The sequence below is a fragment of the Vigna angularis genome, chromosome 4 (assembly GCF_016808095.1).
Source record: "Vigna angularis cultivar LongXiaoDou No.4 chromosome 4, ASM1680809v1, whole genome shotgun sequence".
In the NCBI taxonomy this organism is placed as follows: Eukaryota; Viridiplantae; Streptophyta; class Magnoliopsida; order Fabales; family Fabaceae; genus Vigna; species Vigna angularis.
In genome coordinates this window covers 27,396,032-27,468,120 of record NC_068973.1, presented here as the reverse complement: position 1 = coordinate 27,468,120, position 72,089 = coordinate 27,396,032, and the positions used below count along the sequence as shown (strand labels likewise).

The following is a 72,089-nucleotide window of genomic DNA, read 5'->3' as shown; positions in this document are numbered from 1 at the left end:
TATATAGGTTTGATTTTAAAACGAAGAGTTGATTGTTTATAAGGTACAAGCATTTAGAGCAAATGACATGTGATACACTATAATTCCCAAGTCCCAACAAAATACATCTTCATCCAACATCATAACTATCAAACAAAAAAATCACATTCAAATGTATCAAAATAGAGAACCATCATGCAGTAACTGACCACACATTTATGCCTGCCTATGCTAAACAACTCACATGAAATTAAAACCACTCTTGTACTCTTGTCACATTTTCTTCTACACAAACCCTTCCACAACTATATATACACCCCTTTTCTAAACTCATCAAATCAACTTAAAAACTTTTTTTCATAACCTTAACATTTTAGTGATAATTTCCATACTATAGGAAAATGCATCTTAGAAGATAAAAAATGACTTCCTAAAACAATTTTACCTTCAAGGCTTTCATGTAATAATATTAATCACTCGTTTATATTCACATGCTCAATGATTTACAAATATATATTATAAAAAATTTACAGTGTTTTATCTTTTATTTAGTTTTATTTTTATGTAAAAGATTAAAGGCAAAATAAGTAAATAATAAATCTAAATATACTACGTATATCATACATTTTATAAAAAATTTACAGTGCTTCATCTTTGTATTAATTTTTTTTAATGTAAAACCTAAAGAAGAAAAAGAGTAAATCATAAATCTATATATGTTACGTATATATCATACATTTTATCTAACACATTGAGCACGTTGTTTGAAAAATAGGTCTGGAAAGAAATTATTAAGATCTTTTTAATGATCTTTTTAAGTGTTAGCATTAGATCATATCAATGTCACTAGATCGGAGTAAAAAATATCACAACTAATTTATGAGCACTTTAACGAGTATTGAAGTTGTAAAATTACGTTCTACTCAATATTTTTGTCCTAAATAAAGTTCTTTTAACAAAAAGAGTTAGATTTGCTTCAGAAAAAATCACCTAAATTCAGCCAACAATTTTATCCCTAATGTCTGAAACCAATTTTAAACAAGTTTGATAAATGATTAAGATTTCGTCTTTAAACATAAATTTTGTAGATTAAGAAAAGTATTTGTAAGATACTCTCCTAAAAGCAGACATTTTTGCAGAGGATCATAAAAGAGGTTAAAAAATTACATTAAACTTGGTTAATTAAAGCAGTCGTGGCTCAGTTATTTTGGGAAGATAAATCAGTTAATCGTTTTAAGCAGTTTCTGGGTAGTTGCAGAAGAATTAAAGCATATAATAATAGCAAGAATTAATGGACAATAATACTTCACAATAGCAACTCATATGATATAGGTTCCAAAAGTAAGATTGTAAGTATTAAAAGACATGAGGTAAAGAGGTCAGGAACAACATGAGTTGTGAAGTCAAATCAGTTTCCTAATTCACAATATGAACCTATGTTACCTAGTAGAGTCCTCCAACATCCTATTTTATGTAATGTTTCAAATCTCTATATACTCCTATTCCTTTCATGTTCATCCACGAATTCCTGGCATAACCATGAAGGTCAAGCTTGGAGTGTCATACCCATAAACCTTCTCCTCTTGTAATTAGCTTTGAAACAAGCTTGCCTCAGCTTCTTGGCTTTTGCACATAATTCCAGTCCTGGTAATTTTTCCAACAACCTTTTATGCTTCTCCAACATGGGAACCTCGTCTGCCAAACCCAATTCCTGCACCACATACCAACCACTTTCAACCATTGACCACAGAAAAGTAATAAAATCAGTGGTTAATGAGTTTTCACGTTGGTTTTCTTGTCACCTTCACTGCCCTTTTTATGGGGCACAAACTATTGCAAAACAGTACAAACTACAAAGTTCTTAATTATGATTCCGCGTGGGGTCCAACTGCTACAATTGTAAACTCAGGATTTCTCAGCGAATATATAAAAGCAAAATAATTTACTGGTTGAGTAATTAAGACACGGGAAATAAGGTAATAAAAAGAGAATGTTGTTTCAGTCGATGCTCATTAAATGTTAGAGATATACTCATACATAGGACATGACAAGCATGTCTGGGTACATTACCTTAACATTCTCGATGAGTAATTGCAAGCTCTTGAGTTTCCTATGGGGCCACCTCATGATGTTAAGCTCCCTGCACCTTCTCTTCAACATGGTTAACCCCACATTCATTTGCTTCGCAGCTTCATTAATGGGAACATCAAAATGCTTCTTTATCTCCTCAAATTCCAAAGCACATGGCTTCTTCTTCTTACTGCCACTACTAGCACTAGGCACTGCCATCTGCTCCATATTCTGCACCTCCTCTTTCTTCACACAAATCGCAGACCCATTTTCAATCGCCAATAAAGCATCCCCAAAACCCTTCTCGCGACCGCAATGACCCTCTTCGGGAACAACAATAATGTTCAAGGGCTTCTGCTCCACCTCCTCCAAATCTTCACCCAGCGGTGGGAGGCTAAAATCGAGGTCCAGGTTTTCCAAATCTGGGAACTCATTCAAACAAAGTTGCTTACTTGAATACGGCAACTGCTGTGTCCAATCGTGACCGGAAAAACCCTCTAACGGTGAAAGCGAAACCTCCATCGTTCTGAAGTCACACACACCATTAAAATACCACTCATCCAGACACGCGAACAAAAAAAAAAACAATATAGTACTGTTTATCGTATAAGACAAAATAAAAGAAAGAAAGTTGCAATCAACCTCGAAAGTCACGAGAAACTGTTCCATAGGAATAATACTAAGCAAAAGACAGTGAAGAAAGAGTAGCTTACTTGTCTGTGGGGTATAGTTGAGCAGAGAAAAAGCATGAGCTGAAGGTATGAGGAATGGTTTCAAAATTGGGGAAATCATGTTCGGAGGCAAATTCCATATCGGAGAGAAAGAGGAGAATGCGAATGGGTTTGGAGAGACTAAGGAGAATGCGGAAAAAAGACAGTATTTATAAATGTGAGGTAATGTGTGGTTTGGGAAAAGAGGGGGTTACAATTTTCAGACCAACTTCCGTTCAATTTTAGAGACATTGAACGCTACTTTAGATACATCATAATCATATTCATATTCATATTCATTTGAATTTGCATTAACCTTAATTACTAATTAAACAAGTCATCACAACCACCTTTATTCATCCAATCTCACTCATACCCTACATCTGCATGCTTATCTCATTTTAATCACAAATTAATAATCTCGTTAGTGATAAACTTCTTAAGAAATTGATAATTAATTAGCAAGAAAAAAAACAAAGAAAGGCATATTTGTTATGATGTAATGGAAGTAAGAATGTTAGTGGTGGGGAGATTTGTGATTGTTGTTTTTGTTTGTACGTGTGTATGAGGAGTTGTAAAAGCGTGTTTTTCCATACATGTTTTGTCATCGTTTAAGTGTTTTAGGAAATGATGCTATGTTCATAGCTGTTTCTAAAGTAACGCATGGAAACTATTATAAAATAAAATAAAATACGCATAAAAAAAAAGTTGTGTGGTGCAGTGACCATATTCTTCCACACTGATTTTGGGTATAGAAGGGTGAGAAAAAAAAATACAAATTAGTAAGAATTTGATGTTAATTACAAGTTTTACATTGCTTTAAAGATCTTATTGTTTTAAATTTAAAATGATATTTTCATCTTTTAAACGAATTTATTTCTAACACATTGGTGTGAAATTTTCTCAATGTGTTTTTACAAGTGATTCTTCTTACATTACCCTATATTTCTCCGTTCATCTCCATATTTTAAAAATATCTTTCATTTCGAAATTTGGAATAACTTTTGGTCCACTTCATCACCTTGTCAGTTTTTTCCTTTTAATTTTAGTTTTTTATTCTATACTTTTAAAATAAATATATATTTTTTAAAATATATTTAATTATAATAATATTTTAAGTCTTTAAATAATTAATTAATATTTTGAGATCAATAAATTAAAAATTATTATTTATATATTAAATTATTTAATTATTATTAATAGTTACAACTTAACTGTTTATGATTTGAATTATAATAATATAACATATTTATACTTCAAAACATGTAATAAAAAAATTAATTCTCAGTTATTTTTCAATTTTTGTCTTAATTAAAACAGATCAGGCTAAACTCAAAATCTCAACATGTTCACTTAATTTAGTGACAGGTTGATAAACAAGCTTTCTTAACTTAGTATAATAAATAAAATGGATATTCAAGTTATTTAAGTTTTCTTATATATTTTAAATGAATTGTCATTTGAACATTAAGACTAATATAAATTATTAAAATGTCATTTTCCGCTGAGCTTTTAATATTATCTCTATGTTGTCTTCAAAATAAATTAGTGAATACTGATTTTAATATTTTAAAACTTATTAAAAAAAATTAATATACCATTAATATAACAATATTTAGTATATATATAAATGCAGAGAACAACATAAATTAGTATACTTAGTTATATAACAAGAGAGAAATATAGTGTTCAACAATATTAGTTCATTTAAAGCAACAATATTTAGTATCTTAATTATTCATAAAATCATATCCAGATAGATGTGTCGGTAGAGATATGTAATCATGGTTTATTTTAATGCGAAAGATGTATAAAAAATAAAATAGAAAAACAAGTAAGAATATTTTAGTAAAAAATATATTCACTGGATAACTTATTATTGTTTTTAATACTAAGAAAACCTTTAACATAACATAAAATGGAATTAAAGGAGTACTTCGGTACTTATTTAATCTACTGTTTTCTATTAGAGATTATAAATATTTTTGGGGCAATATTTTATTTAATAAGTTTTTATTGCAATGCTCTAATTGGAAAAGAATAATTAATAATATGTAATCACCGAAAAATATGTGTGTTTTATTTTTACCACGGTACTCTTACCTAGGCTATATTACACAAAAATAAATTATTTCATCTATTTCAAAAATCAAAACACTTTACTAGCAAAATCTAAGGTTATATTATGTTGTTAAATCAGTTCGTTTGAAAAAAAAATTTCGTTTGTTGTCAATTTTTATGATTGCTTTTTTAATAGTTAATAGGGATGAAGATATTACTTAATCGAATTTTAAATAATATTGATGTATTTTATCAAAAATTTAAAAAATAAATTATTTTTTTGGTCTGAAATGTGTGGATAATTTGATTTGATTAGATATTGTCATTAACTAAAACTTTGGTTCTTTAGAAATGAATGTATCACAGTTTATTTATTGATTTAAATGTTCAAAAAGAAAGTGATTATATATTTTGTGTTTTTTTCCGTGAGAATAATGTTGAGTCTTTCCTCTATTTGTTTCACTATTGTTATACAATCGTGAGAATTATTGAAAAGAGTTTTTCATTATTTACATTTTTTTTTAGATTTGGTTGTTCAGTTTATAAAAATAATAGTTCTTTTTAAAAGGTGACTAAAGTGGTTACGTTATCTAGGTGATTTAGGGGTGAGAAACAATAGTACATTCAATTCGTTTTACTTTGTTGTTTTTCAAATTAAGAAGTTTGTGCATAACTAAAAATAAATCTAAGAAATATATGAGTAATATTGTCTTTGATTTTTTAAAATCATAATATGATAAGTTCCATCTACTAATTATAGATTGTTTATGCTTATATTTTTGGATGAATTCAAAATTAATATGTTAGTTGTTTCTCATTTATTTTATGGGTGCATACTTATATTTATGTTGATTTTATATGAGACATTTATGCTTTAAAGCAAGTTTGGAGGGAGGAGAGACTTTTGTTGAAGAGTGATTATATTTTAGTTTGTTATGATTTCTTGGATTAATGAGTAGTTCCTTGAAATCTTAGAAGAAGATAACATTAATGCTTGCATTTTTGTAAAAATATACAGTTTAAAGTTTCTCATGTTTTTTTCTAAAAACTTATTGTGTTGATAAGTTAACTAATTTGATTTTTATTTATAAAAAACATTATAAATGGTTTAATATTTTACTTTCATTTATTTAATTATATTTCTTTGATTTGTAAAATGTAATTTCAGTATGAATTTCGTTTGGTGTCTATCCATATTTTGTATTCATTTTTTTCTTTTTATTTTAACAAATTTTATTGTGATGAAAAATGATTGATGATTTTTTTTTATGTTAGCATACTCAACTGTTAAATTTAACATAATATCTAATATGAATTATTTGAAAAATCTTTTAGTAACTCTAAGAATATAAAGATGCACCTCCTATCGTATATAAGGTGATGGTAGAGTATGACAACATAGAAAAATATTTAGAAAAAATTGAGACATTTAACCTCCTTATACATTATAATATTATTACTTTTTGTAAATTATTATGAACGAAAAAAACACTAGTGTTATCCCAAATAATCATATGGAATGAAACAATCATAATTATATGAGTAGAAAACTAAATTAAGAAAAATTACCGTAAATTTTTCTCTTGAACTATATCTATTCTGCAACAAAAAAGATTGAAGTTATTTCGATATATAGAAAATACTTGTAGAGTTTGTTGATTAGAAAATATTTGGATAGAAAAAGATTTAATCATTTTCGAAGTTCCTATTTATGCAGAAACATCTCAAAAAAAAAATTTTGTTATTTGTTATCTTAATTAGGTCCTTATTCATGTAAAATTGATTCAATTGCACTTTTGTTGTTAATTTCAGTAAACGACGTTAAGATTGCAGTAACGTTACATGCTAACTTTGCAAATCTTAACCATGTGACAGAATTAGGTACCATTACCTGAAATTTAATTATTTTAAGATTTAAAAAGGTGAAATTAAATTAAAATAAAACGTGTTAATGCTAAATCAGGGATAACTTAGGGAAATTAGCAAAAGTAAGGTTTGAGTGGGTTTTTTATTTTCGTTCCAAATTGATATTTTTACAATCAAATTAGTTGTCGATCAAGACGATTAGGGTTTCGTTGGAGGATTTTAGCGTCATCTATTAGACGTTGTTCACTGGAATCACGAAGTTCTTCAAGATCAATCTCGCGTGGAAGGTTAGTCAATGCGGTTTTGAGTTTATCGTTTGATGATTTTATCGTTTTATGCTTTTTCCATTTTGCAAACGTCAATATCAGGGTTGTCCCACAATGTTCCATGTTGAATTGTGTTTCCTTATTCATTGCAATATGGTTCCTCATGTTTAAAGTGTTGTTGAAGTGTCTCTTTCAGTGCGTTTTGCATTAAATTTGTTTAATTTTTGTTGTTGAAGTTATATTATTATTTTATAGGTTAAATATTTTTATAGTTGTGTATGTCATGGAGGATGATTTTGAAGTTGTTTTCCATAACATAGGAAAGTTCTTAAATGATGGGAAACTAAAGTATGAGGGGAAAACTTCAACGTTATCTTTTGACCCAAACATGTGGAGCTACTTCCTTATAGTAAGTCTAGTCAAAAGGTTGGGATATGATGGGTTTAAAGAATTGTGATACTGTGTAGGAGGGGGTTTTATCTTAGATAACAGGTTAGAGCTTTTATGTGATGACATTAGAGTCATGCACATGGTTAGCTAGACTAAATGGTCAGGTTAGTCTATTTGTGGTTCACACAGTGTCAGAACATGAGGTGATACATTTGCTAGAATATGTTCTTAATAATACACCTAAAGTAGAAGTTGAAGGTGTGTTGCCTGAATGTGGTCAGAGTGTACATATAGGTGATGGTCAATGTGAACATAAGAGTGAAATACAATTTGAGGTGCCTAACATTGAAGGTCAGAGAGGTGAATGTGATGGTGCGGATAAAGGTAAGAGTGAAAGATAGGGTGAGGTAGGTGACTATGAAGAAAATGTTGTTGTGTTATAAGAAAAAGGTAAAGGTGATATTGTTGTTGAAGGTCAAATTGAAACACAAGTTGAGGTGGTTGCTTGTGAAGGAGATATTGGTGATACACAATTTAGGGGTGATTATGAACGTACATCAATTGTAGAGGAGGAATTTGATGTTGGAAGTTGGAGTTCGAGTGGTGATGATGGCAATGTTGATGTTAATATTTAGTGTATGGAAGGGCTAGTTAATATAAATGTTGATTGTGATATAGAAGAGGAGTTAGGAGACAGAGATTAGTGTGGTAATGTGGAAGTTGATGTGCAAAGTGTTTCAAGTCAATATGGTGGACCATCATGGACTCAGATGTCAAATAGTGAGAATGATGACATAAGTAGTGATCATAATAGAGGTTTGTCCGATGATGATTGGAAATCTGAAGAATTACTTAGTGCAGCAAAACATGATGAAGAACACGATGAGGAAGAGAGTTATGGGAAGTTCGATACATTTTCCATGCCAAAAACTATGGTTGATTACAAATGGGATTTAGGGACGTATTTTGCTAAGAAGCAAGATTTTTTGGATGTATTTTCCATGCCATCTGTTCATATTAAAGTTAAATTAGATAGCAAGATCCACAAGTCTAAAACAAGTCTTCAATTCATTAAAACAAAACAAAGGTACAACAAAGGTAGAACACATCATCCAATTCTCATCAACGTTGAAACTAAAATTATGTTTATTACACATAAAACAGAAACCACCCATATCAACACCTTCATCCACTTTTGAACAATCAAGACAGATTTCTCCAAATTAAGTATCAGTTTCCTACCAGTCTCCCTTTCTTCACTATTCAACATAGTATCTTTCTTTCCTTCACACTTGAACTAGGTACCCCTTTCCTCAAACCCAACATCAGTGGACCATCTGAAGTAGTTGCAACCAACGTCTTCAGTATCATTCTATAGACAAAACAATCAATGACAATGGCCTTTTCTCAGAAACAGAAACACAAAATACATAGGTTTAAAGTATCTTACCTTATACTTAGAACAACTCCAAAATTGTTTGTCTCGATTCTTCGTAGTTTTCATAGTTCTCAACACATATTTTTGTCCATAATGGCAAATCGGTGAATCATCTAAACACCTAGAACCTCTACCACCACGAAAACAAACACTAGGATTTTTCTTGCGCCACCCACATGAATGGTCCTTGGACATCCTGTTCAAAGAAGAAGAAGTACATTCACCACCCAGGCACCCGCATCGAAGAAGAACAACTTCCAACACCTCACACACCCTTTTTAATTAGGGATTTCTCCATATTAGGGATTTAATCAAATTCCAAATTTCTTTCATTTCAAAATTATAAAATCCACATCACTAATACTCTGGATGTGCCACATGGTTAAGATTTGCAAAGTCAGCATGTCATGTGACTGCAATCTTAATGCTATTTATTGAAATTGAAATAGTGCAATTGAATTAATTTTACATTAATAGAAACTAAATAAGATAACGAATAATAGAATGATTTATTTGAGACATTTATCCATAAATAGAAATCTTGAAAAAGTTTGAAATTATTTCAATATATAAAAAAATACTTGTAGAGTTTGTTGATTAGAAAATATTTGGATAAAAAAATAATATTTCTTCTCACCTTTTTCCATTTTTGAATAAGGAGAATTGATTGAAAAAAAGAATAACTTTTCAATAATTTTTTATTTAATATAAACAATTTAAACTTTCACTATTTTATTTTCTAATTTACTTTCACATTTCCACTTCTTAAACCAAAGATAAAAAAATTTAATTAATCCATGTACACGAAGCCTAAAATATTTTAATGTTGCTTATAAAAGCACAGTTTTACCCGTAGTCAGAAATGTGGACATAAACAAACAAATGATAATGGCGGTTTTAAACTATCAATGTATTTTGGAATGGAATAATTTCTTATTTAAAATAAATAAAAAATATATTATAACATATTCGTATTATGATATAAAGAAAATTATTCAACATCTTTAAATAATCATTTGAGAAGAAGAAAAAAATTAATAAAAAGAGTGTTTTCGTTCTACCATTTTCTCGTACTGATTGAATGGACACGTCTTTGGTTTATGGACTCAAAACACAGCAAACATGAAGAATGATGGGCCCTCTCCATATTAACGAGGGCACCTTCTTTCTGCACCTATCATTTCTTTGTACACCCTATGAATGTGGTACATTTAGTAAACGTTGGTGGTATTTTGAGACTTAGAAAAAAAAATAATTTAAAATAATAATTTATTTTTAATTTTTAAACTTAAAATACTATTACAATGTATTATATGATTAAAATAAGTTGTCAGGTATTTTATTTTCTTTAGAGAATTTCACAATATTTCCTTTAGTAAAATATCCTTTCATTATTTAAATAGGAAAAAAAATCATTCTTTTCTTATTCACATAATACTTGCACCATTTTATCAATGTGATGACCTTTGACTTTATGTACTATTGATTTTTTACTTTATTTATTATTATTATTGATTGACAAAAATTGACGTATGCGAGTTATTTTCTTTATTGATCTTCTCTTTTTTATCTTATTTGTTGTTTTTCTATTAATAAAATGTTGAACACATTGTAGATTACTTTGGATAATATTCTAGGCAGTTTCCAAAACAATCTATCTGAAAATGCATGATGGATTTGTTATTATTGAAATAATGTAATTAGTAATCGAAGTATACTAAGCTATTAATTAATTGTACTACATTATATAAAAAATTGAAATATATACATTAAAATTTGAATTGTGTTATTTTATAGTTTAATTTTAAAAAGTTAAAATTTTAAAATTATAATTTAATTATCTATATTAACTTAAAACTATTTCATTTTATATATTTTTTTCTCATTTGAGAGTTTTTAAAATTGTAGTTTAATTTGATTGTTATTGACTCGACCAAACTTTGATTAGAACTAACTTAGTTGAATTTTGGTAAGGACAAACTCGATTGAGTTTTGACTATCATCGACTCGATTGAATTTGACCAATTTTTGGGATTGACTTGAATGTGTGAAAAATAGTCGGGATCGACTCGACTGAATTTCAATCCGGACCAACTCGAATGAGTTTTTGAGTGTGACTGTCCCAGCCGAATTCGGTCGAACACGTCTCAACTAAGTTTCGACCGTGGCTGTTCTAGCCAATTTTTTAGTCGGGATTGACTTGGCCAAATTTCGATCAAAATTGACTCAATCAAGTTTCGATTGTGGACATCTTCACCGAATTTAGCAAAATTTTGACATGAACTGGTCTCAACATTTTGGCAAACCTGATCTATTTCAACCTTTAACCCGACCAAGCCTATCTCAAGCTTTGGTCCTACACGACTTGTCTCAACCTTTAATTCAGCCTACAGCCTAACCCGTTTCGAAACTCGAATCAAGTCAATCTGTCTTGACTTTCAATCTCACTTAATCCATCTTGACCTTTAACTTATTTTGACCTGTCTTAATATTATGTTGTGTCAAAATAAAAAACAAATTCTAATTCAATGCAGTTTAATATAATAAAAAATAGTTCAATTCAGTTTAAACTAATTTTTAATTCAATTTTACACATCTTATTTTGCCTACCCCTAATTAAACACAAATTTAATTCAATTATAGTGCATAAAAAAATATTAGTAATATTCCTGAACTATCATCTCATTTATGTCATTAAATATACATGTTATGCTCCAACCAGTTTATTAGATATGTTGCAATTTGATTTTATGACATATTTTTCATCTTGAATATATAAACTTATTTTTTATTGTACTATTTCAAAATAAATAAAATGTTTTAAAGCTTCACTGAATATCATTAAACATAAATTTTCATTAATTATTAATGTGTTGACATATGAATAATTAGTGTATTCGTCAATGATTATAATTTTAATACCCAACCTTATAAATTCATCCTCCACTTTTCTTAATCAATTTTTCTTATAATAAGAAGAGACAATCATGTTTGTGAATACTATTAATAATTAGTTGTAATTTATTCTAGAAACACCTACAATATCCATATCTTTCACAATTTACCAAAATATATGTATTACTTTCTTGTTTTTCTTAATAGACAATTTTTGCATATGAAATACTTTTACAAACACTAATGTAGTTTTAGCTTTTGAAATCGATTTATATGTTTTAGTTTTATAAAAACACAGTGATCCTTTTTAAAATTTTGTGAACTTTTAGACTTTGGTAGCTAGGAAACTGACATCTATATAATCTATATATTTTGGTTTTAAAAAAATTAAAACCTATAAATTTGTGAAAATCTCAAAATTATCATTTTTAGCTTAAATATTTTATTTAAACGTGAAGTTTCGGTTACTGAGAAATTAAGACCTAAACAACATCTATGCTTTGATTTTAAAGGAACGGAAACCTATAAGATTTAAGAAAATTTCAAAATTGTCACTAACCTCAAATATTAAACTTCCATTATTAAGAAAACTGAAGCTTAAAGGTTAATAAATTTCGGTTTTCCCAATAATTAAAGTCCAATAACTAATATCTAATTGGTTAATATATTAATTAGTGATAGATTTGTTTACTAATTTTTTTAATAACCAAAAATCTTAATAACTAATGCTAGTGACCAATTTAAATTATCATCGGTTGTGACATCCCCATAATATACGACATGCATATATAATAAAAACGTCATTCGGTTATAATATTGGAAAGCAGTTAGAGACATATAACAGACTATATTGGTTACAGTCATCCAAAACAGAATCAGAGTTGGTCTCTTAAATATAAAGGATCAATGTGAATTATCATCAGAATAATACTACTAATCAAGATCCTAGACATACTAAGCTGCAGCATCACCTTCTTCCAGCGCTTGCTCCACAGACACCTCCTCTTCATCTGCTCACATCTAATTTAGGATGATCATTGCAACAGGAAACATACTCAAACAAAGCACGAACACACAAGCAAGGGTGAGCTAGTTTCACAAGCAAGCATACTATATTAAAGTAAACAATTCATCAAATAAATACTTTAAGCCAAGCAAGTTAAACCATACAAAGGAACATGTCATAAACTAGACTTGACTCGTCCGGACTTAGAATGATAGTCGAGCTATGGTGGGTCCTGCACTCGTGGTGACTTATGAAACTTGGGTTCCCCACCCTGCCACACTCACGAGGTTAGCCTATTCCGGGCCTTGAGGCATACTGGAAGCCCCCAAGACTAAGACCTCTTGCTACTCCTCACCACATGGATTAATCCTCTACTTGAGTATGATTAGCCATTGGAGTTTCAGAATGACCCCCAAGACTGAGCTCCTACTTTCATTCTAAAACACTAAGGATCTCACCAAGAGATCCTACACAGATGGAACTTGATTTACAACTTGGATCATACTTTCATCACTTTGTAATCATATACTTTCTGCCACAATCAACATATACACAATCTCAATAATATACATTACTCACCACTCACAAATTTTAAAAATAACATCTCCACAATTGAATCTAAGTTAATCAATACCAAGAACCAAACAACTCCAACTAACCCATAATAGCTCATAAAATGCATCAATTTATACATACCTACAAGTAATATAATTATTGATTAACACTCACGTTTCAATATAAGAAACAACTATCTTACTTTATTATATATATATATATATATATATATATATATATATATATATATATATATATATATATATATATATATATATATATATATATATGATACATACAGTATCTCTTAAATATACATATTTATATTATATTAGAAGCATATCAAACTCTCTTTTCAGGCACCTGTTTTGCTGCAATCAAGGCTACTCTGGATTCTAAATTAATCATAATTAACTGTCCACTCGGTAAATCATAAAGTGCAAAATGGATATTAGAGTTATTGTTTGGAAATACCAACGCACCATTAAACTAATATATATATATATATATATATATATATATATATATATATATATATATATATATATATATATATATATATATATATATATATATATATATTTTATCTTATAAATATATATATATATATATATATTTATATGATCCTTACTTTAAATTCCAAACACACAGTGACTGATTTCCTAAAATTATAATTGATTAGAAATTAACACATGATAACTTTATGCATCTACAATCAACTTGTTTTATTTTATTTTCATCGTAGTAAAGATTTTTCTTTACCCACCGGAGAGGACTCAGATGTCTGAACGCATCAAACTCACTTTCGACGCCAGCACATATGACTAGTCACAACTGACTGGACCAGGCCAGGGCTGCTCTATGATCAGGAATGTGCCAACTCAGGTTTTTAAGGTTCTCTATCCTACCAACAAAGAAAGGCTCTCAACAATTAACAATTAATTTATTTAAATTATCTACCCTGTTCTCTTATGCTCTAAATCTGAAATGCCTAATTTTAATATTTTCACTTCCTCTCACAGCAACCTCAAACAGTACATCTATTTAATACCCATATACATGCTATTACATAACCCTTACTCCAGACCTTCCAACAAGATCAATTTCAGCCAACAAACTCATTCAAAACAGATTAAATTCATCACATCACAACATGCACAATTTCACAGTTTCAATTATAACACCCAATAAAATAAAAGTCACAAAACAGTTTCACCAGAGCACACCAGTTCAACATTCATATGCATATATTTTTATAAAATAAATTCATACAAAAATAATTAGCTCCCCTTACCTTAGTGGTTACAAGTACAACACTCTTTAAAGGAAACCCCAAAATAGTACTCTTGCATAGAAGCAAGTTCAACAGGATCTACAAAATGTCAAATTGGATATAGAGACATCTCTTAAAGTTAGAATAGGTAGAGAATCTAGAGGGGAAATCCATTGATTTCATGCAACTAGAAAATTGCATGCCCTAGGTTCAAAGGAAAGGGAGGAACAGAGAAAGATAACTTACCCGTCCAAAGCAGAATTTTAATCGGATGAATGGGAAGCTCTCAACTCCGTGAACGAAAGCACACTACTATTTGAAATTTCAACGGTGAGAAGTGGTGGAAAAGTAGAGAGAAATCAGAGCAAGAAGAGGAAAATGGAACTGAGTTTAGAGAGAGAAAGAGTAACTGGATGATGAACTCAGAGCTAGAAAATAAGGCCTCTTCTGAGGTCCTAGTGCCCTTAGCTTCTTGGGCCAGGCTGCAGGGCCCAATAGCATTTCATTTTCAAGCTCTTACATCGGTCACTAATTATAATTTTTTATTATTTTAGATACAAATAAGTTTTAGTTTATATACAAGTGTCTAAATTAAACACTTTAATAATTAATTATTAGTCTCTAAAAATTAATTACTATTTAAAAATTTTCTTATAATATCTAATCTCATCATTTGTACACAACGTGTCAGAACCATAAAAATCCACTCAGGTTTCGTTTTAAGTGGAATTCACGTGTCAAAATAGAGGCTTGACACTCAGCTGGTAGAGGGCAGGTGTTGGCAGGTGAGCGGACGTCCGTTTTGAGGTGGGAAGTAAAACTTTGAATTCTAGGAAAACTCACGCCACTCTCTGCATGCACCCGTCTTCCTCAAAACTCTGATAATTTCATTTCTCCTCCTTCTCTCTAAAAGCTCTCCCTTCTCTCTACCAAATCTCACCATTTCTCTACTCCGATCTCCGTTCAGGCACCGTGGAAGCACTTTCGGCGTCAAGAGCTTCAGTTTGAACCGATCAGTTTCGAGTTCTGAACTGGTAAGTTCTTTTCTAGTTAGTCGTTTGTTATCTGGTACATGCAAATCAAGTTCTGGTTGCATGAGTTCATAGTTTCTTTCTGAACCATTTTTGGTCTGTTGTTTGGTTAGTTGAAGAATTGTTGAGTGTAAGGGTAGAAGAAGGTGTAGTCACGCAAACAGTATTCTGTCTCTAGGACGCTCGTTCATGCTCAAAGGTAAGGGAAGCTTATCTAATTTAATTATATGCTCGTTTGTACGTTCGTTGATAATGAATGCATGTTGCTGAGTGGTTGAATGTATGTAAAGTATGAATGCTGATATGCTTGTTTATATGGAATATGATTATTTACTATGTTATGGATTGTATGAAGCATGAAAATTTATTATGATACGAATTTGTAAAGTTATGAAATTATGTATTGAGAAATGAGTGGAAGATAAATGAGTCCTAGATATGAAATTTCCCTATGATAATGTACGTTTGTCATCGAGCGTTCGGTAATACTAGTAACCTTGGTTAGACTTGGATTCTTTCATTTGGGAAGAATCTTAGTTGAGGACGATTGTCTTCTTTTTGAAATACTGTGCATGAGCGATCATCTGAATGGTGCTTGGCCTTACACCAAGTGATCGTTCTGAGTGGTGCTTGGTCTTACACCAAGCGATCGTCTGAATGGTGCTTGGCCTTACACCAAGTGATCGTTCTGAGTGGTGCTTGGTCTTACACCAAGCGATCGTCTGAATGGTGCTTGGTCTTACACCAAGTGATCGTTCTGAGTAGTGTTTGGTCTTACACCAAGCGATCGTCTCATTTCTTTTATAATATATCTTGTTGAAAATAGCGTTCGTCCAACTTCAATAGAATTTTTCCTTTACCGTGTTCGGTCATTGACTGACATTAGGTTTCTTTATGTGAATTCTTCTAAGTATGATTCTTTAAAGGTCTTGACGTGTCTACCTTCATTGGTTCCGGCCTAGAGCTTTAATACTTGGCCTGTTCGTTGAGGTGTTGGGTTTGAGCTCACGAGAGTCAGTTCATTCAACTGACTCATTTTGTAAGTAACGTTCGTTCTAATCGTTCTTGTGACATATAGTTGTACTCGGTTTCTTTCTTAAAACTGACAGTAACCCTCTTGGTCTTATTCTATTCTAGAACGGGAGACTTCTCTGTCTCGTTCCAAGTGTTCGTCCTTGTTCTGAGTGAGGATGGAACGTTCGGTATCGGGTGTCCGTAATAATCTTTGAACAAAGATGGAATTTAACTGATTGGTAATGAAAAATGAAAATTGAGATGATTGATAATGAAAGATGAAATTGAGAATGATTATGAATGAAATATGAAGGGAATGTGATATGGATCTAAATGTTGGATTTTGAACGAGCGTTCCGAGGAGGAACGTCTCATGGATGAATATTGGAATTGGTAAAGTATGACTGTGGTCATGCTAATGCTGGCGGTTCATCCTGATGTTCCATGAGTACTCGTCCTCACGTAGAGGAGGGCGGGTCATGTGTGGGAACGACAGGAGGTTCCTGTCCTTAGAGGTACTTTGGACAGATAGGACTAACCTCGGGTGACAGCTGATGAGAGTATTCCAATTACTACATCACCCGGGTGCATGAACGCCTGTAGCTACACAAATTTCATACAGTCCGGACAGTCAGTCTAGTATTAGGCCTTATGTGAAATGTATGCTGAAATCTATTTTGTGTGATTGATTGTGTGAAATGTATGTTTATACATGAATTAAATTACATAAGCTTACCCTGTGTTTCCTGTCTTGTCTTGTTTTGTACGTCCGTCTTTGTCATTGCAATGATCATCCGTGTGGATGTGAGCAGAAGGAGACGTTCAGTTGGAAGAGGCGCTGGAGGAAGAAAATCTGGTGGAGGTGAAGTTAAGACCGAATAGTAGGACGTTCGGTCGATAGTTTAGTTGTTTTAAGGTAGTCGTTTGATCACCTTCCCTTCTGCTCACATCCGTGTGGATGTGAGCAGAAGGAGACGTTCAGTTGGAAGAGGCGCTGGAGGAAGAAAATCTGGTGGAGGTGAAGTTAAGACCGAATAGTAGGACGTTCGGTCGATAGTTTAGTTGTTTTAAGGTAGTCGTTTGATCACCTTCCCTTTTGTTAGGAACGACCGTTCAGTATTTTCCTTTTGTAAACCGATCGGTCAGACTTGTACTTCTGTACAGTTTAAGTTACAACTTTTTCTGTAAGGCCTTTTGGCTTTAGGCTTGCGTTCGCTCTACTTAGTGTAAGAACTGAACTCTAATATTATTATATGTGATCATTCTATTATATGGTTTACACCGTATTTTTAGAATGTTAGACAACGCAATACTTATCAACCTTTAGAATTCTATTAAAGAAAATTACAACTAAATCAATTATAGATATTTCTAATTTACATAATCTAAAAGATTATTACACACTTTTAAATAAGTTATCCAAAATAATGACCCAAGTAACCACAAACCGAACCATATAATCCATAATATTGGAAGAATAAATATTCTGAAATGTGATTTTGATTCTTACAATTATGTGATTTAAAACTTAAAAAAAAAAAAAAAATTGGATTTCGTATTCGAAAATTTAAGAAAACGACAAGGTATTGTTATATCTTAAAGTTGTTTCGGGATGAAGCAGTCTACCATATGGATTGTCTGATCTAAAATGTAAAGAAACGAAAAATAGAAGATAGCATAAAGACTGGAAAAGGAAGGGAGAAAACATGAACCTACGCTTCTATATCACTGAAACCTACAAACCAACAATGAAGATATATAGTTCAGAGGTAGAAGAAAATGTAAGAGGCTTTTTTATTCTTCAGCACAAACCAAACTAAAGTGTTTTTTGCTGCTGGACCCACCTTTTTCCGTAAATCACGCAGCTTTTGCAGACCCATCCAATTCCCACAAATCACGCACCTCATTATCAAATCCACCAATTCATATCTAAATTATTTTAACTGTTAGTTAATATTGCCTCATAGGACGCCTATACGATCAATACGTAAAGTTTATGGCATAATTAAATATTTTAATTTGAGATTATAGTTAAATATATTTTTTTTTCGGGTATATTGTCTAGGTCAAAAGTTTAATCATAGGTTTATTGTTTCATGTGTTGTCGAAGGTTTAAATATTTATTCTTATGTCTTAGTTTGTTGTTTACTTATGTAAAAGATATTCTCATGCTAATTATAGCAAACATTAGATTATTCAAATAGTTAATAAATATTAAATGTCATTATATATTTTTTTACCTCACTTATATTTATAAATTGGAAATTTTACTTTGACAATTAAAAAAACATTCATATGACACTCGGTTCCACTTTTTTTAAACATTTATTAAGGTTGAAAGGGTAATTTTGAAAGGAAAAGTTGAACTGTAGCGTGTCATTTGAATGTTTTTGTCACGTGGGCGTGTCATTGTATCAGTGTCCTTATATATTATACTAAAGTCAGTAAAAAATTGACTATTTAAGCACTTAATGCGTATTAAATATCATTATCTACTTCTTTACCTCACATCTATTTATAAACTATATCTAGGGGTGGGCAAAAATAATTGTACTGTACTGAATTACAGTTAACTGTAGTATATTATACTTAAAAGAAACTAATTTGTTTTTACTAAAAACTGAATAACTTATTTTTGGTTCGGTTTAAATAAACTAAACTTTTTATACTTTTAGTACAGTTAACTGGTGTGAACTGTGTTTTTATTTTTTTTAGTCTGAGTCCTCATTTCCACTTTCTCCCAACGAAAACCCTACGCACTTCAAGACCTCCTTCTAATCTCTTCCAACGAAAACTCTACACAGTTCAACCCCTTCTGCACAGTGTACCGGCGTGACCGGTTTCGATTGGGAAGTGCCCTGCACAGTGTACCGGCGTGGCGTTTGCGCTTTTAGCTTCTTTGGTGCTGTGTTCACACGCTTCCTTTGACGTTCCCTTCATCGTCACGCACAAGAAGGCCTCCCTCAACAAACTCAAGTCTGGTGCGGAAAGGGTCTCAGTTTCCATCGACATCTACAACCAAGGAACCTCGTACGCTTCGATCTACCATCAATTTTCCTTTTTACCTATTTTTAATTTTCATTGTGTGAGATCCCAATTGCCCTTTTCATGCATGTGGTCGTTCATGCTTGAATTAGAGTTTATGGAATTTTAATTTCGTTAATATTTGTTCGATCGTGTCTGTGCTACTTGGTTGCTAACGAATGTTTGTAAAAATTGGATATTTTTGCAGTAGACTCTCTAATAGGTTGATTTCAACTCTTCCCTTGCCCTCGTTTAAGCTTCCATTCTGATTTAATGAATGCAACTGTGTCCGTGGTAATGTTTTTTTAATCTTATTTTTTCACTTTTATTCCAGGTCCTCTTGAATGCCCATTTTTATATGCTCGCATTTTTACTTCAGTTGCTAAATTTTCTTCTTTGGTAAATGGTCCTGTCCAAACTTTTAAGATTTCATTTCTCAAGATCTCTCTGTCATGACTTGTAATTGTATTGGTCTTCACTTATTATTCCATTTGAATGTTTACTCTGAAATCCTTAATGATATTAATGTTCTAGTTAATTTTTTATATGGATATTCAATGTTTACCATGACCCTTTTACATCTGTTCTTCAATATTAACCACCCAGTCCAATGGTAGAAATTCTATAAATCCAGCACTTCATGGTTCATGCTTGATGCTGGTATGAGCGTTTGGGAAATCGGAAAATGTAGTTAATTGAATTGTACTATGATAAACAAAAAATTAGTTAACTGAACTGTACTGCAGTATAATTGAACTAGAAAATAGTTCAGTTCAGTTACTCTGAACTATTTTTTAGTTTAGTACAGTTTTTCTAAACTGGTTTATAGTTAACTGTAAATTTTTATAGTGCAGTGCAGTACAGGACACTTTGCCCACCCCTAACTATATCATAGTTAATGCATGTTAGATGTCATCACCTACTTCTTCACCTCACCTATATTTATAGATTATGCCAAAGTGAGTAAAGATTCGACCATTTAAGTAGTTAATGCGCATTAAATGTTATTGCTTACCTCTTTACCTCATCTATATTTATAGACTACTCAAAGTCACTAAAGATTCAATTATTCAAACAGTTAATGCATATTAAATGTCATCACCTATCTTTACATCCCCTATATTTATAAACTAGGCAAAAGAAGTGTTGTCAAAATGGGTTAGAATCCGTGAGCCAACTTAGGCCACCACGGGTTCGAGTTGTGTTGGGTTTGAAAAAAATAATTTTTTTTATACGAGTCAATTTTCAACCCTATTCACTCAGCTTGAACCCGTGGTGAGCCAGGTTGACTCACCAACCCACCTAGTTTAATTTAATTATTTATTATTTTGTGTTTCAATATTATTAGTTAACATTAGAGTTGTCAAAATGGGTCACAACCCGCGGGCCAACCCGATCCACCACGGATTTGAGCCGAGTTGGGTTTGAAAAAAATGTATTTTTTTTATTGGGTCATATTTCAACCCGATTCATTTAAACCCGGCTCATGCGGGTTGAACCCGTGGTGAGCCACCAACCCACCTACCTAATTTGACTTTATTAAAATTTAATTTTAATTTTATAAAAAATATTTATTATTTTGTTTTTGTTTGAAAAAATTATTTAAGTTCCTTATTTTCAAAATTAATTAAACACCCATGATGGGAGTGAAATTTGAGAGTGAAATTTGTTTAGATTTGAATTATAGAAAATTTGTAATTTTTTTTATTTTAAAAAAATTGTAATTAAGTGAGCTAGTAAGCCAATAACCCGTTTACCCACCAACTCGTGGTGGGTCGGGCTGGGTTCGATTTTTTCTGGCTCGCTAATAAATGAGCCGAGTTGGGTTGACTCACTAAGTGACTAGCCTATGGTGGACCGGGTCAGGTCGGGCCGCGTGACCCGTTTTGACAGCTCTAGTTAACATTTTTTTTATTATATTGTAAATGGGAATAAAGAAAAAGATGTTTCAAGAGAACAAAATATTATAAATTTATCCATCGAAGACTATAATCTTATAAATAGATAAGTGACACAAAAATTATCAATATTATAAACTTATTTATTCGCTTTGTGGGTTTGCTTTTGGATTATATTTGAGTTGTATGTTAATTTTTTTTAATTGTCTTTGGAGTAACATCATTTTAGAGTGAAATTATTTAAATTTGAATTACAAAAAGTTTTAATTTGTTTGAATTTAAAAAAAAATTGTAATTAAGTGAGCCAACCCGTCTAACCCACCAACTTGTGGTGAGGTGGGCCAGATTTGAATTTTTTTCGGCTCGCTAATAAATGAGTCGGGTTGGGTTGTCTCATTAAGTGACCAACCCGTGATGAGTCGGGCTGGGTGGCCCGTTTTTATAACACTAGGCAAAAGTAAGTAAAGATTTGACTATTTAAGCAATTAATGCGTATTAAATGTCATCACATATCTTTTTACCTCACCTACATTTATATACTATATCAAAGTCACTAAAGATTCGACTATTCAATAGTTAATGCGTATTAAATGTCATCACCTATCTCTTTACCTTACCTATCTCTTTAACTCATATATATTATAGACTTAATATGTATTAAATGTCACCACCTACCTCTTTACCTCACCTTATATACTTTGTCAAAGTCACTTAAGATTAAACTATTCAAATAGTTAATGTGTATGAAATGTTATCACCTATCTCTTTATTTCACCTGTATTTATAAACTTCAGAATGAACTTTGAATTAATGAGGTTTCAATTATGACTCAATTAATAATAACAATACTTTGTCTTAGATTGACCCGTATTAGAGGTAATAGTTTTATAGGATGATCGTTCGGTCTATAGATCACAACCATTTGACCCTAAGAATAATATGTGGTTGTGCTTGTGCATGTCTAACCAACTAGATAATCATACATTATAATTATAATTTTAAAATAATTCTTACATTAATTATATCTAATTGGTTGAGTTTTTTTTGGAAAATCTAACATTGGAATTATTCATCCATTGTAAGTTTTTTTGTTTTAAATTAACTTATTAAGTTGTATTATATTTAAGTATGATATTGGTTTTCCTAATATATCAATTTTATTGTTTTAGGGTATTTTTAATACAAGAATCAATTCACGACTTTAAAATTTAAGTTTTATAACACACCATGTTAAAATGTGCAGGCTTAACACAAAATTTATGAGTTCAACTCGCGAAAAGACAAATATTTTTCAAAATTTAAGAAATTAAAATTTAAATAAAATTTTATTAAAGCATACATATTCTTGTGCTAAAATAAAAGTAAAGAGAATATGATCTAACAAAATTAGATCCACTCCACAATATGATTACTGAATTAAGCTCTTGGTTTTTCATTTTGTTTATTATTTTGATCTTGCAATATAAAGTTATTCTACTTTGGACCATATTGTTAGAGTTTTGCTTAAGTAATAACTTAAGAAAGAAATGTTACATAATTTGGACACATGATATCATGTCACCTTATACAAAATGTTTTGTAGATTAAGTGTTTTTTTAAGATCAATTAAATAACTACCAACTTATAAATTATTTTGAATGCCATAAAAGGGTCGATAAAGATAATTGTGATATTATTTTACTATTTATTGAATTATTATTTTTATTTCTTAATTCAAATTAAAAAAATAACATTATAAAAGTAACAATATTTAAAAAATAGAAAGATGATATTTATTATATAAAGACAATTTTTTTTATATGTAAAGTTTCTCCTGTTATTAAAAATATTTAGTAAGTTGTATTTAATATTTTAACATTATGTATGTATGTGTACGACACATACCAAAAGTAAAAATAAGTGCATCATAATATAGCATAGGGTGCGAGACAGAAGAGTGACAGTTGCGTGGGAGTGAAGGGTGTGGCGGTGGAGTCAAGGAGGGACCGTTGGTAACGCATAAATAAATACACCAATCCACTTTTAAATGAATGTGAAATAAAACCGGGTAGAAAAATGTAGATTAAATTAAAACTTGATTTTTTTTTTAATTTTATTCAAATTACATTAGGAAACACCACTTTTTTGTTTTTTTTAAAAGAAATCTCTCACATTTCTTTTTCCATATGATATTTTCAAAATTATAAATTTACTGGAATTCGTAAAGTTTGATTAACTAATTATATAACGAGTTTTAAACTTATAAGATCATTGTATACTTATTTATATATTATAAATTAATTTTATAATAATTTAGATTATAACACTGTATTAATAATTTAATTTAATTTTATGAAATTAATATGTAAAATAAATTTACATTTATTTATTTTATTTTTAGTTAACATGGAACTTTTAATAAATTAAATAGAATTTGATAATTTTTCTGACAAAGTTAGTCATTTAAAGAAAATAAATAAATGAAGTAGTTTCTTTGTTAGAAGTTTTTTTTCTTTAATTTTGTGATTAATTAGGTTTTTTATTATAGTTAGTCATCCATAAAATTGTTAAATACATAACCTATTAGAAATGATAAAAAAAGAAGTCATTCATAGGATTAAAAAAATTTAGAATGTGAAGCATGTCTTAATTAAAATAAAAAAGTGGTTCTTTTTAGAGTGCTTTGTAACAAACAATACTTAACACTAGTTATCGGCTTGTTGCGTGTGGAATGATGGTATGTGTTAAATTTTGCATTATTCCTGTCACTCATGTCATCCACTTTGGACAAATACAAGTCAGAAAACCCGCAAAGATAAAAGTAAAACCTTGTGTTTACCTGTTACTCCTTTATGAAAAACCAAACACGCCCTTCCAAAATTAAAGACTAAAGAGAAAAAACAAAAGGAAATTGAAAAAAAAAAACTGGGGCCATAGAATTACAATGATGCGAAGTGGGGTTGTCTTGGTCAGTTTCTGCTTCCCAAAGCAGCAAAGACTCATTTTTTCTTTCTCCCTTTCATTTCTTTTCAAAAAAAATTGATTTTTTAAAATATTAGGGAATGACATATAATTAAAAATTAAGTGGATTCCTCGGCCAATGTTCCGACGTGCTCTCCTCTCCCTCTCTTCTCTATTCTCCAACTGTATGTGTTGCAAAACTTGACCTGTCCCTTTCCTTTTTTTGCAGTCAAAATCCCAACACCTAACCGTTTTAGTGTGAGTGCTGTAGTGAAGGGTCATCACACGGTGTCTTTTATTTGACATTTGGTTTCCAATGGCAACTGGGTTTTCAAACTTTCGCTTTCCATGTTCCTCTTGACCACTGTAACTGCAGCAAGAAGCTCCTTCAAAAGGGTTGCTAGGTTGGTTTCTGCATTCCCGCTGTCTGGTTTGTTTTCTTAACTGCTTAAAGTCAGCAACTTGGTTTCTTGCAATTGGTTTTTGGGAGCTGTTTGGAGAAGGGTAAATTGATTGAGCTTTGAAAAGTAACCACCTTCACTTACCCATGTTTGCTTCCTTGTTGTGTTGGACTTGTTTGTCGGGAATTTTGCAACTTTCGATGTTTTTAAGGATTGGGTCGGGTTTGCTTTTGAGGGTTTATTTGTTTAGATTTTAATACAATGTGAGTGTTGCAGAAGATTCGGCAATAATTGTGGAATTTTGCCTTTTAGTTTAAAATTTTCGCTTCTGTTGTTTCAAAAATTTCTCAGAGAATTGTGTGTAATTTGCATACTATTTCAGACAACTCTGTACTTTGTAGGTAATCAGCTTTTGGTATCTTATTAGTTGTTACAGAAGATGTTGTCTTCTTCTTTATCTTTCTTCTCAGCTTCCGTTGTTGTTATTGTGTATTCTATCAAGAGCTTTTAGCTTTCACTGTCTTGGTCTAAAAGGTTTTTCTGATTTTGGTTTGATCTGTTTCTGTTTTCCTTTGGCAACACCTTTCTTTTTTATCCTCTTCACTCTCCCAACTCGACTTTGAAGTTGCTATTGTTTTTTAATCATTCCTTTATGGACTAGGTGGTCCTTCTTCCTTTACTTTCATTTATGGGGAAGATCACGACGTCTGCAGCCCAACCTGTATCTCAAGAAGCATCCAATTATGATGAGGTTTTTATGCAGCAGAGCTTGCTCTTCGATGATAGTTTGAAGGTACTTTTATGATTTTGTACTTGCTGTTTGGTTGGGGATATTGGTTTCATTTTTTGTAAGAGCTTTTGGATTCAAGAGGCCTTGTTTTCAATCTTACTACTTAAGATCATTGTCTAATGCATCTGTGGCTTTAATTTAGAATATACTTCTTAATTAAGTGGGATAACGTGTTTTGCTACTTGTTTTTATTGTTGCATCTCTGTTCCTAGGATTTGAAGAATCTGAGAGCACAATTATATTCAGCAGCTGAATATTTTGAACTCTCTTACACCAACGATGACCAAAAGCAAATGTGAGTTGCTTTGCTAGAGCTGGTCCATATTTATGATGATACTGCCATATCCTTAATATCCTCTCTTTATTGTTGATTTCTTTTTCTGTTCTATGTTCGTAGAGTGGTAGAAACATTGAAGGATTATGCCATCAAAGCCCTAGTAAATACAGTGGACCATTTAGGTTCTGTGACCTACAAAGTAAATGATCTGTTGGATGAAAAGGTCGTTGAAGTTTCTGTTGCAGAACTAAGAGTATCTTGTATTGAACAGGTATACCATTTAGCTTCAGATGGAGAAAGTCCACTAAAGCAATGCTTAAATAATTTCTAAGATAAAAAAATGATAGCACTGTCATATTGAATGAACAACGCGACTTGTTAGTCACACTTAAACTGATCTTTATTGCTTGCATAACTCTTCTTATTTCACTGATAACCTCCAGGACGCTTATAAATATCTAGTTATCTATTTGTCTTTATTGCTTGGTGCTTAGTGTTGTATTTGTCAGAGAAACTTCTACTAAAAGTTATCTGCATATATGCTAATTGTAAACTTTAATTCAATCATCCAAAGAAGAGTTGAAACTGCAATTTATACAATCTCAGAGCAGATTTAGGTCTTAAAGAAACTAAGCAAGGTTTTGTTAAGTACTGCAAATAGTATTTTTGTAATGAACTTGACGTGTGTTAAATTTGTTAAAACAGAAAGATGGCATTCCTACAAATATTTGTAGCATGTTTGATTTAAAAAGTGGTCAAGGTTTGAAACATAACAATAGAAGTAGCATAGGGCGAAATTCTCAATAAATCAGTTCATAACTTTTTACGCAAAACAGCAACCAAAAGCAAAAAATATCCACTACTTTGTTTAGACCTCCCTTATACCAACAAATAACAACCACTGAGCCTAATAATTGCACTGTACCCATCAAAAGATGCTTTTGTTGTGCATTAACTATAAAGCACCTCATAAAACAAGTTATGCTATCACTCAGCTTCTTGTACATGTTGTTTTACTTGTCCTGTCCCTCATTATGTCTCAAATCACTTCATTCTTGATAAAGTTCATTTTTGTTCTCTTGAGAAAGCCAGTACAATAAAAGTTTTGAGAGTAAAAAGATTTAACTACATTAGATAATGGTAGTTGGTGAATTTACCTCTGGAAAACTGTATCTGGCAAGGACGTGATAGGTGGTCGGTGGCTGATATTGATGACCATAATGAATCTATGCCTTTCTAAAATTTATCTATATTTTATTCTCAAATTTTGATTAAGGCATGCTTTGAAAATACCACGCCCCATTCAATTCTAAGCAGAATTTTTCATCTGTAGCTGTGACTTTGAACATTGTCCTTTGTTGATATTAGGCTTAAATTTACTGAATGTTAACAGAAAATGTTAGCCAATTTTTTTAAATAGTCATGTTAAAATTTATTATTAAACATTTCAATTATTAAAACAGTGGACCAAGATTGGTTAATTTTAAAAATATTGAAGGACTAAATGTGCAATTAATCCTTAATATTATTGAAGCTTGAATAACAATGTGTTTGCTTAATGTGGTATAACAGAGAATAAAGACTTGCCAAGAGTATATGGATCATGAGGGGCGTACCCAACAGTCATTGGTGATTAGTACTCCAAAATATCCCAAGCGTTATATCCTGCCAGGCAAGTATCTTTCATTTTCATCTTCTCTTCTTATGGTGCTGTTTCCTTTTTCAATTTGTATTATATTTTGTTCCTTTTACTATTACAAAGTATGTTGATTTTGTTGAATGATCTCATATTCACATTCCTTAAATTCACAAGTTCAGTTGGGGAGACCATGCATGGTGCCAACTACACAAAGTCAAAATATGAGGGTTTAAACCTAGATGATGAAGATGACTGGCCTCACTTTAGGAATGGTATATCTTTGTATCCTAATATTTTAATTCCACTTATCTAGATATTAACAACATTAGATATAAGCTCATATTCCTTTTATTGCGTTTGTTTCCCAAAGCTGTTCGAGCTACAATTAGAGAAACACCACCTTCTACAGCAAGGTAACTACAAATTCTACATCTTATTATAGGATTGAGTTGCTCATTGTCACAATAAGATCCTGAGGTAATTCTTTATTTTGATGCAGAAGAGGGCGTTCTCCGTCACCTTCTTTACAACCTCAGAGATCTGGAGCTTTTTCATTCACTTCTTCTTCAACCATGCCTAAAAAAGATTTAGGTTGTATGCACATAGTGCACTAAGATATCTTCTTGATTCTTGAGTTTCTTTTTATTACGGCTAATGTCTTCCATGTTTGTTCTTTGTATCTCTTTGCCATGTTCACATAAAAGATGAAGACATAAATCTCACTATATCTGTATTTTTACAATCTTGTTGCATGCACTGAAGAGAGGCGATCGGTTTCGCCATACCGGTTCCCTCTTCTGCGCACCGGATCTCGGTCAAGTAGGCCTACTACACCCAAGATAAGTAGACCGACCACACCAAATCCTAGCAGACCCATCACACCAAATCCTTCCAATGCAAGACAAAGGGTGAGTTACACATAAATCATGGTTGTTTACTCAGCATATCACCAATAACCCCAGTAGTTTATCTAACTGTTTCTGTTTATTCTTTCACCAGTACCCTTCAGAGCCACGGAAATCATCTTCTATGCGACTATATGCCGAAAGAGACCCTGCCAAAGACGTAGAACAGTACCCCAGTAAGAGTAAACGTCTCCTGAAGGCCTTACTAAGTAGGCGCAAGTCTAAGAAGGATGACATGCTATATACATACTTGGACGAGTACTGATACGGTAGAACCTATAGAAAGCAAGGGAAATATTCAAATATGTCATAGAATCTTGGAAACAAGTCAAATTTTGCTTGCTAGTTTGATAGGCTGCACTTCTTTGTCGTTTAAATGAACATTTATACGGTATTTTTCCTTTGTCTTTGTTTTACTGTGTAACCAAGCACCCCAAATTATGATGTGTGATAGTATAATAGCTCAAACGTTGTTTTGAACAATGAATGTTATATAATCAAGTAAAGTTGGCATCATTTATCTTTTCTTGTAGCAAGTTGAAGTTCAAGGCTTACCACTGTTCGTCCAATTTTGTAGCCATAATGGCTGATGGAAACTAAACTAAGATGTAAACAACAAAATTAATGGAAATTGGATTTGTAGTCCTTGTTCTACAACGTGTAATGTTGAGTTTGTATATTTTTGTTTCTTTCCTTGCTCATAGGAAACCTTCAAGAGATAGGAAACTTCGTGGTTCAATTATTTTCACTATGACAACTAATCTTATGTATGTTAAATGCAATTTAATGGAGTTTTGCATTTGTTTTTGGCTCTTAAATATTATTGAAAAAAGTGAAAAAGTGCGATCATGTCCTTGTCAATGCGCATTATTTCTTGCAACTAAAGTGGATGTGTGTCAACTCAGATTCGAAGTTCCAGCCAACTACCACTTAAAAACCTACTACCATTTTCCTTCTAAATAAATGCTAGGAATTATCGTTATTTTTAAATAATGTTTCACCAAAAGATATTTTGCAACTTTCGTTTAGCTCAACTGAAAAGAGAAGTTGCATTTAAACAATAGCTTTTAGGCCCATTAATGCAGTTTACAACTCAATGAATACTTCCATTGCCAACCAGTAACAGTTCTTGTTTAAAATAAACTTCTCTTAGACATTTCTAGAAAAAAAAAAAAGAAACAAAAAAATCAAGTTTATGTATAAAATGAAATTAACTCGTGGATTAAGTAAATTTGTACAACTTTTTATATTCACCTGTTGAAGATAGTGACAAATTTTGCGGTTAAACATGAAAGGGTGAACTACTCACGAGAACATTCAACACCATCCATCAAAACCTCATCCTGCATCGGTCACTACGTTGTGTTGCAATTGCAGCATTGAACTGAATCGTATTTCAGACTAATTACCTACTAATCAACGGGTAAGGTTGCATACGCTTGTACAATGAAACCATTTCTTCATATCTACAGTCCATTTCGAGACCACTGTAATTGTCATCGTTATTCGATAAAAATTTCTTCTAACCAATTATTGCTTTAAATAATAGTTTTCAAATAAGATTTTGTGAAGATAGTGAATGATCTTCAGACATGGACAAAGGGAAACTTTCATGCAACATGGCAAACCTTTCCGTGCCCCATTAGACTCTGTGATGTGTAGTGGTAATATGTGTTATATAATATTATTAGTGATGGTGCAACAAGTTACAGAAAGTACAGTGAAACTCCTCTAACAACATTGGTAACAACATTATTATCACCGGAAGATCACTGTTTCCTAAATGTTTATCTTAGTTGGTCAGTTCACATGTGTAAGAAAAGATACCGATGGGTATAACCGTAACTCCCCTTGAAGATCAAGTTGATAAGAGAAGTCAAAGACTCTTCTCAAATCACAGAAAAAGAATTAAGGGATTGCCTTTGCAAATACAAGAATAGGATTGGAAGAAAGAGGAAGATACAAAAAAAAAACAGAAGAATAATAAGAGGAGCTATAGAAGAATTGAAAGCTAAAGGATGAAGAGATAGACAACAAAGTGAGAGATAAACAGATCGAGCACCTAATATGGGAATGACATCCATCTGTGACCCACAGACCTGACTAACTATTTTGACTGTTTACATATTTCAAGTAATTACTAAGTACATTTGGTACTTAAAGCAAACTTTATACATATCTACTAAAAGTATTCTTCTTGCACTACAGCCACGACTAAGCCTTTCCCCAATAGGTGGAAGTGGATATTTCTACACTATATGTTCTTGAATATATACAACTAATGGTCGCAAATGTATGAGGAATATACACAAATGTAGGCATGGAAACCATGGATAACATTGTATATCCACTCATGTGAATCTTTTCTGCACAACAGAACTCAAATTCCAGAAAATCATAACAGAAGCATGAACTTAACCAAGATGGAATTTATAACGGTGGAAACATCCATCCCATGGTCCAACCGAGAAGCAAGCCAGCACCGGCAAGGCCTATTCCCACCGCAAAAGCAACAACACACTTTGTAATCCCACATCTTCTGTTACTATTCTTCCGCTTCCCAGCTTTGTCATGACTCTTCTTAAGCAGCATTCCCCTACACGGGGACCAGGGTAAGGATGCTGGAAAGAGATTTATCAATGACTGGTTTTTGTTTCGGAGTTGCAGGCAGAGGTTCTCCAGCTGCAGCATGTTGAGCCACTGCTTGTAAGCAAAGAGCTGTGATGCCTGTCGAAAAAAGAGACTCAGGATGTGCTCCTTCTCGCTGTAAGCTCGCTGTGCTGCTTTCTCAGCCTCTCTTGCTCTTGTTTGAGAGTAACACAAAGCTTTCAATAGCTCAGACATGCTACTGTTCTCAGAATTTGTGTGCCATCCTTTGTTGCTTGAACTAGAATCTGTGCTCTGGATGAAACTGAACATAAGAAGCATAATTTATTAATAAATTGATCGTAGAATAATCACGAAATTTCAACTCGACAGGATAAAAGTTGTAAGAAAAAATTCCAAAAAAAAAATCACCAAGTGTGTGTTTTAGTAATGAAACCGTGTTGCACGAGCAGGAATTCAAGACATCCACTACAACAATTATGTTCTATCATTGTATCTTAAATTTCCAAGAATAGAGCGTCAGTGCACATCTTTCAAGGTCATAAGATAAAACATGTCCCTCAAGGATCGAAATATAGCTTTAAAAGAGAGCATTTACATATATTTCTAAAAGCTTAGGCAAAACCATCATTGCTTTTTTTGTTGAATTAAATTCACAAAAGTATGATATTTTCTACCCATGTTGGTAGCTCTATACATTCATACAATTAATTGGTTATCCGATGCAAAAAAAGGATTAAATTCAGTTAAATTTGTATATCATCAAATTACCCGATAGCATGAGATGGATAACTAAAACTACTTTGAAATCGGTAAGGGCAATCAGTCAGAGCCAAACATCCATCGAAATAAAAGAAAAAATCTAAAACTTGTCCACATAAGTAATTATGGGATGGCATCTTCGTGATCCTTATCTGATATATAAAAGAAATACGTACTATCTTGATGAAAAATGTATAGTTTGGAACCGATAACTAGCTTCAGTCCCTATTGCATTGGAAACAGCATGCATACAAGGTACCTCAATGTAGTTAGCATCTATAAATAACTATCCTTAACCCTAGTCATACTTAATTATTAATTAGGAAGTTCAATATTTTAAACACGAGAAAACATCAAATTTCTTACAAAATAGACTGACCATCATGGCAAAGATTGCAGAAAACAAATAAAAATTGTAGAGTATGCCGCTATCCATTACCTGGAAAGCTTACTTGAATCCTGAAATGAGCAGTCAGACGTGGATATTCCCGTTGTATAACCATGTGCATCAGAAGAACCAGACTCGGTTTTACGATTCAAAGATGATGGTAGAATCTTATCATGGTCAACACCTTTAGGGTAGGGAGGCCTCTGACTAACATGCTTAGTTTGGGGATGAGGGAGATCACAATTCTCAATATGATCAAGTGACTTCCGAGCAACCAAGGAAGCCAATTCATCTTTTCCAGCAGTGCGCCACCAAGGGCCAGTTTCCTCATCTCCCATCAAATGTGATTCTATATCAGATGATGTCATCTTAACTTGTTCAGAGACCAAGAAATTGGAAATATCACAATCCATAAAACGACTGTCTGAAAAACATAGTTCCCCCTGATCTTTCTTCTTAGGAGTAAGATTTAAATCAGTATTCAGTGAAGCCTCAAATTTTGGCATTCTTGTATTGCTGTTTTTCATACACGTAGGAGAGACATGCCGCGGGTGCTCTACAGATAAATTATCACTTTCCAAATCAGACAAAGTATCGAAGTCTTTGACCAATTGATCTGTCCCACTCTTGACACTTCTATTAAGCAATTCAGCATAGAATGCACCAAATTCAGACTCGTAGGAATTATAATTTGTTTCATCACCCAAATCACTCTTCACATGTAGCCACCATTTCATTTCTGGTAGTTTATCAGAATTCAGATCATGGGGCATGCAAACTGAATTGGCATGAATTTGGTCATTAGTAGAATCACAAGGAATCCAATCAGATACTAATTTTTTTGAAACTGGTGAAGGATGATCCGAAGTATTTAGGGGAATCCGGAAATCTTGAGTAAAACACTTAGCGGCATAAGGTGCCTTCCCTTCTGCTGACGCCATTGCTTACTAGTCTCTTAAAGATTACCTTTTTAAGAGATCCAGCATCTGTTTATTCAGTAAAACAAACTCCAAACATTATAACATTACATACAAACTATGTAGGTTGCAAAAATGTTAAATATATACTGTACGAGACCAACAAATTACCAATCTTTCAATTTAGCTGAAAAGGTATGTGAAAGCAGAAGAAATACAGGAAAACTAGGTCCACCAGCTCTAAAAATTGTTGCCAAAATCCCCACAAAAATCATTATAGAATGTTGATTATTAATCATATTTCTATTTCCCTGTCATTAACAGAGAAAGAATATTCATCTTCAAACGCCAGTCAAGCAGGAAAGCAAGAAAACCAAAAGGTCAATGACTCAACAAAAATTTTTGAGTGGAAAAGAAATCCAACAAGAGCAAACCTTCCCAAGAAAACTAATTGTCCAAGAACCTTAAACTGGAGTCATGAAAACCCACAATCATTAAGTAGCTTTTGGTAAGTAATATAACCAATGCAACAGTTAAAAAAAAAACTTTGGGTGGTTAATTGACAGACAAGGAACATGTTGGTTTTGGGTGTGCAGAATTTCGCTTAAATTTTCAGGAAGAACTGAGTGTCTCAGACAGAACATCACGTAGATGTGAACTTTCTCGAATTCTCTTGCCAGTTACACCCCCAAACTATGAAACCCCATGAAAGGGAAACAAAAAAGATCTATCTGGCATAAATCCCAACAAAAGAAGATAAAAGGTCCAGCGAAACTGGACAGTACAAACTACATGAGATCCCAAAGAAGCAAGGACAAGAATATTCAGTTAACTGATCTAAGGACAGAGAGAAAGAGAAAGAGAGAGAACTTGCCTTGATTATAATCAGAAATGAGCTTCCTTGTAACACCGAAACATGTCTGAGACTTTGCTTGTACACCTGTCCAAGAGAGTGCGTGTTTTGCATTTGTGAGTAATACTGATGTAAAAGCATGTCAAAGGAAAAATAACAAGAGTATCAATAATTGTGTTACTTACACCATGCTCCTAAATATCTTTCTTTTTTGTTCCCTTGTCACAGTCCCATCCTATGCTTTTTGAATTATTGTTCCCTCATCCTTCTATTCCACTCTGTCTCTAACATCAATTGGTGTGCCCTTAATAAATATATTTGCTTTTTCTACTATTATGATGATTCAATTTTCTTATAATTATATAATTGATTTTAAAATTATTAAATCAAACTAAAGAACATAAAAATTGTATTTTTTTTTGCATAACTTCTTTATTCTCTCACGTGTCCAAGTGTCCAGATTTTCTCGGAAACTCAACATCGTTCTCAACGAAGTTTGCAAAGGCTTCTAACCGTGACACCTGCGCAGCCCCTTGTGACTCTTCTTTGAAAATATTTTGCTTAGTTATTGTAAATAATTTTAATCCCTTTTTCAACATTTTTAATTTAACTTTTATCTTTTTATGGTAAGAATTAAATATTAAATATATTTTACATTTTAAGGCATTAAATACTTTTTCTCTATAAATGTACCACAATTATTTGTCATTACTTGTTTCTTATTTCTGTTCCCTTTTCAGAAAATGGGATCATTATCACCTACCCACTGATTTCAATCATTTTATTTAATCAGTTATCCATTTTTCCTAATCAAGAAAACGATGCTTAGATTTGCATCCTAACCATTTAATTAGTTGCACGTCACTCTCGTATAGGACAATATCCACTCAGGACTTTATCTCCACACTCCTCACCTACTTTTTGCATTTTACGAGTCAAATTCATCTTCAAAAAATCTGTTAAGTTCTCTAAATCAATCGCATGCTTATCAATTACTTTAATATATAAAAAATAATTTGTAATTAGATGGAGTAAAATTGTTTCACACTACTCAGTTAAACTCGGAGAGTCTGAATTATGTGAATGTTGATTAAGCTCCAAAAAGAAGCACTTAGGGATTAACCATCCGTATACGTTCCTCTCACCTGAAAGCAACATGGAAATACTTGGAAAAATACTTCAAGCACTAAGGAAAAATAAACAAAAAATAATCATAATCATCACATAATACCCCCTTAATAATTAACCATCTGGTTATACTTTTTCCTAAGCACAGACAGTCTTCTGTGAAGGGTAAGCTTTTCATCTTTTTTCCCTAATTTATCCAAGTAGTATACAATTTTTTTCAGCGTAACCAAAATCTCCTCACTTTCATATCCAAATTCTCTTTCTTGGATATTCAGGATCCTTCTAAGCAACCCGAGTAATTCACTGTCATCCTTACCAAGTCTGGTTTGAATAGACACCAAACAATCCAAAGCCTCCCCTGCCATGCATAACATATGGTAAATATCAATTTCATCCCAAAAGATTAAAATAATTAGGAAAATTACGCCTCAGTTTTCCCTTTGATGCAAGAATTGTATTACTACGATCATCAGTGAAATGCAACACAATTAATTGAATGAATTGAATAATTAATAACTTGATCATATTAATTTGAGCCTGTCCAGGCTTTCAATGAAGTAAGGGAAGGCTTACCAACAGGAAGGGAATTTTTTCCAAAGGCCTTCTCACGGATGCGTAAAACCTCCAGGGCAAGTTTCTCTGCTTCTTCATCATTTTTTAAATGGTAGAGTGTAACTGCAAGATGTAACATAGGAAAGCTGATGGACTGGTCATCAGTTCCCTTCTGCTTTATCATGATTTGCAAACTTCTTCTCAACAGGTGCTCGGCATCTGCATAATTCTTTGACCGTGAATACGAAGTTGCAAGATTTATCATGTGTGTCACCAGGATTGGGTGCTCCTTTCCTTTGTGCTTCTCAGTGATCCACAAACACTCCTCTAATAGCTCTCTACCTTCTTGTCCTCTTTGAATTAAACAAAACAAAAAGCTTCAATTCAAAACCAGCCAGCTTTGAAGTTTTAATCTTGTTTTCCTTTATGCTTTCTTCCTTGCTTCCTTTTTATTTATTTTTATTTTTTTGGCTTTTTAGAGAGAAGGGGATTTTAGGAGGGTGACATAGCAAAACCATTTATATAGAAACAAAAGGTGATAGGGAAGCTTACCTCCCAGCGGCATGAAGTAATTCAGCTAGATCCACTCTCATCTTTTCCAATATACTGTCATCTGGTGACAAGTAATTTGAGTCCTTCATGACCTGAATAGCACGTTTAAACAATTGTATTGCTTCATCTGATTTTCCTGCAAAATTTATCGTACTCACATCAATAAGCACATAGGTTTCAACTCTCCAATTCCAAAACAAAATAAAAAAAATAAACCAAGGACCATGCGTGCGTTTACATCTAAATAACAAATAACATCAACAAAGTAATTTCCATATATAACTTAAGACCAAATAAATTTAAATGTAGGTGTTTCCACCACTTCTGCTGATACACCATACATGAAAGAAATTCAAATCAACACGAAGTTGATTGTGCGACACGGAGAGAAAGCAAAATAAAGGGATATAAATATAAATGGGATATACAAGAACAAATAAATTGTATGTGCAAGTTCCAAAGTTACCTTGGGCACTCTTCACACGGGCTAGGGAACTCATAGCAATTCCAATTCTTCCATCATTTTGTCCATATAATTTAGTGTATATGTCGAGAACTCTAGAAACCAAACAAATATAAGTAATATAGAAGAAAGCAGAGTCAATAATGCACTGGGTATGGAAGGAGAAACTAAATTAACCTAGTAAAATGAGATTCAGCATCATTGGCTCTCCCTTCTTTGAGTAAAAGATTGCCGAGGCTAAGTAAAGGTACGACCAAATCCTTACTTTGGGCACCTCTACTTGATCCCAAAAGAGTGATCACACGCTGGTAAATCTCTATTGCTTTTGTTGCTTTTCCAAAAGAGCCAAGAACTTTTGCCATACCCAAATAAGGTGTGATAAGTAAAGTACTGTCCTTACCTATAAAAGAAGACATTATATTATTGAGAATATCAACATTTTGACAAAAGCGAATTTAGAAGCAAAGTTGGCTTCACGGCAGATAATTTCTGCTAAGGTATCTGGAGATTGAAATGGTTAAAAATAACTTCTAACTAGACACGCACAACTAAAATATCTCAAGAAAATAGTCCAGATTTCTAATCAAACAGATAATCAACACAACATAACCACAGTCAGAGTCCTTCACAACAGGTAAATAAAATCTAATACTATATAAAACTAACATTACTAACTTAAAATTGTTCTCACCGTAGGTCCCCTCCATAATGTAGACAGCCCTCTGATATGTGTCCAATGATTTTTCAAACATGTTCAATGTTGCATACATACTTCCCATATGCATAAGTATTGAATCCAGACGAGGTGCATCATCCTTCAAATTGTCAACAATTTCTTTCATCTGGCCATAAATGAAAATATAAGAATGCACTCCACAGAAAAGGGAACAACAGAAAGAGGTGTGCAAATGTAACACTTTAGCATTTCAGAAGAAATGAGAAACTTAATTATTTTCGATTTTCATCTGGGTATATACAAACTAAGACATACACAGGAAACTATTTCAGTACAAGGGAATCAATACCAATATAAAATTAGTATCCACTAACCCCACTAATGGAAACAAATAGCCTCATACAAGAATGTCAGCCAAGAAGAGTGATAGAAGATAATTTAACTGCATGCATTTTTGGTGAGAAATGACCATTTATTCATTCTAGCTCCAGAAATCATGAAAAATTAATTAACTCATGTTAGAAAACAAAAATAAACCGACAATTGACTTCTTCATTGTACTCTTACACCATCTCATTATAGTAAAATCTGGTGGTGTCAGTTCTTCATAAATTGGTATGCCGAAGTCATGCTCTAGAACACTAAAAAAGTCATGCAGAATCTGAGAGTTCAACTATGCAGACATAATTTAATTTACCTAATTAGACAAGGTATGAAAATGACAAGAATGAACAAGAACAGAAGGAAAGGGGGAAATACCATATCCAACAAAGATCCAACAAATTTTAAGTCTCCAACAGCCATGTAACCTAGTGCTATAACATCCAAAATTGCAGCTTCTTCTATGCCTTTAGTACCTGCATTCAGGCTCTCTTTGACTGCTTCGTAATTGGCAGTTAGCAGGTCTATAGCATCACTTTTATTTCCCATCCTGATCATTCTTTTCACTTCATCAAATAATTCTTCCAATTCTCTTTCTAAACTTCCAATCCTGTAGAATGTGAAATTTCCAAAGCCAAGGGACATTGTCAATTAGAAAAACGAATAATTAAAGTAATAAAGATGGAACAAAGATGCTGTATCCTTAGACGATAAATTTCCAATGTATTGGTAAGAAAATTAAGGAACAAAATTGAAATTTGGAAATACTTCAAAATACAAGCATAAACAGTAGAAGAAAGGGAAAAGACAATATCATTTGAACCAATACCCACCTCTGATGGTCATTTGGAGCTGAAAATCCTGAATAAGCATCACTATGAGGGCCTGTCCCACCACATTCCAATGACCCAACTGAAGATCTTGAGATGCAGACCCGAGCAGAAGCAGTCTTAATTGGAATAATGTAAAGCTTTTGACTGTAATTTTGCTTTTGATTACAAACTGAGAAGCATGATATGCTTTTCAACTCACACAATGATAGCATATGCGGAAGCTCTTTGCTTGTCCTAATAATAGAGAGCAGAAGGCATTAAACCAAACCACCACAAACTACTGCAATCTGGTATGTACTTAAAACGAAGAGTCGGCAACCATTATTTGCACTCAGATTAAACATGTATCCTAGCCGAAAACTCACCTGATTGTTAAAAGACAACATTCTGCACTGAACAATATTAATTTCTTTCATTAATTGTATGTTTTGAGTTAGTAAAGTGCACAAGTTTCAATTAATAAAGTTGAAGTTGTTATCCTAAGGTGATTCATTGCAGCGAAGAAAGAAGTGGCAAGGAACGGAAGTAGCATAGTTGGGAGAAGCAGAGCATTAGCACAAACACAACTTAAGTATGGAAAGAGCAGAAAGAAAACCTGATTCCGTTGAAAGAGTGGGAAGGAAGAAGACATGAACCTTTCATCGTCTACCTCCTCCTCCTAGGATCAAACCTTAACAATTAATGCGAAGAACGGATAAAGCGCATGTTTTTTTTTTTCTGTGGGCTAGTTATTACCTTTTGGGCCTCCACTTAGATATTAAATTCAAAGTAAATTGTTGTTTACACCTCCCAACTTTATTAATGTACACTATCTCACAAAGTATAATGGTTGTTGTTCTGTTAAAGATAACTGATTCCCTAAGTTTTAAAGAAATAATTTCCATTAAAAACTTTCCGGAATTAAAATTTTAACATTTTAGAGATTACATTTTATGAAATTACTTTCCAAATTTTTTTTTAAGTTAACATTTCAAAAAGTCACTGTTAAGAAAACTATTTAAAAAACCTAAAAAATTAGGGGTATAAAGTAAGATCAGACCCTTCCTTCAGGCCACCAAAATATTCGTAGCATTTGTCTAATTATTCTGAGCAAGTAACAAGTGATATTAGGTGGATTTCACCCCAAAGTCAAACAATTCAAGCTAAATTCAGATGCTTTTTTACATTTGGGAAATCGAAAATCAGCAGCAACTGGATGGTGTGAGGTGTATCGCCCTAAAAAAAGTACCAGGAGAAATAAGCTCAATAGAAAGTCCGTCCAACAATTCAATTTGTTAACACACTAAGTTATATAAATATACATATGAATGGGTTTCTCTGTAAAATAATCATAACGTTAAGTATATGTTTTTATGTTTTTCTTATGCTATCCCTTTAAATTTGTTTATATTTTCAATATCTTCCTAGTAATTATTAGATAGACAACAATTAACATATGAATAAGCTATCATCTTAAATCATGCGATTTAGATCATAAGTGAAACCAGAGAATATTTATTATAATATATATCTTCGTTTAATACTTACATTCATCCATGGTTCACAAATTTGTGACTACAAAATTACACATCATACACTAAGATGCTATTCTTTTCAAGAGGAGGAAGATGATGTGACCCCAAATATTAAATATGTATGTTACAAGAATATGGAGTTATTACAAAAGTTCAAGAGAAAAAAATTTTGAACTTAACTGACAACTATCAAGTCTACGGAAGGAGATTTATAAGAGGAATGCAAAAGAAATTAAAACAGAGACTCAAATATTAATTTGATCCTTAGTTTGGTATAGTATGTTCAATTTGGTCCTCATTTTATTTCAGTATTCAATTAAGTTTCAATTTTTATTAATTTTGTTTAATTTAATCATTTTTACTAACACCGTCTAAATAATTAATTGTATAGTATTGTACAACATGACTTATTGTTATTATATGTCGTTCTACCTCATTCATTTATTCATCACACGCTCACCTTCATGTATCATCATCTTCTTCACGTCCATTATCACCTCGATCATTGAATCATTCACCATTTCATCTGTTATCACCCCATTCACCTCCATTATCCTTTTCCTCTCCACCTCCCATGCAAAATCTCTCTCTTATTTTTTCCCCTCAATAATCCATTTTTCTCAATTATTTATCCACTTTCATCCTCTTAAACACCTTTCACTCAACCAGTCATCATCTTCTCCATTTTTCTCCATTTTCAATTAGTGTATTAGGAAACTCTAGTGAGGAAGTGAGTGATTTAGAGATTGAACAGAGAAACATGAGCACACCTAAAACCCTAAGCCCATGTTCACTTAAATCACTAGTACAAAAACAGCGTATAACGTCACGCGTTTAACGTCTAACCACTTAATAACCAACATTAAAAATGAGCGGTGACATTTTTGTAAATAAATGTAGTTATTAAACGTCGTTTAGAATTGTAATTCGACGTAAAATGATATAAAACGTCGAATGACTTTTAAATTCGACGTCAAAAAGTTAGTGAATTCAATAAAAGTTTGAACGGAAAATTGAAAATTCATCTGGACCAAAATAAATCCAAATTAGGATTTAAATCTAAAACAAAATATAAAAAATATTTCTATTAATGTTTCGTCTTATTTCCTTGTAAATAAAATATAAAAAAATTACGCTCTATCTTAATATATAAATTTAAGACATAGTTTAGATATAAGGCTAGCTCTTAAAATTAATGGTCTTCAAGCAAATTATGTGTACCAACTAAATAAATCCAGTTATTCCATCTAAGGGTCTTGCATGAATGTCTCATGGAGGGTATTGAATGAAACACTCGTTAAAGTGATTCATTTAAATGAATCACCCAGTTAATTGACTCCAATTATACCTTTTGCTTATCATATCTACTTTTATTGATTGAATGATAAGACGTAGTACTTACTAAAGCCTTGTTCTTTTGAGTGAATTTGAAGAAGTGGATTTGAGGGGATTTGAGAGGATTTGAAGATACTTTTTTTTTTGTTTATTTGAGTGAATTTGGAAGTAAATGAGAGTGAATTTGGAAATATAATTTGTGAGAATTAGTATAAAATTGTATTAACATGACAAATTAAAAAAATTTATTTCCAAATTCACTCTCATTTACCTCCAAATTCACTCAAATAAACGATAAAAAAATTTATCTTCAAATCCTCTCAAATCCACTCCCTCAAATCCACTCAAAAGAACAAGACCTAAGTGATCTAAACAAAACATTCACTACGAAACTTTTTACACCAACACTTATAAACTTCCAAAAAATGAAATTATCTCAAATCATAAAATCATTTAAGGCGCAACAATAAATTTACTTTACATTAATCTACTAAGGGAAATTGATACTTTGAAGCAAACTTATAAAGATAATTAACATGCAAGTGAAGACTCCATAATTAATTAGCATGCCGAAGGACTCCAATCATACATATACCACTTATATTTGTTCAAGCTCTACCTATAATAAAAAAAAACTTTCAACTTACACACAATACATGATTTTCATATTCTATGCAAGATGGAAGAATACTGGACTCACATGTAACAAAAGTTTTTCTGATTTTACATGCAAACAAAAGATGGAAGAATAGCTTTCTGGACAAAAGCTATTCTGATTCAATATTTATCACTATTTCTCTACAAAACCTTCAAACAAAAGAATCTAATTAAAAATTTATCCCTACAATTGTCTAAGATAACTTCTCTTATTTAATGTTTATATTTAACACTCTAAACAACTCCTAAGTTAGTTAAATAAGAAGAATACATAATACCAATATTTTTTAAGAAAACTATTCAAGTTATACAATCAGTGAATCTTTCAACTATTACAAAATATTACAAATGTAATCAGAAAAAAGATAAAATTTAAAATAATAAAAATAAGGTTTAATCATTCACAAAGTCTTTATTTTTAGTTATTTTTATCAAATATAGTTTTATACTAACATCATTAAAAAGATAGGTTTAATAGGTTCGGAGGTCCCTATATTTGTGGGTTCGTTTCAATTGGGTCCTTCAATTTTGAAAGTGATCAATTTGGTCCCTAATTTAACAAAATTGAGTCAATAATACTCTTTCCGTTAAATGCAATGGACGTCATTAACTTTTTAAACATGTGGTATGTTGAAGCATCCTTCAAATAAAACTGTGCCACCTGCAAATAAAAAGATGCCTCAACATGCCACATGTTTAAAAAGTTAACGCCGTCCATTATATTTAACGGAAAGGGTATTATTGACTCAATTTTGTTAAATTAGGGACCAAATTGATCACTTTCAAAATTGGAGGACCCAATTGAAACGAACCCACAAATATAAGGACCTCCGAACCTATTAAACCAAGAAGATATATGTGATGTTTTTGAATTTTTAATATTTTTTAACTATTTTTATTTTTATTTTTAAATTTGTCACATGCTAAGCTCACATTATACCACGGACAATGACATGTGACATGATATTAATAGTGTTACGTATCATTGTCAAACTACACTTGTAATTGCATTAGTCTCAATTTTGTCCTTATATTCTCAATTTAGTTCTAATTTTTTAAAAATTAAATAATTTCATCCCTTTCGAAATTCAAACAAAATTTAATTTGTATATAAATCTTTACAAATAATTTTATTAAAAATTTTATTTTTATTTAATATTTTTAACAAGATTAAATTTATTTATATTTATATTTATTTAATTATTAAATTTTTGTCTACTTAAGACTTTTAATTTTCTAATAAGATAGCTATCGTGAGTAGTTTTCTATAAGTCGTAAATTAATAAATTGAATTATATTTGCAAGGAAAAAAGAAAAAAAAATGGAAAGAACCATTGCAAAACATAAATAGTAAAATTGTAAAAGAATAAAAAAATAATTATAAAGAGAATCTGTAATTATAAATATGGATTTAAATTTGAAATAAATGACAGTTAAACGAAAGCTTGAGACTTACGCAGGTTGTTTCTTACCAATTGCCGAAGGCCATAGTCCTACAAATACACATTCCTAAGCTAAAAAACATGAGAACACAATCTTCATCTTTGTGGAACAATGGTAATGGAATCATCGCACAAAATTGCTTCTTGGGATTTCTATGCATTGCTCTTCTTTTAGCTTCGGGTAATAATCGCAGTATTTATTTATTCTTCTGTAAAACTCATGAAATGACGAATAGAAACTATTTGATCTTCATACATGAAACTATCAAAGTATGATTTGAATATAAGTAATTTGTAATGAGATTGAATTGATTTCAGGATCAGCTAACACAGTTTGCAAGAATGGGGGATTTTGTCCAAATACTCATGCTTGTTACAATATGTGCTTATTTTGGGGTTATAACAAGGGTGGTTATTGCATTACTTTCTAGTCTTAATTGTATGACTATACGACTTATAATTAATTGCTGATAAAAGTTGCGGTTGACATCACCTTTTATTAAAAGAAAACATAAAAAAATCTCAATTTTGATTAAATAAAGTCAATATGAAGCGGGAAAGATGTGGTCATCCTATAACATTTTTTCATAAAAAATCCTAATTTTGAGAACGACAAAGATATTACTTACTCAAGAGCAAAGTTATTTAGGATTTATGCACTTGAAATTCAATGTAAATATTTTTATTCGAAAAAAAATTAAACAATAAATAAAAATATTAAAACTTAATAAAAAAATAAATGTGACAAGAGAAAATATATAAATAAGATGTGAATATATTTTTGTGCATACAGAACAAGTCAAATAATTAAAAGAGAAGAGGAAAAAGTGTGTAATAAAAAAAAGAAAAATTATGAAACTTAAAACTAAAAAAATATATATATACCAATTCCTTTATGCTTGTGAAATTGGATAAAATTAGATAAGACAAAAATTATAAAATGAAAACTCATTATGAAATCTTTTTTTTAAGATTGTTTAACGACAAGTGTTTCTGATTTTTTCAATTGGGGATATAGTAGGGATGACAGAGAAAATGTTGGAGTGAAAGAGATGAAAGAGAAATGGTTGAGAGGAATGAGAGAGGTGAGTAAGGGTTTGGGTTTTTTTTTTAGTTTTGAGAATGAAAATTATTAAAATACCCTTAACCTTAAAACTTAGAATCCATGATATATAAGGGTATTTTTGTCTACTAAAAGTCGGAACACATTGTTAAAATGTACCAACTGAAAAACAGGCGTACGCGCGTTAGCAAACCCATATATATATATATATATATATATATATATATATATGGATTATTTTTTTGGGTATACACATTTTTTTTAATTTTACTCATTAAGTAATCTTATTCCATTAATCTAAATTTAATTATTTTATTATTAAAAATAATTATTTTACCATTTTATCTTTAATAACTGTAAAATCACAATTATAGTTGCTTATAGACATTATAAAATTGATAAAATAAAAGAGATTTGTCTCAAACTTATAGATATGGTATTAATAATAAATGTATATAAAACAATTAAAGATAACCATTAGACGATCGAGAAGAAAACTGCGTACATCACTGTCTTTTATCATATATGCTTCAACACCTATCCCTCATATGCTCATCCCGATAAGGTGATCATCGCAAAAGAAAGAAAGACAGACAAAACAACACAAAAGACACTAGTGCAGTAAGAGGAAATAGCACCGGTTATTATTGGTTATAGGCACTGGTTCTGCAACTGAGGCATAAACAGACGAGGTAAAAAAGGTAGGTTTTATGTCTCGGTTATAAACTGAGACAAAAGTGGTAAGATTATGCCTCAAATTTTAGGTAACCGAGGCCGTACCATTTTTTTTAAAATTTTTTCTTATGACAACAACTTGGTAAACCAAATTTGTAAATTTTGAGCTATCTCATCAAATTTTTTTTTCTGCAAACTAGGTGAGTTGATCAAATTTATCTCTTGGAAACATTGAAAATTCAAAGGATTCAGGTCTGTAGAGGCCTTCAAACACAGTTCAAGCAATTACAGGAGGATCTATGACCGAGATTGACAAAAATGCAACTACAAGAAGCAAACTCAGAGCAACAACCTTTGATCTCACTCTGAAACGTGGTTTTGGCACTTCTTTTGCTTCACCAAATATTTCTAGCATGAGAGTCTCCTTAACAGCAATCCAGAAACCAGAACAGCAACCCAGAACCCAGAGCAGCAACCCAGAACCAGAACAGCAACCCAGAACCACCATAACAACAACCCAGAACCCAAAACAGCAACCCATAACACCATAACAACAACCCAAAACCCAATTTGATTTCTACGCGAGTTCGTCCTCCTCAATAGACGCAACCAGAAAGTAAATCGTGCCTCTATGATTCAATCTTCTCCACCCCAACCTGCACATAGAACCTAGAAACTCAAAAATCACATAAACCAAACTCAAATCGCAGAAACCAAACTCAAAAATCCTTTTAATGGTGCCTACCTCCATTGACGCAGACAAGTTCTTTTCTTCCTGGCAAGATGCGGGCTGGTTTCCCCCTTTCCCCTTTCTAAAGAACCCTAATATGGATGCTAGACGCGGGCTGAAGACGCAACTCGAGAGGACGGTAGGATAGAAAACGGAGATGGTGAGGGAGATCGAGGAATTCTCGCCGCCGTCACTGCATCCTCGCCGTTGCCTCCTTGCTTCCGTCGCGTCCACCATCATTGCTCGCTCGCCGCACCGTCGTCGCACATCGCAGGAGAAGAGGAGAGGTGCTAGGTTTTTGGGGAAAAGCTTTTGCTACCCAGAGACTAGGTTTTTCTGGATTTAAACTCCCATAGTCCAAGCCCAATATGCCTCGGGTCCATCTGCCAACCGAGGCAGTATCTTTGCTGCATGAGGTTTATGCCTCGATTCACCCTAGAAACCGAGGCAATATTTTCTTTAGACACCGGTTGCTTAACAACCGAGGCATATAATGTTTTTAAAATTACGAGATTGCTACCGTGTTTTGATGCTTTGGTTCCATTAAAACCGAGACATAATCTACGAGTTAAAAACGCCATTTTTTACTAGAGAGAAAAGATAAGCTAATGTACAAAAAGAGTTTTGATAAAACAAACACAAAAATATTATACATTACTCATTCATAGAACTAACCATATCACATTTGAAGACTCATACTAGACTTAATTATCCGAATAAAGGATTAATGTGAAATTTTTTTGCAAATAGTGCTAGATGTTGTTTTGTAGTGGTTAGATTGTTTGAGACAGTGTTTGAACACTTAAATATTTTTGAAATCGTTTGGAAACATAGTTAAAAGATGATAGAGATAAAAACTATTTTTATATTGGTTCACTCAACGTGAGTTATGTCCAATTCTCCTTTAAGCACTCTTAAAGGATCCCACTAACTTCAACAAATTAGAAACAAGTTTCACCACTCATGGTTTACAACAACCCAATTGGCTAAATACCATTTAAGTGCCCCTAAGTTAAACAAACCGAGTATTTTGAATCACTCCTGATTACCTTAAAACAAATGTATGTTTAAAACCAAGTACAAATGAATAACTCTCTTATAAATGATATGATTAAAACAACATAGAGATGAAAAACTTGTTACACAAAGTATTTCTCAAAGCTAGACAATGCAAACCAAGAGAGAGAGAGAGTTTTAACAGTGTAAGAGTATGTGTAATAAATTATTATTGTTATTTTTTTCTTCATGCAGTCTTCAATTTATAGATAACTTCGATAAAGATTCTTACACTAGAGCATTGACTTTTGATAGAGTTGATGTAGCCTTTTATACATTATCATATGCTAATGTGCTTTTGTAGAGAAAAACTATGTTGTTGTACAAATAATCAGACAAAAAGAAGGAAGGAAACATTCCTAGAATATTTTTATATCTCTTAACGTTTATTTGAATCAACACAACTTTTGAATAAAGCACTTTGTCCTTGACAGGATCTACACAGACAAAGAGAGACTACACAACAGACAAAAGATCTATTCGTCGGATCTAAATAGTAGACTGCTTACCATAACGTTTAGGATAATTTGTTTACTATAGCGTTTAAGATAATTTGTTTACTATAACATTTAGGATATTGTTTAGTCATATAACGTTTAGTAAGTTATCGTGAATGGTCTATATGATGAACATTATTTCGTGAATGGTCTATAACAATTATGTCAAACTTCAAAATAAACGATTCCTAGACGATCTTGTCTTAACACTCAATGACAATTTTGACGCTCAACTCCAAACCTTTTGTGAAAGGTAACGCTCAGTGCCATTCTTCTCACAAAAAATTAGGCTCAACAACAACTTCTTGTTGCTTAGCGTCCAAGAACATAAATGCTCTAGACCTGCAGTGAAAGATGACGTTCAGTAGTGCCATACTACCACGTAATGCCAAAGCATTCACATTTTCCTACGCTCAGTGACCTGGAGCTAAAATGTCCCAGACCTGCACAATAAACTACCGTTCAGTATCAGCCTACCACCGCTCAATGTTGTATCAAACATTGGCCAATAAATTTATGTGATTTCGGGAAAAAGGAACATGTTTAAATGATCAAATTGGTATTCCTTTTTTAGTACTTTGGTAAAAAAACAACTTTTAATGTTAGGGCGCATACCAACTGGCTCAAATTATCATATCTAAAAGTTTCTAAATCAACACTAATTCAATTAAGACAAAGAATATAACAAACATCCAACACAAATTGAATTCAACATATCAAACATCATCATACAACTCAATCATACAAAATAACTTTTTAAGATATATATAACTTAAAAACAATTGCAATTATCTTCCCTTATCCAAGAAGGGCACAAACTTTCTCAAAAGAAACTCAAACCCCTTTCAAGCTTATAAGGTATCTTATCTACACCTAGGAACAACAAAAACACAAAAAAGATACCTATTAAAACCACTTATCAACAAAGACTCATATAGATGAATTAAAAGGCGCATGCAAGTGAAAGAAAGCTCACATGCAACAAATAATAGAAAATGGCCAAAAAAAATAATAATTGAAACTTAAGTTATGTGAAGAGAGAAATTGATTCGTTCAAATTGAAGAGCTCACCGAAAGGATTAATCATACAGTCTCGGTTCTTCAATTAGACGAGCAAAGGAAAATAACTCTTAGAATAAAGTAAAAAAACTCAATGATTTCTAGATAGATATTGTCTTTTAAAATAATTAAACTCATTTATAAAAAAACTATTTATATTAAACCTTTTAATATAAAATAATCGAGTTTCCCTATTTTTAAACCACTATCACTTCTAAAATGTCATTTTCTATATCATACTTTTTAAATACAAATAGTTATTTATAATAATTAATTATTTAATGAGGAAATATACAAATTCTTTATTTTTATAATTAGTTTTAATAAAAAATATTTTTAATTTAATAAATTTTTGTTATAATTAAAATAATTGGACATACATGTGTATAACACATGTATTTCCACTTATATATATATATATATATATATATATATATATATATATATATATATATATATATATATATATATATATATATAATTTTTGGATTACCTAATAAATTGTTGATGCTTTAGCAATTTAAATGGGCATAAGGACGAGGAGATGAGTTTGGGGACAAATACGAGGATGAGGACAAATATGTATTAACTTATTCATATGTCCATATCCAATTAAAAATATTAGCTCATTCCTATACTCATTCAATGCAAAAATTCTCCACCAAAACCATGATGAGTTTGAAAAATACTCACATAGATGAGTTTATTTGTCATCCATAGAGCCATTTGAAGCTTATCCTATAGATATGGTTAAATTATATCTTTCATCTCCATGTTTGTAGGAAATTCTCAAACATGTTCCTTTATTTTTATGTCTCGATTTTGTCTCTTTTGAAAAATTTGATACTATCAAACCATTTCCATTAGTACTGTACTTGCAATATTAAAGGTGTGTCACATGTCGATTCGTGTTTTTTTTTAAATTTTTATATATTTTTTTAATTTTTCAAAAAGATAATTTTTTTTTCACGTCTTAAGATCGTGTCACATGGTAGTAACAATGTTATATGATACTGACATTGTCACATGTCACTATCATATCAATGTCTTAGTCTTAATTTGGTCATTATATTTATAATTTTGATTCAATCGAGTTCTATATATTTTTAAATTAAACAACTTTGTCCTTTTCCAAATTAAAATCAAATTAAATTTTTATATAAATGTTATATTGATATTTTTAAAATTGATACTTTATTAAATATTTTTAGTAAAATTAATTTTATTTAAATTTATATTTTACATTGAACTTTGTTTTTTTTAAGTTTATCTCTAATATAAAATAAAACCAATTTTATAATAATTTTAAATAAAAACATCTTAAAACATTTTAAATAATAATTTCATATTCAAGCATAAGCATCATGGATCAGCACAGTCTATAAGCCAGATAATTTAAACAACTTAACTAAAATTGAAAAAGAAAATGTTTCATTCAAGCAAAAGCTAAAATCAAATCAAACTAGCAACCAAAATAAAAGAAAGCAAAATAAAAGGTCCTGTGAAGCTCATGATGTACTCTAGTCACTCATATTTGTAGCGTCATCATCAGCAGCCGCGTCATCATTGTTAGACTCCTCATTTTCTACACCATCTGTTTTGGCTCCACCTCCCCCAATAAATTGGGTTGGTCCCCAAGCCATGCTACTTGGGCCTCATATTCCTTTGCTGACATCTCTCTTTGTGGCGGCATTTGTTTTTATTCTCTTGGAGTTGGATGAAGAAGCCATTTCTGCACAAAAGATTGAAAATAAAGTTTGCAAATGTGAGCCCACAATGTAAGTATGCATTTGTAACAAACAATCATTAGATCACATGTCCACAAGGTAGAAAGCACACTATATATGCAAGAAAAATCGGAAAACACAGATTGAAGCATGAAAAATTTGAAGCAGAACAGAAAACTAGAGTTGTTGAAAAATCTGGTTTGGCTCTCTGGGCTTGGGCGCCCCTGAGTTATGGGGGCTGGGGCGCACGTGGGTCAGAATGCCAGAACTTGCAGTTCAGGCTTGAGCCCCCCTAAGCAATGGGGGCGAGGGCGCCATACCAGAAAACAGTTCTGCAAAGTGTGGCAACTCACCCTACGATTTTTGGAATTTGACACTTCTTGGCACTCAATTCAATCCAGATTAATATGTTTTCACTATGCAAACTCTAGCAAATCCATAAGGAGTGAAATTGAGTGCAAGAAGGACAATTTAGGTGCACACTTCCAAAGCTTTCTAATTCTAACTCAAGGCTTCAGTTTTTACACTTTAAACATACCTAAACTCAACATAACAATTCAAAGCATACTCAACCACACTAGAAGACATCAAAACAGATTAAAGCACTCTACTTCACATCAATTCACAATAACAATCAACATTACACTAACAACAATTAACAACACATAAGTTCCAATCCAAATTCACATGCTCCAAAATAACCAAATCAAACTAAAACATTTTAAAGCAATTTCAAACAATCAAAATAACTCAAACAACAAAATCACACAAAAGAAAGGGTTAGAAAGCTGGGTTTCCTCCCAGTAAGCGCTTATTTAATGTCATTAGCTTGACATCATTGAGCTCAAGTTTGATTTTTGATGTTGGTGTGCTTCTTCTTTTCATGACACCAACATCCTCTCAGTAGCTTCCTAGTCACCAACTTGACTCTTCTAGAATAGGGAGCCTCAATTTCAAGTACTCCATTTATCTTTATGTCCTTGATGACCCATAACCTATTCCTGATTATCACTGGTTTTCCAAGCTCTGGTTCATCGCTTTCCATCACAGGGTTTTGGTGATCTAGTTTCTTTTCCTTATCTTCTTCTTCTTCCTTCACTTTTGGAGAGAAGCAATTAAGGCTCATCTTGACCAACTTGGCAGCTTGCCCTGTTAGACTAGTAATTGATAGCAGTTCATCTGTGGCTTTAAAACTAGTCTCTTTTTCTCGATTTTGCTGCCCAACTTCGAAGATGTTAAAAGTTACCTCTCTATCTTGGTCTTTAAATTTAAGTATTCCTTGCTCCATATGAATGACAACCTTAGCTGTCTTCATGAAAGGTCTTCCAAGGATGAGCGTTATCTCCGCATCTTCTTCCATGTCCATCACTACAAAGTCGACCGAGAACTGGAGCTTATCAATTTTTATCACCACGTCCTCAGCTACACCAAATGGATATTTGATAGATCTATCCACCAACTGAAGCACCATTCTTGTTGGCTTGGCTTCAAGACCACCAATCTTTTTAAGCATAGAGAGAGGCATCAGGTTGATGCTAGCCCCTAAATCAATAAGAGCCTTCCCTATATCATGGTTTCCAATGGTGCAAGGAATGGTGAAACTCCTCGAATCTTTAAATTTTGGAGGGAGAGTCTTCTGCATGATGACACTGCAATTTTCTTACACTTCAATTGTTTCCTTATCTAAATACTTTTTCTTCTTGTTGAGGATTTGCTTCATGTATTTCGCATATGAAGGAATTTGTTGCAGTGCTTCTAAAAAGGGTATTTTAATCTCTAACTACTTGAAGATATCCATAAACTGTCCAAATTGCTTCTTCTTCTCCTTTCTCGAGTATATTTTTTGATAAGGAAGAAGCTTCTCGATTTCTTTTCCTTTTCTTCTCTCATCCCCTCTTCTTTCATTTTCTCTCCTTCAACACTCTCCTTTTCTTTCCTCTCATCCTCTTCTTTTCTCTCATTATCCTCTTTCAAATTATTTTTCTCTCTACTCACCTGTTCTATCTCATCAACTTTCTTTTCTTTTATCTTCCTCTCTCTCAGCTAACACCTTACCACTTCTAGTGGTGATGGCTTTGCATTCTTCCTTAGGATTAGCTTCAATAGTGGCTCCAAAACTCTTCTCAGACTTTTCCTCTAGCTTCTTGGCCAGTTGGCCAACTTGTATCTCCAAATTCCTAATGGAAGCCTCAGTGCTTTTATGGTTGGAGATGGATACTTGCATACACTGTTGGAGTGTGTCCTCTAGCTTTGAAGTCCTGTCTGATAAGGAGGGATGTGGTTGATATTGTTGCTGTGGTGGTCTGTTTGATGCCCCAGCTTGTCCTTGGCCCAGCCTGTCCTTGGCCCATGCTTGGGTGAGGTCTCCACCCTTGGTTATAATTACTTTGTTGGCCCTGATTACCCATATAGTTCACATTTTCTTGGGTATTGGCCTGCATGGCACACTGCCCATTTATATGTTCTCCACCACACAACTCACACCCTTGATGTTGGGTATGTGACAAATTTTGGAGCTCTTTCGGTAATTGAGAGAGTTTGTTCATGAGAGCTTTAAGCTGTTGGGTCATTATCTTGTTTTGAGCTGGGTCATTATCTTGTTTTGAGCTAATAAGGCGTCCTGAGATTGCAGTTGAAAAGCACCTTTTTATTGAGCCCTTTCATTCTGCACTTCATTGTCATTAACGGCCATGTTCTCAATTTGCTCATGGGCTTCCTCCGGTGTCTTCCATCAGATGTTTCCTCCAGCTGAGGCATCCAACATCAACTTGGTTTGGGATCTCAAGCCACCCAAAAACATATTGAGGACGGTAGGCTCATCTAACCCATGAGTGGGTGTCTTTCTCAATAACCCTTTGAACCTATCCCAAGCTTGGCTCAAAGTCTCACTACCATCTTGTTGAAAAGATTAGATTTCCTATTTCCCTTTGTTGACTTTGGACTGTGGGAAGTATTTGTTGAGGAACTTGGAAACCACATCCTCCCATGCAGTGAAATTATTCTCAGAAAACGAATTCAACCACACCTTGGCGTTGCCTCTCAATGAGAATGGAAACAGGCTGAGCCTTATAGCTTCATCAGGTACATCATGAATCTTCACAATATTACATATCTCAAGGAAGATGGTCGTATGATTACACGGATTCTCATGAGATAGGCCGTTGAACTGACTGATCTGCACCAAATGGATGAGAGCAGGCTTCATCTCCATGTTGGCTGCATTAACCCTTGGCCTAGCAATGCTATTGAAGTGAAGAGGCCCGGAGAATGTAGAATAGTCCTCCAAGGTGCATCTAGCTTGATCATCACCATGACCATTTGGATTGGCGGCCATGTCTTCTCCTTCCTGATCAAAAATAGGGATGAATGGTTGCTCAGGAATCTCAGGAATGAGAGAAGTTTCTCTAGAAGCCCTGTCCTGCCTTCTCTTTCTACTATTGTTTCTTCGAGCTGTCTTTTCAACTTCAGGATCTAAGAGAAGAGGTTCAAAAGATGTTGTGCTCTTAGTACGGATTGTACCTTGCATACACTAGAGACAACAATACTAGAGCACTAAGTTAGCCAAAAATAAAAAAGCACAAAAATTATTCACAATAAAAAGAATATAAGAATATAAGAATTGGTTAAAAATCACACAAAAGTAAAGTGTTAACACCGAGTCCCTGACAACGGCGCTAAAAACTTGTTGAGACTTTGACAAGTATACCAAATCGTTTCAAATAATAAAACGGATAAGACCGGATATCGTTTTCCAAGAGACTCGTGTCACCAAACAATTGTATAATTTCCAACTAACTCAGACTAAAGAATGCTTCATAATTTGGGTTTTAGTACAACTAAAGTAAACATGCAACATAAATGATAAAAGTGATCTTTGATACTCAAACACTTGGAAATGGGAAGATTTGAAATGATATGGAATGGTATTGTTGGGGCTATGATTTCACCTACTTCACTCTTATATAAAGAAAATCACTTCCTCTTCATTAATATGCCAATGCCAATCTACTAAATTACTTAAACCCAATCCCTTGGTAGAGAGAGCCTAGACTTATTTATTAGGCTCCAATCCCTTGGAAGACCTAACAATTATTTCCGCATTAAGAATTGAGATTTAAGACAACCAAATGTCCTAGTTCTATCCCTAAATACTATTTCCTTTAGGTGTTTAATCCATGTTCAGATTTACCAAACATTTCCCAATATCAAGCAAACCCTAAAATCGTGTCATGAGTAGCTACTTCACAACAAGCATTAAGAAAAGGAATTAAACACTCACAATCAATGATAGAGGCATAAATTCATTCAAAGCAAAGTAGTTTACATAAGATTTCAGTGGCTACATCAATCCCAAACAACAATGAAACTAGCTCTCCATGAATGGAGAGCTTGAGCTTACAACAATGGTGGAAATGGAAGAAGGAAGAAGACCCAAGGAAGAAGATGGACTGTTTCCACACTCCTAGCTCACCTCCAAGTGCTCCAAATGAGAGAAAACGCATCTGGGTGTCAAAAGATGTCAAGCTCATCGCGCCTCTGAGTTAAATAGGGCAAATCTGCCATGTCAGCAAAGTTGGCGCTCAAGCCCCCCAGAAGGAGGGGGGCTCAGGCGCACGACAGTCATGATGCACTGGCGCTCAAGCCCCCATACACCAGGGGCGCCCGGGCTAGCTTCAGCATAATTCTGGTTCTTCATTTTTGTTGTTTTTCTTGCTTTCCTTGGTTTCCAGTGCCTTCATTTGATGCATAGACTTCTTCCAACTACTTTAAGCACATAAAAGCAGGGATTAATGATCAAAATATCTCATTAGAGCTTAAGGTGCAACCACTTAACAAACTAAAAGAAAACTAGGATTTACAAGGTAAAAAGTTAAGGAAGGGTTGACATTTTCTCTTAATTCATTACTGAATTCATGGTAAAATATGTCATTATCAAAGGTCTCAAACACAACCTCCTGAGCATAAGTCAACTTTGTGACAAAGGTTTCAAGGTAACATTTGAAAGTGATAAATGTACTGTTTATTTTAAGAACTCTTCTGATATTACTTTACAAGGTGTTAGGCATAATAATATTTATTTGATTGACATTGAAAGTGCATCTAGTCATAACATAACATGTTTGGTTGCAAAAGAGGAAAATCCTTGGTTATGGCATAAAAGAGTTGCACACATTCATATGCAACATCTAAATAAACTGATTTCTAAAGATCTTGTAATTGGTTTGCCTAAACTAAAATTTGAAAAAGATAAATTATGTTCTGCTTGTCAAAAAGGAAAAAAAACCAAATCTTCTTTTTCATCCAAAAGCACAATTTCTACATCAAAACCTTTGAAACTTTTACATATGGACTTGTTTGGTCCATCTAGAATTAAAAGTTTTGGTGGAAACTATTATGCACTTGTGATTGTTGATGATTACAATAAGTTTACTTGGACATTCTTTTTAACTTTGAAAAGTGAAGCCTTTAAAGCATTCAAAACATTTGCAAAATGTGTTCAAAATGAAAAGGATTTGAAAATCAAAACCTTAAGAAGTGATCACGGTGGTGAATTTCAAAATGAGTCTTTTGAAAAGTTTTGTGATGAGTACGAAATAACTCATAATTTTTCTACTCCTAGAACTCCCCAACAAAATGGGGTTGTTGAAAGGAAAAATAGATCATTAGAAGAATTAGTTAGAACTCTTTTGAATGAATCAAATGTACCTAAATATTTTTTGGCTGATGCAGTTAATACTACTTCACTAGTGCAGTCAGAGTCATTGACACCGATTGTTTTAGCCTATAGGCACCGGTTCTTGACCCAAAGCATATATAGACGAGGTAAAAAGTCTGCACTTTTATGCCTTGGCTGTGAACCGAGGCAAAACGATATAGGATTATAACTCGGTTCAAAGGGAACCGAGGCAGTATGGTCTTCCTGGTTTTCCCATCAGGACGCCGCCGACCACCACAAGATCGTCATATTTTCACCTTCATTCAGTTTGAATTATCTTCCACTCCACACGCCGCCAACATGACCATGCGCCACCATGATCTGCCATTGCAGGTTCATCTTTCTCGCATCGGACCACACAAAACACCACCTAGACCACCTTCATCCTTCGCGAGAATCGCCCTGCCACCCAATTTGCGAACCACCATCTGCTTCGTCCATCATCAGAAATTTCCAAACCTACAAAAACACCTAGCCAAGAACCCAGTTCATCCTCCTCCTCACGCAATGCCTCCATCAATCATCCAACCACCTGTAGTAAACGCCAAAACCCACTCACACCAGCAATCTCATCCTAGAAACCACCATGAACCCTAATCATAGAGCTTTCCTCGCCATTGTGAACACTACAAAAAATAACTTCTTCTCCAACACACCACCCAAAACCTCCATCCGAAGAAACCTACAAACCAGAATCACAAAATCAATTCAAAAATTCCCAATTCGCATAGCCAAATCGTGATGCTTCACCATCACCACCGTGAGCCAAATCGTGAGTTCCTTCATCTCCAACAACCTCCTCATACTTCGTCTATGAAACCTGCAGAAAAATCCCCAAATTAGACCATGGAAACCCTAATCGCGAATTCGCACCTATACAGAAAATCCCAATTCGTGTCATCGCAAGGAAGACCAAACCCGATGCAATAGCTTTTTTATTTTTGGAAGGACTTTGTCGGAGACAATGGAGGCGCCGGTGGTGGACAAACTATGGCGGCACGACCTTTGACGCGGCGAGAGAAACGCGACAGAAGGATTGTCGCGACGAAAGAGGGGCGAGCACGTGATGGAGGGGCGAGCACGCGACGGAGAAGTGACGAGAAGCGGCAGGGGAGGCAACACCATGGAATCCTTGGACAAAGCACCAGAGGCAGCAGCGGCAACAGCAGAGAGGCACCATCGGAGAAGAAGAAAGCGTTAGAGAGAAAGGAAGAAACCAACTCGAGGAAATTTTAACCTAACAAAGGGCGACTGCCTTGGTTAAACGAAAAACCGGTGCCTAAACGCGTAAAAAAAATTTTAAATTAAACTTATATGTCTCGGGTTACAGCTTAAGCGAAGAAGAAAGTCCCTACGGCCTTAGGTAGGCGCCAACCGAGGTAGTACAAGTTGTGTTTGGCAGGCCATACTGCCTTGGGTCTGAGTAAAATCGAGGAAAAAGGCTTGAAAAAGTTTGCTTTTGCAGATGGGGCAGACGGGGCTGGTGAGGTGACACGTAGTTTTATGTTTCGATTCTCGTAGTGACCGAGGCAGTAGAGGGAATAAGCATTAGGTTATGGACAACCGAGGCATATAATGTTTCAATATTTACATAAATGCATCGCGTTTTTATACGCTTCGGTTTTGTAATAACCGAAGCGTATATAGCGCATTAAAAGCCTCCTTTTTTTTACTAGTGCTTGTTAGGTGCTAAATAAATGCTTATTAGGCATGTTCTTAAGTTAACTCCTTATGAACTGTTTAAAGGAAGAAAACTGAATGTGTCTCATTTAAGAATCTTTGGATGCAAATACTTTGTTTTAAATAATGGTAAATATAATCTAGGTAAGTTTGATGCTAAATCTGATGAAGCAATTTTCTTGGGCTATTCTGTAACTAGCAAAGCACATAGGGTGTTTAATAGAAGAACTTTGATAATTGAAGAATCAATGCATGTTGTCTTTGATGAAATTGTGGACCTTGAGGTGAATCCTCTTGAGTCAAATAAACCAATTGCAAACAATCATATTTAAGGGAAGCTCTTGAAGAGATGTATCTAAATGAAAACAATCATAGAGAACTCAAAATCAAGAAGTGGATCCTAAGAGCTACAAACAACCTTGTGGCCTCTCCTTGGACAACATCATTGGAGACATTTCAAAAGGGGAACTACTAGACACAATCTAAGCAATTTTTGCTTAACAGTAGCTTTTGTGTCTCAGATAAAATCCAAGAATATAAAATAAGCTCTCCAAGATGATAAGTGATGCGTTGCTATATAAGAAAAGCTAAATCAATTTGAAAGGAATGACGTTTGGGAACTCATTCCTAGAAAAGAAAACTATCAAGTCATAGGAACAAAATGGGTTTTCAGAAACAAGCTTGATGAAGATGGAAACATCACAAAGAATAAAGCAAGACTAGTTGCAAAGGGATACTGCCAAGAGGAAGGTATGGATTATGGTAAGACTTATGCCCCAATAGCCAGGTTAGAAGCAATTAGACTTTTACTTGCTTATGCATCATTGATGAAATTTAAACTATATCAAATGGATGTAAAAAGTGCATTTTTGAATGGTTTTATAAAAGAGGAGGTATATGTTAGTCAACCTCCTGGATTTGAAGATTTCAAATTTCCTGATCATGTGTATAAATTGAAAAAGGCATTGTATGGCCTTAAACAGACACTGGGTGAACTGAATTTCTTCTTAGGATTACAAATTAAGTAAATGGAAGGTGGAACTTTTGTTTCCCAAACCAAGTATTGTAGGAAAGTACTTAAGAAGTTTGGAATGAACACCTATAAAGAAACCAACACCCCTATGGAAACCTCTTGTTACTTAGATAAGGATGAATCTGGAGAAGAAGTGAATCAAACTATGTATAGAGGATGATAAGATCTCTTTTGTATCTTACTGCTAGTAGACCTGATATTATGTAGAGTGTTTGTGTATGTGCTAGGTACCAAGCAAATCCCAAGGAGTCTCATTTGACTGTTGTTAAGAGAGTGTTAAAATATCTTAAAGGAACCACCTCCTTTGGACTTTGGTATCCCTCTGAGGCTACACCTAGTTTGATAGGTTATTCTGATGCAGATTATGGGGGCTGTAAAATATATAGGAAAAGTATTAGTGGTACTTGTCATTTTCTGGGTTTTAGTGTCTTGGCACTCAAAGAAATAAGCGTGTGTAGCCTTTTCTACCACTAAAGCTGAATATATAGCAGCAGACAATTGTTGTGCCCAAATCTTGTGGATGAAACAACAATTGGAGGATTTTGATATCTTTCTTGATCACATTCCTCTGAAATGTGACAACACTAGTGCAATAAACCTAACCAAGAACCCCATAATGCACTCTAGAACTAAGCATATAGAGATTAGGCATCACTTCTTAAGAGATCATATCCAAAAGGGAGACTACAAGATAAAATATATTGATACTTTGCATCAATTAGCAAAAATTTTTACAAAAGCCTTGCCTAAGGATATGTTCTATGATCTTAGAAGAGAATTAAGAGTTATAGATATGTCTTCATCTTAAGATTCATGACTGTTTTAAGTTTTTCGTACTCCCAGCATATTTAATCGATTATTATGGGAAAATAATCGATTATTCCGAGCTTGTAGAAAAGGTTTTCGTTCGCTCATAATCGATTATTACAAGTCATAATCGATTATCCTAACTTGCATTGAAATCTGGGTAGTCATGAATAGACAATCGATTATCACCAATCAATAATCGATTATCATGCAATTTCTAGAAATTAACTTGTGAACAGATAATCGATTATCACTTACAATAATCGATTATCACGCGTGCAGATTCCAAAATAGAGTCGTTACAACGACTATAAACGACCCTAAACGGCTAGTTTTTCAATCTTTCCTATAAATAACCCCTCATAATCGATTAATAGCCACTCCTCTGCACCCAAAACTCTGTCCAACTCATTCTTGCATCAAAATTCCCTCTTCCTTTCATCACTATTCACATGTCCAAATTCTCTCATCTTGCCATGGCTGAATCAAGAAGACCTCGTAGAAGGGCAGCTGGAGCTTCTTCATCCAGACCCTGTGCTCCTCGCCCTGCAACCATTGAAGGATGGATCTCTGATCAAGAAGAACATGCAAAATATATTCACTTCATGCAAGAGCGTCGGATCATGGCTGTAAAATTCATCCGACTAGATTTCTACCAATTCTATGGCTTCCAATTCCCTGATCTATTTAGGGCTTAAGGTTTCACTTATCTTGTAGAACAAAAGGGGTGTATATACCCTGATGTAATGAGAGTGTTCTACTTCAACCTGAGGTAGTGCGAGGGAATCATCACAGCCAAGGTAAAAGGGGTTCCCACTATTTTGGATGATGACATTTGGACAAATGTTGCAGAGCTCACCATTTGGGATGATGCTGTGAAAGTTCATCTTGGGGTGCCAGATTTCAACCGCCTTCTTGCCTTCCAATCCTTTCTCCGTCATCTTGAACAACAAACGAATCATCGTCAATTACTGGTGGGCAGCTTCAAAGTGGAAGAACGCTTAATTCAGTATGTGATTGTGTGTCTTTTGTGCCCCCGTGCCACAAATCATGCTCAGTGTTATAAGCAAGATCTTCTTCTTCTGTATGGGATTTTAAATCACATACATATTGATTGGCCTGCACTCATCTCAGATACTATGCTAAAGGCTAAAAAGTATCATGTCTATCATCTTCCTTATGCACTCCCCATTATTAGAATTCTTGAATACAAAGGAGTAAATGTGGACGGAGAGCTCACCCAAACCATCCGAGCAATTGGCACTGAAATTGGGGAGACAACGTTTCGTCAAATGGATTTTGTTGCTCGTGGGCGTGTGATCATTCACAAAGATGACGATCACCAAGATAATGAAGATGATGATATGGACGCTCACATGGCTGAAACTGTAAGAGCTGCTACTCCTTCTGATGCTGGTCCTTCGCAAATGCCTTCATCTTCCACCCTTTCCATGGAAGAATATTTTGCCAGGTTGTCCAAACAACTACAGGACACGAGTCTTGCTCAACAAGCCCATTTTGATCAAGTCTTTGAGTGACAGCAAACTCATGAAGAATATGTGATTGACTAGTTTAACGACTTTGACACTCGTCTTGGGAACATTGAAAATCATCTCAATCTTCATCCTCTAGAAAAACCACCCAGTCCAGAATTTTAGACTTTAGGCCTTGTGTTTGTTTTTTTTCTTGTTTATTTTGTTTTAAGTTAGTAAGATGCTTCTAAATATCTATGTATATCCTTATGCTAAGAATGAGATTTTCTCTCCAATTAAATAAAATGCTTTCTTGTTCCAATATTGTGCATACATTATTTTAAAGAGGGGAGCACCTTTTGAGGGGGAGATGATTATTCATTTTGCTTCTGATAAAAAAAGGGGAGAAAAACACATTCATAGTGCAGTTACTGCTAACTTGTTTCTTTGTGAGTTTAAATTTGTTTTTACAGATAACACAAAGTTGTTTTTAAACAAATGATTTTTGATCATCATAAAAAAGGGGGAGATTGTTACCAATAAGGTGTACTGGTATTTTAAAAGATAATGATTTTGATGATGCTGCAAGAGAACAATTCGAAGAATGAAGTTGTAATTTATTTAAAAGCATTTTTGTAGACTGAAAATGTATTAGGAATAACTTTGAACATGTAAACACTTAGAAATTTTCTGTCTTTAGGATATCTGCGCATATAATTGATTATTTTATGTAATAATCAATTATCACGAGCCTTTTCGAAAAACCATTGCTCTCGTAGATAATCGATTATCCTGGTCTGGATAAGAATTGCCGAAGTCTCGCAGATAATCGATTATACCTCAGGATAATCGATTATCATTTTATTTGAAAACCCTGTAACAGACTTGAATAATCGATTATCACTAACAATTGTATTGTGTCTTTTTAAATTCAGACCTGTGGGCTATATATAGTTGTCTAAAACCCTTAGAGGATTTATCTAAGTCATTTGAGAATACAGTGTGATCTGAGGAAGTTCTCAAGTGTTAGTTCATTACTCTTGTCAAGTCTTGTGAATAGGAGAAGCTCGCGCGTTGTGTGTCAAAGGTCGGAGGAGTTCTCTTCAAGTTGGTAGAGCTGTTTTCTTCCAGTTTGTTAGTCGAAGGAAGATTTTTTGCTGCACTGTTCTGGTTCGTCTGTCAAAGGAAAGTGTTGTTGCTTGCTTTCAGTTCGTTTGTCGAAGGAAGTTTCCTTCCAATTCGTTCGTCGAAGGAAGGTTTTATCATTCTTATTTCATTCACTATATTGTAATCTATAAAATTGTTTTTAGTGAAAAAGTTAATCACTATTCATAGTATTTAACGACTGGACGTATAATCTTTTGATTCGAACCAGGATAAAAATCATTTGTGTCATTTTTTCTACTTCCTACACTCTTTACATTTTCTGCACTTCAACTGTTCGATAAAATGTTTAGAAGAAAATTAAAGGAACCATTTTTTAAATTGACCGAACAAGCTCTTTGCTTTTAACAATCCTTATCGTACTCTGAGTTTTATTATTTTCGCTACGCAATATCGGTACCGATTGTTCCAACAAGATGGAGGGGAAGTACATTATTTTTCTTTACCCCTTCCTCTTCCATCCTTTCCTTCGTCATCTCATTCATTGTTAATGTTGACAATGAATCCTCAACCTTTTCCTCTTCTTCCTCTTTCTCTTTATCCTTTTCTTCTTCTTCTTCCTTATCCTTCTCATCTTCTTCTTCCTCCTCCTCCTCCTCATTTGTCATTGGTCATCGTCACTTACCACTATCTTGCATTATTGCCACCATGATTATCGTTGTCATTAATATCGTCATTACCTCTAGGACTATCACTGCTACTTCCACTTTTTCTTTTTTCTCATTCTTTTTCTCTTTTTATTTTTAGTCACATCCAATTAATTTAAAAAAAATATTTAATCAAACTTTGACAAAAAAGTTTGATGTCCATTTTACTGACAAATTTACATACCAATAGATTTTAAAAAAATATAATTATTAATGAATTTAGTGACCAAGTTTATAAACATTGAATCACTGACGAATTTATTCATAAATTTTCAAATAATTCAATTATTAATGAGTTTTCAAAAAAATTTAATTACAGACAAAAATATCAATTAATTAAAAAAATCATTACAAATAGTTCTATCGACGAATTTTACCAACAAATTGTGTAAGCAGATCTATTATCGATTAATATTTTTGTCAATAATAAAGTATAATTTATCAACGAGAAATTTATTATTAATAGATACTTTTGTCAATAATTAAAATTTTTAAAATTTATCAATAAAATTTGTTCATAAATTTTATTTTATTAATGAATTCTTTTGTTAATATTATTTATTATTTATTTTCTTAATGTAGAAGAATTAATCTTGGGCCAAACTAAAGTCATTTGTATGAAAGTCCTTAGTAGATGAGTTAGATTGAGTTGTCCATCAAATCGAGTGTTGGACTAAACCAAGTCAGTAGGGCCCATTAGGGTATTTTTATACTCTAGGGCGCGACTTTACCTCTATTTTCAGATTTCCTTCTTCCCACACACTCTTAAACACTTTCTCAAGAGTTCTCTACACTTTTTCCCTCTTCTCCCTTTACAAAACCTCTCTTCCACTCACTTCTCACTAGGTTTCCATCCAAGTTTGGGGTTTGGTGAGACCATTGCTATTAGGGGCTGATTTCTTGACATTCCTACAACATTCTTCATTCATCTAGCATCTCCACCCAAGTAAGTTCAAGCAATTTTCATTCTAGGGTTCTTGAAAGCATGAATTGATATGAACATGGTTGTTTAAGCATGATTCTTTAGGGATTTTGATTTTTATGCATGATTTGATGAATTAATTGTTGTTTGAACCGATTAAAATGCTTGATTTGGGTCTGGAACTAAAAGAATTGCATGAGGGTGGAGAATATGACATTCTAAAAGGAATTTTGAAAAATCTGCAAAATCGCCGCTCAACGAAAATTTCCCCTGAGCGCGATTCTGGAAAAATGGAATTTTTGGCTCTTTTGATTGCTGGTTTGAGGCATAGGTTGCACTGAGGGGTTCTGTTTGCCCTCAACGATGATTTGGCATGGTTTTGGGGTGTTGTTTGTGGTTTATTAATGATTAACAAGATGTCTTGTGATTTTGTGAATTGTGTTTGATGTAGGGATGACCTCCTCATCTGGTAAGAGATACAAGACTATAGGATCCAAGAGGAAGGATAAGGAACCAGAACGCACTCATTCTAGCAAGTTCCTTTCCCGCAAGCATGAGAAACATTTTAAAATTGTCTAAGATAGGAGGCTCCTAATGGATAGAAAGGCTGGATTGATTTCTGAATTAGCTCCACAGTTTGGAGAGCAAATGGTGAGTAGGAACTTGAAGAGGCTAACCACCTACCCTGCACCAGCTAACATAGTAGTAGTGAAAGAATTTTACACCAATACAAGGAGGCTGGGTGATCATCTTGCTGAGGATTACTTGAGCTATGTTAGAGGCCATGCCATTTGGTATGACCCTGACTCTATCAATAAATTTTTAGATACTGAATGGGTTGGTGAGCAATGTCAGTTCGCTCTCAATATGGAGGAAGGAACATATTTTGATGATGTAGAGAGTGTGCTGTGTGTGCCTAGAGGGCATTTTCAGAGAAACATGAATGGTGTAGTGGTGAACATTAGGAGAATTGATTTGACTCCGTTAGCAAAGTATTGGATGACTTTCTCTCATGCCAACATTCAGCCTTGCTCTCACGTGTCTGATATTACAGTTAGTAGGGCACTTCTTTTATACTGTGTGCTCAGAGGGATGAGCATTAACATTGTCCAGGTGATAGCCAATGAGATACAGGTGTGTGCCAACACTATGAACACAAAGGCACCTTTGGGACATCCCTCTCTGATTACGCACCTATGTGAGCTTGCTGGAGTGAACATCTATGTTCCACCATTTGAGAGGCCGAGAAAAGCTATTGATGAGGCCTATTACAGACAGTACTGTGGACGTGATGAGGCAACTCAGCCAGTACCACCACACCGTCCTCGTAGAGGAAGAGGACTACCACGGGGTCATGCATCTTCAGAGATTCATGAGGTAGAGCCATTTAGAATGAGGGACATGTACATGTCTCTTATGAATGCCCAGATGCAGTCGATCCACAGAGGGCAGGTGGCCACTGCTGAGATGATTATTGGGATGTATGATACACCCCCAACACACAGGTGGACCATGGATGAGTTTCATAATGTGGTAGCGTGGCCAGAGGAGCAAGCTCAAGGTAGTAAAGTTGGAGCAGCTGAAGCTTCAGCTATGGATGATGATGAAGATGATGAGGAGGAGGACGCATTTGAAGATGCTGAGGATGATGAAGAGGAGGAAGATACAAATGACAACATGGGATGAGATAGCATTTACTGATGGATGTTATCATTACTAGAACAGGATCTTTTCTATCTTTTGTTTTGGACTATTGAACTTATTTGCTTATGTTAGTAGCATAGGGTTTGATGTACTCAATTTGAAACTGTGTTTGTTATGATGGTTTTCTTGTGACTTATGCATGATGAGTATTACTTAATGATGCTTTGATATTGATTGATATTGAGATTGTGCATTATATGCTGAGATACAGGTGATGGTTCACAAGCTTTGTGAACAAATGCATGATGTTGTGATTGTGATTATGATGCTAAGCAGGATGTGTATGTGGAATGGTTAAATGAGCCTATATGTGAGGTTTTTGAGATCCAAAGTTTTTGATTGAATGCTATTACTTTGAAAGCATGAATTACTTTGTCCAGGTTTTCTAGGATTGAATCATTTGCTTGTATGTGTCATATGATCAAAGCATTTGTTGGTAACCCTTTTTAGCCAAGACAGATGATTTTAGCCCACTAAAAGAGAACACAATGTGTTCTATCCTTTGAACCTTTAGCTTTGAATATGATAGAAAACCCTTTTTGAAAAACTTTACCTTGAGTTGAGTTGAAGATATTTTGTGGTATTGATAAATGTTCAAGTTTGGGGTTGTTGGGAATCTAGAAAAGGAAAATAACAAGCATTGAACCAAGAGCTAAGCACGTGAAAATCAAAAGAAAAAGAAAAGAAAAGAAAGAAAAAGAGAAAGGCTCAATGCAAAAGAAAGTTGGAAAGAAGGAAGAATGGTTTAGATGATTCACTTAACTAAAGGATTTTGTGATCTAGAAAAATCAATTTTCTTGTTAGCCCAGCCACATTATAAGCCATAGAAAAGTCCTTGTGATGATATTTACTTGTGAATGTTTTTGATGGTGGTTAAATGAAAGGCAAAGTTAATTCATGCAACATTGTGATAGTAGAGTGGATGAGTGACCTCTTATACACTTGTTTGTTTGAGTGAAACACTTTATCTAGTGAGGAAAGATTCCATGAACACATAAGTATGCTTAGTTGATTGATCATTCATGAAAATAGCATTTGTTGGATATTATGTGATTGCATGAACATTAATTGATTAAAGTCTTTGTGATGAGTTAATTTGAGTATTTACTTATCTTGAAAGAAAGAGTTTTGAATGTAGTGAACCATTTTGTGGATTGGTGGAAGATTGAGTTACATCTTGTTTGCTTGAGGACAAGCAAAGTTCTAAGTTTGGGGTTGTGATAACAGTTGAAAAACTGTTATTTTTATACTTAAATTGACCTTAAAGACAACCTTTATGACTTAGAAACTAGCTTGGAATCATGCTGTTGTTTATGTTTTTCAAATAAGAGAGTTACATGGGTTTTATGCTTGGTTTTCCTTATTTTTGCAGGTTTTAAGATGAATTGGATAAAAGAAGTGAAGTAGGAAGAAGTTGGAATCAGAAAAGGAAGTGAAAAGTGAACAAAAAGAGAAGACACGAGTATCGCTCAGTGGAAATTACCGCTGAGCGGTGTTCTTGAGGTCCCGTAGTCACCGCTGAGGGGTAGAAATGCAGCTGAGCGTCAAACTGAAGAATCACACTTACCGTTGAGCGCCATTTTTATGGGCCTTAGCCACTTTTCTGTAATTTTTAATACTATATAAGGTTTTATTCGACCTAAGTCAGTCATCTTTGGTTGGAACGAAGCAAAATACACTTTCTTCACCCCTTGGAGGAGGATTTTGGATGCTCAATCTCCACTCTTCAAATTCTAGGGTTTTATCTTTCATTCTTCCATTGTTTTTCATCTAGTTTCACCATGATTATGGTGAACTAAACCTTCATTGTTGTTGGGGAACCATTGTAATCCTTTGAATCTCTCATGTATTGAATTGATTCTTTATAATATATGCTTTCTTTCATTAATTGTTAGGGTTTTTCTTCTATACTCTATGCATGCTTTGTTTAACTCATCCAATTGCATGATCATTGATATTATTTGTATGCACACATATAGATATATCTAGACATGAAGAAATTCTCCCAATAGTAGTATAACCCTAGACATAGGAATATGATGGTTGGTTGCCTTTAAGCTTCTATGCAAATAATGCATGAATAATTGCTAGGGAGACAAGACATTGTAAACTAGTGATTAGGAGTAGGCTTTCTTCACCAAGACATTGGGTTTAAGGTAATTTGAAAAGTGTCATTAACATTAATGAAGAAAGATGAATTCTTGAATACGTGAGAGTGGATAGGATGAATTGGTAAACCCCAACAACATAATCATTCATACTATCCATCAACTATTTTTGCATTGTTCAAGTCCATTGATCAAAACCTTGCATTCATGTTTATTTTTGCATAGTTCAACAACAATATTTTCGGTTACAAGTCTAAGATAATCAACAAATCACATAACTGTTTAGGCCGTAAGTCCTTTGGGAAACGATACTTGGTCTTACCATTTATTATTACTTGATACGATTTGGTTACATTTGCCAAGGGTTAACAACAACCTGACAGCCCAACCAAGGTTTGATACAGCCCAACCAAAGTTTGATACAATTCGGTCAAAGTTTAATACAATTTGGCCAAAATCTAAAAGAGTCTAGTACATGAGCATGAAATATTTTGGCCCTTGAAGATATGTCATTACTTTATTTGCAGCTTTCCAATGGTCAACACCTGGAATACTCTAATATCTCTTGCTAAAATTTCAATTGCAAATGCAATGTTAGGTCTTGTACAAACTTGAGCATACATAAGACTTTTGATAGTTGAAACATATGGAGTATTTTTCATCAGTTCCCGCTCAAAATCATTTTTCAGGACATTATACCACGTATACCCAACTTTAACATATAATCTAAAAATATAAATAATGCCTTTTATAATATATATATATATATATATATATATATATATATATATATATATATATATATATATATATATAGATAGATAGATAGATAGATAGATAGATAGATAGATAGATAGATAGATAGATAGATAGATAGATCAGTACCTATAAATATTGACTATTCACGGTCTATTACTTTGTATCAAATTCAAAATGGTAAATTATATTCATCTACTTTTCCTTTTTAAAAACATTTCCAAACATCTATATATTATAATAACCAATAAGAAAATATATGCATTTAAAAAAAATTATAAAATGATAGTTACTAAATTGCAATTTACTGCAGCCAAAATGTCAGCATAAATTTCTAAAATATAATAGTTCTTCATCTTTTGCACAAGATCAATTAGAGGCATTAAATCACAAATCCGAAAACAATTTAACGACCTAAACAAGTTTAATTCTAATGCACTAATGTTAAACAAATTTGTAGGGGCAACTAATAAACACAAGCATAGTCATGACATCATCAAAAGAAATAATTTAAAGTTTGACCCAGCTACACCCTAGAAAAAATAAATAAAGATAATAACAAAACAAATATTGAACAATAATAAAATTAACATTCATCATAAAGTAAAATAAGAATCATTAACAACACCACAAGATAGAAATCAAAACCATTATACACTAATTTTTCATGAATTTAATTCAATGACTAAGACATCATAACAATTACTACAATTGCAATGTAGACAATCACAGGGCAACAATAAAACTAATCGAAATTATCGAGACTTAAGAGTGTATTATAAACTAATTGGCATTAACATAAAACAATTATAAAAATTAGAGTATACATGTTCATTCACCAACCAACGTGAAATATTGAGCACTCATGCTAAAGAAAACAAGACAATATCATAGGCTTAATCCTACCCATTGTGATTAACACTCCACTCAATAACAGGATAGTCCAATCGACATTACTATCTTATTCCGAAATCCCAAACATCTTATAACCTTATTAGAGCAGCAACCAAAACATAGTAGTATCATGGGCATAAAGTAAATTCAAGTTGCTCATCAATATAATTTCATTTCATATTATATAGAAACAAACAATTTCACATAACAAACAATAAACCATCAAGTATAACACCATAATATAATCATACCTAACACAATCATATAGACACACGACAAAATCTAGATGAGCTCACTCCCCAAGGCCCCAAAAGATTTTCGAAAACCATGCTTGATACCAAATGTAGCATCCCGATTTTTGGGATGTCCCGATTACGAGTAAAATTTAAAATTTCAAAAATCATAATGACATCGCGAAAATCAACTTATATAACACCGAAATTTGGTAAAATAAAAATGAAATAAAATAAATTCAATTATATTGTCTCTAACCTTTATATTACAAAAACTTTAAATAACACAAGTCTTTTTCCCACTCTCGCGTCTGTATCGTACATCTGGAGTATCTGCAACATATGCTCCCGTATAACCAAAAGTTACACGATCATCGCAAGACACACACAACCACAAACACAAACAAATATGAGTAAGCTACCATAGCACAACTAATAACAATAAAACATGCACATAGGAAGCAAGCAGAACTCAATAACAAATCAATCATCTACAATGCGATCCTACTAACAGAATCATCTAAAACACCATGATCATCATCAACATCCTCATTAACTATATCATGATTATACCATCAACGCCATCCTTATCAACATCGTTTCCAAACACATTGTCACCACAAATAATCATCACATGTACCTTGATTATGAATCCTTCATCATTAATAACACCATGAGCATCCACAATACCATAACTCCATAGTGAAAAGAATTAATCACACTTTTGTACCCTACCTCAAACCTGTAGCCTCCCTATAGGTCCCCTATAGGCTCTCCTACAAGTATGCTCGAGTAGTCCCGCCTACTTGGCTAAGGAACATGTTTCCTGCCACACAAGGACAAGGCAAACATCATCACCCCATACAAAGAAGGCTCAATACCCGAGCCCCTTTTCGCACACAAGGCCAAAGGGAGTCGCTATCTCGATCGATCGATAGTCTCAGGCGTTACTAGGTATAGCAAGTGGACCTATCCCACACTCTTATGCTCATCAACCACACACTCAGATACAACTTCAACACTCACTCATTCCACTCATCAGTCAAAGTTCATCATATACCTAAGTACATACCAACTAACTCAATATAAATATATTTCCATTAAAATAATTTTGTTTCAATAGTCACAATTTACTTGTATAATAAAATTGAAGATTTATCCGGAGATAAATATTGTTTTTATTTTTTATTTAACAATTTGACCATAATGTTATACAAGGAAATAAGTCATCAGTTATGATGTTAGATGATATATTTTTAGGATTTTGGATTGTATTTTTATTTTAATATAAGATATTAATGATTTGATATTAGAGGACATTTTGTGTTTTTATGTTTTCGGATTATATTTTAGTTTAAGGTGATTTTGATTTATTTTTGTCTATTTAAGATTTGAGTATTAAGATAAATATTTTAAATTGAATTTTGATATTATTTAGATTTTAATTGGAAGTTATTTATAATTAACGTTTAGTGTTTGTGTATGATATATATTAAATGATATTTAGAATTATCGTTTACAATTATTGTTATATATATATATATATATATATATATATATATATATATATATATATATATATATATATATATATATATATATATATATATATATATATATATATATATATATATATATATATATATATATATATATATATATATATATATATATATATATATATATATATAGTAATATATGCAATGTTTAATATGATGAGATTTTTACAATTATTTCAATAATTTAGAATTTAGCTTCAAATTTTATATTAGAAAAAATAGATAAAAAAATAAAACTAGAAATTTAATTTGTATCATAATTAAGTAAGTGACTTTATTTAACTCATTAACACTACAAAAAAGCATAATTATTGATAGGAAAAGTCACCCGCAATCACCAAATTATTTGGTAAATCAAAATTATCAAGATTTACTTACAATAAAAAATTTATTGATAAAATATTGATTGATAAATTTTATCGATGAATTTTTCTATTTGTCAATCATTAGTAATGACAAAAAATTCATTGATAAGTATCCATGAATAATAACCAACGATCAAAATTCGTCAATTACGATTTAGTTTTTCTTCTTCTTCTTTCTTCTCTTGTTTTTCTTTTTTTTTGTTCTTTCTAAAAAAGAACGTAGGTCTTCTGAGGTGACATTGAATGACTAGATCCTTGATATGTGAATAAAACCATAGGAATATTCACTTCGATAAAATTCTCCAACATTCAAATTAATAAGAGCATAAGAAAATGAGTATAAAAATGTATATGAGATTGAAAGTTAGTATTCCATGTGAGAATGTGTCATTTATAGCTAGTTATGGATATATAGTTAAGGTAATTAATTAATAATATAATTGATTTACAAATTATGCCTTAGTAATATCATTGATTTTATATATGCATATGTAAATCATGGATTTAATGATTTAATGAGAGTCATAACATTTGCATGTAATTGTATTTACCATAATATATTTTGTAATATATACATATTGCAAGATATTATAAAAATATTATATTTATTTAATATTATTCTCCCCCCAGATGGAGGGGAAGAACATTAATTTTCTTCGCCCTCTTCCTCTTCCACTCTTTCCTTCGTCATCTCGTTCATTATTAATGTTGACAATGAATCCTCAACCTTTTCC

At 32.9% G+C, this 72,089-nt stretch overlaps 4 protein-coding genes across 9 annotated transcripts; 1 reads left to right on the top strand and 3 right to left on the bottom strand.

The window, feature by feature from the left end:
* Positions 1 to 1,303: 1,303 nt before the first annotated feature.
* Positions 1,304 to 3,024, bottom strand: LOC108331220 (protein RKD4). The gene is made up of 3 exons (XM_017565866.2): positions 2,763 to 3,024; positions 2,050 to 2,575; positions 1,304 to 1,690 (listed from the first exon to the last, which is right to left on the bottom strand). The coding sequence occupies exons 1-3, from the start codon at positions 2,858 to 2,860 to the stop codon at positions 1,526 to 1,528; spliced, it is 789 nt and encodes a 262-aa protein (XP_017421355.1). The 5' UTR covers positions 2,861 to 3,024; the 3' UTR covers positions 1,304 to 1,525.
* A 21,423-nt stretch (positions 3,025 to 24,447) lies between these two features.
* Positions 24,448 to 28,941, top strand: LOC108330639 (protein ABIL2). 5 transcript variants are annotated; one of them, XM_017565132.2, is made up of 11 exons: positions 24,448 to 24,565; positions 24,646 to 24,820; positions 25,479 to 25,610; positions 25,820 to 25,902; positions 26,005 to 26,155; positions 27,457 to 27,556; positions 27,703 to 27,795; positions 27,894 to 27,936; positions 28,023 to 28,114; positions 28,286 to 28,431; positions 28,523 to 28,941. In XM_017565132.2, the coding sequence occupies exons 3-11, from the start codon at positions 25,506 to 25,508 to the stop codon at positions 28,691 to 28,693; spliced, it is 984 nt and encodes a 327-aa protein (XP_017420621.1). In that variant the 5' UTR covers positions 24,448 to 24,565; positions 24,646 to 24,820; positions 25,479 to 25,505; the 3' UTR covers positions 28,694 to 28,941. The 5 variants fall into 5 exon arrangements, with proteins under 5 accessions (XP_017420621.1, XP_052733004.1, XP_017420622.1 ...); XM_017565133.2 differs by having other exon boundaries at positions 24,459 to 24,601; positions 24,688 to 24,820; XM_052877044.1 differs by having other exon boundaries at positions 24,458 to 24,846.
* A 1,491-nt stretch (positions 28,942 to 30,432) lies between these two features.
* Positions 30,433 to 34,217, bottom strand: LOC108332075 (uncharacterized). Of its 2 annotated transcripts, XM_017567182.2 has the most exons (4): positions 34,141 to 34,217; positions 33,977 to 34,042; positions 32,237 to 33,171; positions 30,433 to 31,339 (listed from the first exon to the last, which is right to left on the bottom strand). In XM_017567182.2, the coding sequence occupies exons 3-4, from the start codon at positions 33,124 to 33,126 to the stop codon at positions 30,859 to 30,861; spliced, it is 1,371 nt and encodes a 456-aa protein (XP_017422671.1). In that variant the 5' UTR covers positions 33,127 to 33,171; positions 33,977 to 34,042; positions 34,141 to 34,217; the 3' UTR covers positions 30,433 to 30,858. The 2 variants fall into 2 exon arrangements, with proteins under 2 accessions (XP_017422671.1, XP_017422670.1); XM_017567181.2 differs by lacking the exons at positions 33,977 to 34,042; positions 34,141 to 34,217 and adding an exon at positions 33,274 to 33,958.
* Positions 34,218 to 35,163: 946 nt separating this feature from the next.
* Positions 35,164 to 39,240, bottom strand: LOC108330780 (uncharacterized). Its single transcript, XM_017565327.2, has 9 exons — positions 39,136 to 39,240; positions 38,541 to 38,774; positions 38,086 to 38,317; positions 37,342 to 37,492; positions 36,828 to 37,050; positions 36,654 to 36,745; positions 36,188 to 36,323; positions 35,657 to 35,988; positions 35,164 to 35,441 (listed from the first exon to the last, which is right to left on the bottom strand). Exons 1-9 carry the CDS (start codon positions 39,180 to 39,182, stop codon positions 35,191 to 35,193), a joined length of 1,698 nt encoding a protein of 565 aa, XP_017420816.1. The 5' UTR covers positions 39,183 to 39,240; the 3' UTR covers positions 35,164 to 35,190.
* Between the last annotated feature and the right edge of the window lie 32,849 nt (positions 39,241 to 72,089).

Excerpts from the sequence above, each read along its gene's own strand:
- LOC108331220 (XM_017565866.2), bottom strand. The coding sequence starts at position 2,860 with ATGGAATTTGCCTCCGAACATGATTTCCCCAATTTTGAAACCATTCCT. Across the intron at positions 2,576-2,762 it reads CAACTATACCCCACAGACAA|AACGATGGAGGTTTCGCTTT; the intron begins GTAAGCTACTCT and ends GTGTGACTTCAG. Across the intron at positions 1,691-2,049 it reads TACTCATCGAGAATGTTAAG|GAATTGGGTTTGGCAGACGA; the intron begins GTAATGTACCCA and ends TATGTGGTGCAG.
- LOC108330639 (XM_017565132.2), top strand. The coding sequence starts at position 25,506 with ATGGGGAAGATCACGACGTCTGCAGCCCAACCTGTATCTCAAGAAGCA. Across the intron at positions 25,611-25,819 it reads TCTTCGATGATAGTTTGAAG|GATTTGAAGAATCTGAGAGC; the intron begins GTACTTTTATGA and ends CTCTGTTCCTAG. Across the intron at positions 27,557-27,702 it reads CAAGCGTTATATCCTGCCAG|TTGGGGAGACCATGCATGGT; the intron begins GCAAGTATCTTT and ends TCACAAGTTCAG.
- LOC108332075 (XM_017567182.2), bottom strand. The coding sequence starts at position 33,126 with ATGGCGTCAGCAGAAGGGAAGGCACCTTATGCCGCTAAGTGTTTTACT. Across the intron at positions 31,340-32,236 it reads GATTCAAGTAAGCTTTCCAG|TTTCATCCAGAGCACAGATT; the intron begins GTAATGGATAGC and ends TCTTATGTTCAG.
- LOC108330780 (XM_017565327.2), bottom strand. The coding sequence starts at position 39,182 with ATGAAAGGTTCATGTCTTCTTCCTTCCCACTCTTTCAACGGAATCAG. Across the intron at positions 38,775-39,135 it reads CACTCTTTCAACGGAATCAG|GACAAGCAAAGAGCTTCCGC; the intron begins GTTTTCTTTCTG and ends CTCTATTATTAG. Across the intron at positions 35,442-35,656 it reads AAAAAATTCCCTTCCTGTTG|GGGAGGCTTTGGATTGTTTG; the intron begins GTAAGCCTTCCC and ends TATGCATGGCAG.